At 36.6% G+C, this 66239-nt stretch overlaps 1 protein-coding gene across 2 annotated transcripts; it reads right to left on the minus strand.

Annotated features, from left to right (window-relative positions):
- Nucleotides 1–22700: 22700 nt before the first annotated feature.
- Nucleotides 22701–60592, minus strand: Polr2G (DNA-directed RNA polymerase II subunit Rpb7). 2 transcript variants are annotated; one of them, XM_081758623.1, is made up of 8 exons: nt 60347–60592; nt 48770–48879; nt 46060–46219; nt 41791–41841; nt 33075–33140; nt 28709–28780; nt 25523–25556; nt 22701–23045 (listed from the first exon to the last, which is right to left on the minus strand). In XM_081758623.1, the coding sequence occupies exons 1-8, from the start codon at nt 60356–60358 to the stop codon at nt 23029–23031; spliced, it is 522 nt and encodes a 173-aa protein (XP_081614749.1). In that variant the 5' UTR covers nt 60359–60592; the 3' UTR covers nt 22701–23028. The 2 variants fall into 2 exon arrangements, with proteins under 2 accessions (XP_081614749.1, XP_081614748.1); XM_081758622.1 differs by lacking the exon at nt 60347–60592 and adding an exon at nt 59937–60165.
- Nucleotides 60593–66239: the final 5647 nt, after the last annotated feature.

Here is a 66239-nt window from a genome sequence, read left to right on the forward strand (position 1 = left end):
TAGAATAATCAAATATGATTTAAGTAAACAAACTAGTATGATTTTCCTCGCAATAGAATTGAAATGAAACTAAGTAATTTATTTTAGCGAAAGATGCGAATGGTGATAAAAAGTAAACATGTGAAAGATTAGCGTTCTTGTTTCGCAATCGTCAGAGCAAGAATTCGATTCTCAGTCATTTATGATTGTGCAGAATGTTTAATGTTTCTCTCAGTTTTATGAAGCGGATGCCTGGATAGTACCTTTAAATGCATAGACTCTCTAGATGATTTCTTTCTAGCCTATATAGTCTCCAGACTCCCGTTGTTAATGTTTACAAGGTATATAAAATACAGGATAAATTGTCCTTGAACCATATCTGGAATTTCGTTATTTAAAAAAAATCTACTAAAATATATATAGATAGATAGGCCTACATAACTGTGCCCACTTTTATATAGAAAGTTTGATTGGAATAAGTTGTATTATAACACTTTTAAAAAGGTAGGCGATTTAAAGGCGATGGTTTTGAATAGACAGCATTAAATTTAAGGTAGACTCTGAATTCGATTTCCCGATATCTGAAACTATTGATTTTTTCCGAATATTTCCTCCGAAAGTGTGGGAACTAGATGGGCGGGGAGTGAAAGTAGGATTGTGAAAATATTAGTAATCGAGGTGAATCCCGATCAGAGCAATATCTCAGGGTAGAGATGTAAATGAGCGAACTTTTCAGCCGAACTTTCATTTTCGAAAGTTCGTTTTCGAACTTTTCATAAGCAACTTTTCCCGGACTTACGCTTTCTTTTATTTACTAATTAGCGACACTCATTTTTATAATAACTTATTCTGAACATAGTGTGATGACTGTGAGCTAGCTATGTGTTATACAGTATAGTTATTTGCACCATAATGATACAAGATGGACTGACACACATTGACATTATGAATGATATGGATAAACACGTAAAACACATTATTGTAACTGAATCAGTGCTTTCCACAAAGAAAAAAAATATTAAATAAAATTATTAATTTTGTATTGGTAATGCGTGAGTTTATGATATAAACTTGTTTGTGCAAGTCAAATTCAAGTTTTCGGTTGTCAGCATCATGTAAAATTGAAGGTTTCTGCCGAAAACATACTGTTTTATGATATAGGCTTGAAATTTGAAATACATGCTTGTAACGCTCCATAACATCTTTTGAAAAAATCTTAAAATTATGTACTATTAGAAAGAGAAAAACCTAAAATAAATTTACTTCGATTTTTAATATAGCCATGTTATATACCAAAATGTTTGTAATTTTACAGGGATTTTTTTTAAATGGACAATTTAAAAAAAAAATGAGCCGAACTTTTTCGCGAACTTTTCAAGTTTGAACTTTTCATGAAATTTTCCCAACACTATCTCAGGGTAATAATTTAGCTCCGGGAAGTTCCCTCCCGAACCACCCCTGAAGGCAGAGTCGTACTGACCAGGCGAGAAACCGGGAAATTTCCCGGTGGGCCCTGGACGGCGAGTTTTTTAGTGGGCCATTCGCCTCGTAAGTAGCGGAATACATACCAAAATACATCATGTAGTCCTCGCATACAGGAGTAACGGAACGGAGGATGATAACACGTCGAGTACCGGTAATATAGTCAATTAATCCCAGACTAGCGTGGCGAGTCCATGATTTTGTGAAAATAGCCTTTCACATTTTTCCTAATTGAACCCTTGAAAGATTTCTGATTTCCCACTCTGCTTTATAATTTTGCTAATATTGAAGAATTCAGCTAAATTGAAATCTCAAATGATGCCGTAACTTGAAACTAAATAGTAATTTACATTTTACAACACCGCTGTTTTCCATATAGAAAATATACAGGACTGGATTAAGACCATTGGAGGGCTCTGCAGCGGGAAAATACAAGGGGGGACAAAAACTTTTATGATTGTCGTTCTCTCAACATGTTCAAAAGGTCTATGCATTAAGGAGTGAATCTTGTCATTTTATTTTATTTTATTTTATTTTATTTTATTTTATTTTAAAACTTTTATGGTGGAAATGTTTTCAGAAATTTTAAAAACTTTGGGTGTCCCCTTGGTCATGGCGTCCTGGAGCTAAACGTGAAAACCAAACTCGATTTTTTTAAAAATGGAAAATATTTATATCTTTAGAGGAATGGGGATTGGACATTATGTTAGATCAGTCAGTGTCAGGGGAGAAATTATTGCCTTGAAAATGTTCCAAATCTGCATTTGAAGACTTTTCAGCATACTTGATCCGAGTATCACTCCCGAATTCCCTTTTATTCTCGTGGGCCTCCTACAAAGTACCTTCCGGTGGGCCCCGACATTGCAGTACGGCCCTGCCTGAAGGTTCATTGTTTATGACTAAGTTATAATTCTAACTCTTTAGACCAGATAAAAATGAAATCTTTCATTTTTACGTCACAGGATTATGCCGACTAGGCTAAAGGAGACAGTGATGATGAGAAATTAATGAAGGTGGTAGGAAAAAAGTGCGAGGAAACGGGAGCACCCCGAAAAAACACGCACACGGTGTTTATCCATCACAAAGTTTACTTGGCGCGAGCTCTGATCGAACAAAGTACCCCATGCACCAGAGATGAACACTTTACCACTGAGCCACCGTGGTCCTCTAGACCAGGGTTTCTCAACCTGGGAGTCGCGACCCCTACAGGGGATCGCGAGAGGGTTTCATGGGGGACGCTAAGATAAGCGGAAGAGATCAAATAATTAGAATCTAATACAGAAATATTTTAAAATTTTTAATTTTGTTCTGATAGGCATATTTTAATTTTTATACATATTGTTAAGAACAAAAAGTAGGTCTACTAAACGTTTTCAACAGGTGCAGAGTTGTTTAAAAATCAATTTAAATGAAAGAGGTACGATATGAAACTCTATTAAAATACCAGAAAAATGCAAATGCAACAAAACCTGAATATTGAAATACAATTAAAATTGAAAGCTAATGAGATACCTGAGCATGATATGATTTCAGTAGTGTGGCAATCTCCGGTTCAATCTTTGTGATGCGCATTATCAAGTCGTTTAAAATATTCAATTTCTTTTTTAACAATTGTCCAAATTCATTTAACCAAAATTAGAAATCCTTTTTTTAATCATATGACCTAAAATTAAGCGAGTTATGAAGTTTTAAAATTTTTAAACAGCCTCCATTTTGAAACACTATGACGGATCGGATTCGATATTTGTAATATGAATGAACTGACCAATTTCGGTTTTAATCCATTCGCTTTTAGGTAAGTTACTCTATCTACTATATACTTTGCATAGATTCTACTACTATAGAAATCAGGCTCGTAGCCAAGGGGGAGTCCGGGGGTCCGGACCCCTCCCCCCTTCGAGACCAGAAATGAAAAATTAAGGAAGGATGAAACAAAATGAAATGAGAAATGAAGGATCGGCGTTAAAAATAAAATTTAAAAAAAAAAACTACAGGAAGCTATTGGTTACTCTTTCTTATGAGGAGATTTGTATTACTTGCAATACATGGTAGCGTGGTGAGCGAAATATCCTGGAAGAGTCAGGGAATTTGAAATTTCTAAAAAAGTTACGGAATTCTCAGAATTTCAGCTACTAGTCATTGAGATTTCAAGCTTCCAAAAGCATAGTGTCGTTGTGTAACAGCGTGGACATTTTTTATTATAATTTTTCGTCATCGCATCCTTGCAGTATCCAGGGGTGCCCACAAAGGGGGGCTATGACACAAACTGCGTCATTGAAATATTTGGGGGGGGTTAAAAATCTATATAAATATGTTTGAGGGGGTGTAAAAATTAATTGAAAAGAAGATTTTCCTCATGGAAGAACACCTACGGATAGACAATTGGGGGGTGCGTCATGGACATAAGGGGGTGGGCACCACTGCAGTATCAAACATGTTATTTCAAAAACAACTTTTTACTGCTCCTTTAACCTATCATTTGGAACAAACAGTAGTTGATGGAATAATAAAAACAAACATTTATGTGAAAAGAAAGTTCTGTTAACATTTGATTCAACAGAGAAAGGAACGCAGATATTGTAAAATATTTTACAAGACATTATGGAGTATGAACAGAAGAAGGACGTAAATATTGTAAAATCTTTTTCAATATATATATTTTTTTTATTATATGTTCCAGTAAAATAGTTTAGAATGATCGAGCCCGTGATGTGATGACCACACTATTTCATGTCACGGACCCTCCCTTCACGAAATCCTCGCTACGTGCCTGTAGAAATAGATGGATATCGTGAGATTTTCGCAATAGGTATATTAAAAATCCCACCCAAGATTATTACAAACCAGAACCACAAATTATAAGAGGGTCGATGCCAAGAGGATTGATAAAATGGGGGTCGTGATAGGAATTAGGTTGAGAACCACTACCCTAGACCAAATAAATGTATTTCGAAATAAATGTATGTATAGGAATTAGACATACATGTTATCTTGATATATACAAAGTATACAGGGTGGTAGGTAACTCCACCGACAAACTTTGGGTGGCGATTCCTTATACGAAATAAAAGAAAAAAGTTCTAATAAACATGGGCCGAAAAATGTCTCCTTTCAGAGTTATGATCCATTGAAAATTCGAAATATCACGTTTCAAAACATCCTGGCTTAGAAACTGTAGGGTCTATCGCAAGCAGTTTAACGAATTACACAGGAACTAGTATGTTCTCTATCTAAATATCCGTGTTTTACCATCTTCCGTTATCGGTGAAAGGAACTGTGAAAAGGAAGTTGAAGTATAGGGATACTCCTTTAAGTACTAATGGTGCGTTCGTTTCGCTAGTAACGGTGAATTCTGAAACATGGATATTTAGATAGAGCGTATACCAGTTCCTGTGTAATTCGTTAAACTGCTTGCGATAGACCCTACAGTTTCTAAGCCAGGATGTTTTGAAACGTGATATTTCGAATTTTCGGTAGTTCATAACTCTGAAAGGAGACGTTTTTCGATCCATGTTTATTAGAACTTTTTTCTTTCATTTCGTATAAGGAATCGCCTCCCAAAGTTTGTCGGTGGAGTTACCTACCACCCTGTATATACAGTTATCATTTGAAACATGAATCTATGCTCAGAAAAAGGTACAAAAACAGAAACGCCGAAAGTGACTGTCTTTCAGAGCAACGAGCTCCAGAAATCTTCCAAAACTGAACAAGAACTCTATAATAATAATAATAATAATAATAATAATAATAATAATAATAATAATAATAATAATAATAATAATAATAATAATAATAATAATAGGGTAAAAGCAGTCCACAATCTACAAAGAAAGACATCAGAACTGTTTCCTGGAATGACATTAGGATGTATATGTCCCATTTGTTAAATCTTACGTTAGATCCATGTCCCGAGTTAAGTATAGTGTGTCGGGTATCACACGAAAAACGAATATAACCTCGATTTGCATAATAATTACCCAATCAATATTCAAAGCACATTACTTGAAGCATATTTCCTTGCTGGCCAGTCCTTCCATACTTCCTAATTTGGATCTACCTTTTCTTTACATAATTTCCAGGAATCCTTTATTTTCTTTGGGGAGTCCCATATCAAATTGCCCCAACGTTCTGAATTAGAAAGTTTTGACTACTATGGATATGAATTCCTGTGTTTTAAGACTGCTTTTCCTATCATCATTAGTTTCTCAGTTACAGAATTTTAAAGTTTAGTTGTTTTGGTAAATTTCTGGTGCTCAAAGTTCTAAAATGAAGTTGTTTTCGGTATTAGTGCACATAGCTTTTTTGTTTGTTTGTTCCTATGCATAGATTCGCCCATCAAGCGCTATAATTGGAATAACGAATTAACATATAGGCCTACATGTATCGGATACTGAAATAATAGCGACAACGGAGATAGTAATTAGGGATTGGCACGAGCGAGTTTTCTTTTAAAACTCGATTCGACTCGAAACAGACATCTTTGAGGTCGACTCGAGAACTTGACTCGAAAAATTTCCTTTAACTCGACTCGAATTCGGGTCGAGTTTCGAATTGAGTCGAGCCAAAACGAGTCAAATTGAACTAAATCCTATGTGAAGTTTCAAATACTCACTTCAAGTATCCTACAGATAATATAATTATCAATGACACTACATTATTATTATTATTATTATTATTATTATTATTATTATTATTATTATTATTATTATTATTATTATTATTATTATAACACCGTGTATAACCACGAAAGATAGGCGGTTTGTATCTGGATACTAAACACTAATTGACTTCAGATCTCGGTCGTCGAGAAGTCTTCAAGAGGTAAGGACATCGTTCACGAGGTTCTGGGATTGAGTTGAGGAGGAGCTAGTATTCGGGCTCGAGCCACAAGTTATTAAAAGTTATAGGGAGCCGGCCAAACATGTTCAAAACTGCTCGGGTTTAGGTTTGTCAATGGCATGAGCTAACAGCCCACCCAACCGACCCGAACCGAACCGAGCTGATGACTCATCGTAATCGAGTACACTCGAGCCATCGGCTTAATTGAGCTGAGCCGATGACTTATCCCACCCAAATGGGCTCGAGCTGATCGTTAATTGAACCAATCCGAGCCGTTTGACATCACTACCCGAGTTGGGCTTCTGCTTGGACTAAAAAATTCGACCGTGCAGGTCTCAGCCTTGATGGTAAGAACTACAGTATATAATTATATTAGAGCTCATGGCATTTGAGGCTGTCTCGTCATAAAAATTCATTGTTGTCTCGTTATCAAGACAGGACGACGAGATGCGAGTAGTGTCCCCTGTCGTGAGCAACACTAAAAGTATTCCAAATTCCTGCTTACATTTATCGTGGCTTTCGCTTTCCAGTCCAATCAGGCCATGATTTCAAAACGAGTTAAAACGAGCTGAACAAGTGAGCCACTTATCAAACTCGACTCGACTTCAAACTCGACCTCAGAAACAGTGAGTCGGCTCGGAACTCGACTCGAGTAAATTACCTTTGACTCAACTCGAAACTCGAACCGAATTCGAGTTGAGTCGGGTTTGGAGTCGAGTCGAGTTTTAGCTAACATACATTCTTCTTTGCAATCTTATCCCCATAATTTTCTTTCCGTACTCCCAAAGTTTCTTGTAGAACCTATGTTTAGCTTGCTACCTTCGTGATTCGATATCTGTACTCGCAAAGTTCGAAGTGCTCAGCTACTAGTTAGTTCCTATGCATATTTCTCCCAATTTATTTATTTTTCTTCGAAATTTCAAACGAATCTGTTTTTATTTCTAGGAATGGGCACGAGCGAATTCGAGCGAGTGTTCATTTAAACTCGACTCGACTTGAAAGAAACATCTTTGAGCTCGACTCGAGAACTCGGCTCGAAAAACTTAATCCAACTCGACTCGAAACCCGACTCGAATTTGACTCGAGTTTCGAGTCGAGTCGAGCCAAATCGAGCCAAATACTGTGTGTAGTTTCCAGTAGTTTCTTCAAGTATCCTACATAGACAATATAATTATTACCAATGATAGACTACTACTATAACATTAACTTTATTATTATTATTATTATTATTATTATTATTATTATTATTATTATTATTATTATTATTATTATTATTATTATTATAACAACACCGTGTATAAACATGAAAGATAGGTGATTTGTATCTGAATACTAAAAACTAGTTGACTGCTGACGTCGGTAGTCGTGAAGTCTAGGAGGCAAGGACATCGTTCACGAGGTTCTGGATTTGAGTTCCGGAGGAGTAAGTATCCGAGCTCGAACCAAAAATTGTTAAAAGTTAGAGGGCGCCGGCCACACATGTTCAAAAGTGCTTGGTTTAGGTTTAGGATTCTCAAGGGCTCGAGCGGCTCGGCTCACAGCTCATTTCCTATCGAGTCGAGCCAACAGCTCACCCACCCAAACCGACACGAGCCGAAACAAACCGAGCTGATGTCTCACCCCAACCAAGCCGGCTCGAGACGATGACTCACCTGAGCCGAGTCGGTGCCTCATCTCAACGAAGCCGGCTCGAGCTAAGCCGGTTAACATCCCTACACGGGTTGGGCTTCTGCTTCGGCTCAAAACTTTCACCGTGCAGGTCTCAGCCTTGGTGGTGAGAACTACAGTATATACTTATGTTAGTGCTCACGACTTTTGAGGCTGTCTCGTTATAAAAATCCATTGTCGTCTTATTAATCGAGACGAGGCGAAATGCGAGCAGTGTCTCACCTCGTGAGCAGCACTAAAAATATTCCACATTACTCCTTACTTTTTCATAGCTTTCGCTTTCCGGTCTAATCAAGCAATGATTTCAAAACGAGCTAAACGAGCGAGCCATTTTTCAAACTCGACTCGACTCGAAATTCGACCTCAAAACAATGACTCGGCTCGGAACTCGACTCGAGAAAATTACCTTTGACTCGACTCGAATTCGCTTCGAGTTTCGAGTCGAGTCGAGTTTTAGCTCGACTCGTGCCCATCCCTAATTTATTTCCCCATCTCTAAACTTCCCAGTACTTAACTTGTTGCCTATTATTTAATTCCTGGCTCTATTTTCAGTGGTATTCAACCAGGGGCGCCCAAGAAAATTTTCTAGAGGGGGCCCATCTTCATGGTTGCTATATTACGTCTGGTATTTTTTGTATTTAATATACGTGGTTTGCTATATTACGTATACATTTTCGTGAGCCAAGGAGGAGGGCACCCAGCCGGGTGGTCTTGGTATTGGTATTGGCTTTGCACACCCAGTCTTGATCTTGGTCTTGATCTTGCATGCAAGAGTCTTGTAAGTCTTGCATTTAAGAAATCTCAAGCTTTTCATAGGTAAATTTTACTATGGATATAAGGGATAATAAACTACAATGTGCCAATAGTAACGGAAATATAATGCATGTTTCTAAATGTAATATAGTTTAACTTTGTGTAGGTTGGGAGACCCGGGTTCGATTCCCGGCGGGAGCTCATGTGGTTCGGATTCCACGTTAATCAGTAGGTCCACGTCTCATATAGCCTCGCTGCTGAAAGGGACGCTAAACTAAAATCAAATCAACTCAACATAGGTGATGACTTTTCCTTTTTTAATGGGTGCCCAAGCTTCACTACTTATAAGATATGCCTAAATCACAACGTTTCGTAATCTGTTTATATATATATATATATATATATATATATATATATATATATATATATATATATATATATATATATATATTTAACAGATCCAACATTGCGCTGGTTTGCAAAATTATTTGTACACTCTAAAGGCGTCAGATTTTTCTTTTTAACCACGATTAGCTAATTCTTGTATTAATCAAACTTCCAATTAAATATTGAGATTTTATTTTACAGATTCCAATATGTATTCTGGGGCAGAAACATTGACACTACGCAAAAGTGATGAAAATTGCAGGCTTTCGATACATGGGCATGGAGAAAAAAGCAGAGAATTAGCTGTGTTGAACGTAAAACGAATGAGAAGGTAAAAAAATTAGCAATAGAAGAAAAAGAAGAATTTTAGATATTGTTAAGAGGAGGAAGAGGAACTGGTTAGGATATTGACTGAGGAGGAACTGTATTATGAGGAACGTGCTGAAGGGTATTGTGGAAGGAAAGAGAGGGAGGCAGCGAAGGAGACTAGTTGAAGGAAGGTATTAAAACAGAAAATTGCTACGTCAAAACGAAGAGACTAGCTGAGGAGCACCGAACGTCGAAGCTTCTCAGTTGCAGCAAGTAACCTGCCAATAGTGACAGAATAGCTATTATAAAGATGATAATATATTTAGCAAAATTGACTAAAAAAAAGAGAGAGAATTAAAATAATAATTGAAGCGCTTGGAGGATAAAGGTGGTATGTAACAAATTGAATATGATGCGTAAATTGACTTTCACAACTTTGTCCGTTAACATACCACCTTTATCGTTTCTAAATATCTGCACTAGGACGAGGACTCACCAAATAATGTGTTAGGTAGCATGAGTAGCATATAACACGTGCATGCACAGCCAGAATGCAACATTTCGAAAAATGTAACATAACACTTTTATCCTCCAAGTGCTTCAATTAATATAATCAAATCTCTTAATATTTTAGAATAATTTGAGTGAAAACTGAAAACGATTCAACTGTCTATGTCTTTTGTGTAAATTCAATCTATATAAATACTTTTGACCTGTATTGGAAATGCAAAATAACGGCATAAAACTCCAAGTTATTTGAAGTCTCACTTATGAATATTTATTACTAGCATCAACTACCCACTTCGTTGGGTTAAACTTAATAATAATAATAATAATAATAATAATAATAATAATAATAATAATAATAATAATAATAATAATAATAATAATAATAATATATTTCGTTGGTCGGCCATTATTTACTATTAGTAAAGCGCTCTCTGATATTGGTTATTTTCGATTATTTTTATATTTATCTCTCCTCCTACCCCCCAAGTTGTGGGGCTGAATTTGAATTTAAACGGCATCAGAAGTGTCACTGTTCGTCTCAGAGACCCCAAAAACTACAGATTTGGCACTAATATCGGTCATTTCCAATAAACCTATATATCTCCTCCTCCCCAATATTGCGAGGTACGGCATCGGAAGTGTCATTGTTCATCTCAATGACCTCGAAAACCAGAAATATTTTTTTCTATTCCTATTTGGAGGGAGCAGAGGGAGCCATTTCCCATTAAAATCCTATGGTTCGGCTCTTGGGTCTAGCCTAAAAAGAGTTGAGCGATTGGAACGAAATTTGCAGGATTCATAGTTCTTCAGCCTGCAATAAAAACGCGATAAAATATTTTTTTTATTTGCGAATATAAAGGCGGAACGGGGACATGAACCTAAAAAAAAAATTCTTCAAATAGGGCGAAACACAAATTTTAATCTCTGTATCATTCTGAGAGCATAGGCCTTAATGGTTTTAAATTCATATTTGGAGGTAGAAAATGGGGCATATTCTCCCATAAAATCCTTAGATCCGGAAGTCTAGCCTAGAAGGAGTGGAGCGATTGGAACGAAACTTGTAGGATTGATAGCTCTTCAGCCTACAATAAAAGTGCGAATAAACTAACATTTTCCATTTGCATATTCAAAAGTGGGACAGGGGGCAGTATTCTTAAAAAATGTTCAAATACGATAGAACTTGAAAATTTTAATCTGCGTAACGTCCCGAGAACAGAAATAATTTTTAATATTTTGTATTCCTAATTGGAAAGAGCAGATGAGTGATGTATATTCCCCTATAAAATCTTGGTTATATCCGAAAAGGAGTTGAGCGATTAGAACGAAACTCGCAGGACTCATAGCTCTTCAGCTTACAATAAAAACGAAAAAAAAAAAAAACCTGTTTCCATTTTCATATACAAAAGGATACGGGGGCACAACCCTAAAAAATGTCCAAATGGGAAGAAACTTATAAATTTTAATGTGTAACGTCCTGAGGGCAGGAATATTTTTATTTATTTTTCTTCAATTCCTATTTAGAGGGAAAAGAGCAGGTATATTCCTCCATAAGATCATATGGTTCGGCTCTTGTCCCATTTGAACAATTTTTGAGGGTCATACCTTTGTCTCCCCTTTGTATATGCAAATGGAAAATTTTATTTTTTCGTGTTTTTATTGTATGAATTTTTCAAGTTTCGTTCCATTCGCCTAACTCCTTCTAAACTAGACCCAAGAGCCGAACCATAGGATTTTATGGAGGAATATGCCCCTCTGTTTCCTCCAAAAAGGAATAGAAAAAAAATATTCTAGGACACTGCTTGAATTAAAATTATGTAAGTTTCGTCTCATTTGGACAACTTTAAGGGACAAGACAGCCGTCCCTCCTCTAGACGTGGAAATGGAATATTTTATTTTTTCTTATTTTATTGTAAGCGGAAGATCAATTAATCTTGGAAGTTTTGTTCCAATTGCTCAACTCCCTCTAGGCTAGACCCAAGAGCCGAATCATGGGATTTTATGGAGGAATATGCCCCCTCTGCTGCTACCTTCAACAATCGTATTTCGTACGCGGATGGGAGGAATTACGTGGCGGCAAAATAAACCACAATGGGGCTTTATGCAGACACGTTCTGACGCGTGATTAGTGTTATACTAAAGAGTTCGACTAACATATGTTTCCTACAATAGTCTGGCCTTTAGTATGAAGCTAATCATACGTCAAAACGACTCTGCATAATGCCTAATGTATTTATTCCCTATTCCCTAAAGGTATTATGAATGTTTTATCGTAAACGGTGCATTCACTGGGTCAACTTTTGAGTACTGGTATTATTTCTTATATGCCTAGCGATGTCGCAAATAAATTACCTAATGCAACAATAGCTACGACTTGTGCCACTAAATGCGGTTCGCTTCATGATTTGTGCAATACTGTGAGAAAAATGATGTTGGCCGCTGTGGATACGTATATCATGCTTATAACACAATCTTGTAGAGCTGTAGGCCCCCCTATCTTCATCAAAATACCATTTACGTATTTGGCTACTTTTATAAATAAGTTTCTTACACGTTACTCTTCCTTTTGTAAATAGAGAGATTTGATCTTTAAACGTTGATATCGTGGTGCCCTTTCCCTTGTTTCAATAAAAATGCTTAAGTGTTAAGTAACTTTTTAAAGACCTACATCTACATATATAAATCATATCAACTTGATAAATGCTAATATCAAGCTGTCTTTTTCCTTGTTTCAATAAGAAAACTTTATAAAATTACATGTATAAATCATATCAACTTTGATAACAACACACAATATGCATCAGAACTCAATTTTTTTCAATCACTTGCTGCCCTAAGATGGATACCTGAAATAGGAAGTGAAAGTTTATTGTCACGTGATCTGATCAGCTAATGAGAATGAGGCCGTGGCTAGGCTGAGGCAGGAAAACAAAATATGCATCCCCGTCTCATCGAACTCCATATTATTATTTTTTTCCTCTTGTTAAATGTAGCTAACTACTCTATCAGAGCTTACAGCCTCTGCGGAAGATTGGGTGTAAAATGGAATATTTCAATTACACCAAGAATTTTGGGAATGATTCGAAAAATGGATCAAAAGATTGCGAACTTGGCCAAGAATTTTAGGAATGATAAAAAAAAAGCATCAAAAAATTGCGATCTTGGCCAATAATTAATTTTTGGAACAGGGTCACAAAATTTTTGAACAGCCCCTAAATCGAGTTTTCGTATTTTCTACGGAATAAGGACATCATACTAAGTTAAGTGATAGTTTAGGTTTAGCAACACTGTATGTAGATCTCCAGATATAAAGCGTACAAGAAAAAAATGATTGAAATATATTGGATCTTTTGATCCTACAAAAGAGATGGTGATGATGATAATGACTAAAATGGTGGAATGAGGAAAGTGGGAGAACTCCTAGAGAAAATTCACGCACGCGGGAGATTACGTGAGAGTTGAAAATAATCTAGGTAGGATGAGGAGCTTTGTGTGTTTCTGCTATTAGGAAAGGAGTTTGTAATAAATATTTGAAACATCTTTATTCATTTTTCACTTCTGTATTGGAAATTTATGATCTTTAACTGAAAATAAATGAGACGAAATGAAATGTGATTTACCCTAGCCCAGTGCAATTTCGAATCACAAAATTCGCTGTAACTGGTTTGAGCAAATCCTCTGCGAGTCTATCAGACCCCAGACCATCTAAAAAAAATCTCTCTAGGCATGTCGCATGTATCTTTTGGGAGGTATGTATTAAATATCTTCCTAGGCACAATATAACTTAACAGAAGGCCAATAGTCGCATTTGCTATTAAAAAGTAAAATCAATCTGTACAAAGAAAGTCTAAACATCATCTTCTGTTTAGATAAATACAAGTTTATTAATTCCATCTCGAAAACTTTCTACTTCTTGTTTTGATTCCAAATAAATAATATAGTACGGTATTTGATGATTTAGACAAACGTTCGTTGCATATCAAACGTTCGTTTATGTATTGCATTGCAGATGATATGGGTGTCACTGCGGAATCAAAAAATTAATGAGATTAAAAACGATTTGAAGAATGTAAGACAAAGATGACAGCAATGGCGGTTGTAAAATGAATAGAACTATAGTGACTATAAAAGTAAGGAGGGAAATAATTGCTAAATTGAGACTATATTTGTGATTAAAATTTAAAATATGAACGGGAAATGGAAAACGAGGGTAGAAATGACAAGAGAAAGAAGAAAAACATATTATTCAGACGGTACGTGAATTACAACATAATGAAGTATTGAGTATTGTACTATACTGAGCAGGAACACGGAAGTTATGAAAGAAACATAATTAAAGAAAATTGGCAATAAAGTAAAAGACATTTTCAACTGAATGCTCAGTGACGTTAAAATTATTTCTCTTCTTCCGTTTGAAGAGCTGGCAGGTAATCTAATGTTAAGAAGAGTGAGTGGGGACAAACAAGACCATCGATAACGTAGTCGATGGTTTTGTTTCCATACTACTTACTCGTGCATCCATGACTGCGGGTTCGCAACCAACACTTATTCTTCAACGTCATCTCTACCTCTCCTTCACTCATTGTATTGTAAAACTGTGCTTCTACGTCATACATCGAAGAGTTAGAAATAACTAGGTTAAAACAAAGTGGAGACAAATGTGTATAATAAACGCCATTTTAAAAGGTATAATAAAAAAATGTCCAATAAATATAGGTACTAAAGTGTAGACTCTGGTAAAGTTAGTAGAGAGGATCACGTGGAACATATACGGGATATGGATAACCACGTTAAAGTTACCGTTAAGACGTTAATGGATTGATTCCATTAACGAACTCGGCCGAGATAATCACTCTATCTATCTATTGCGTAAAATAGAATTCAAGAATTTGCTTATTTATATATGAGATATGGGCTATAGATAGCCACTGTTAAAGTCGACGTTATCTGTTAATGTTAACGGATTGACTCCACTAACATATTGGCTATATAATAGCTACCGTTAAAGTCATCGTTATATATGTTAACGGATTGACTTAGGGCTTACGTACGAACGGTGGGGTGAGAGCTGGTAAATGGGGATTCCCCACGTTATCGTACATACGTCTGCGTCATTTTGCACTGTCCCTATACCATGTCTGCTTTGGTGACTCTACGTCTTTCTGTATGGAGTCCCCTTGCGCAGCTTCCTCTGCGTCATTCGGTCTGCACCATCGTTTCCTTTGGGTCTGATTTTCATTCTTTTGTTTTGGACCGACGTCAATATCTCTCTTCGCTCGGGAGATATTCTACTTTGCAGACGGTGTGCGGCGCTCTTTCGCCCGGTTCCTGCTGAACCAAGCCGCCTTTGTCGACCTATGTTCATATGGTCTTGTTTCCTTGTTTTCAGTTGTGGAATCATTTCCCGACTCCGCACGTCATATCCACCAACTACAAATAATGCAACACACACACGCACTGAAAAAATCCTACACTTTTTGGATCAAAAGATCCAATATATTTCATTCAAAATTTTTCTTGTACGCCTTATACCTGGAGAGATATATACAGTGTAGCCAAACCCATATTATCACTTAACTCACAAGTAAACCTTACGTTTGGGTGAATCGAGTTGCTGACTGAGACACATATGAGAAAGTAGTACTAAATGTGGTCAGTATTTCAGTGAAGTTGTAGGTGCGAAGCTCCAGGGGTTTAGGAGATACAGCTACCAGAACATCACATGGAAGTACAGAATAGTCTTCATACAGTTGGAGGTAAAAGCCCTGTAAGACCTCTTGTAACGACAAAAAGTGAATAACAAATATATGGGTACATATTAGGACTAGGGGGAAGTCATATAGTAAGGGTATACCTGACGGCGGCCATCTTGAAATCCGCCATTTTGAATTAAAGTTAAATTTTTAAAATAGGAATAGGGTCATGTGATACATGATTTAAGGCGCAAATTTAATCAGAAGAACAATGGTGACGTTAATTTTGATTTACGTGCAATTGGTAAAAAGTTACAGGGAAATTAAATATGGTTGCAGCGTACGTATTAGTCCTTTACCCCACCTTGTACATTTTGTATTAATGATAATAATTAAATAAAAAGCAGGTGGATAAATATTAGGTGTATGGTAAGAGTTGCCTTGATGGCGGCCATGTTTAAATCCGCCATTTTTAATCAGACAAAAGTTTTAAACAAAACGCATAACAGTGGCACCTTATTAATAGCAAATTTTACATTAACTCCAACGGTATAACCATTTTTGCTTTATCATTAACCAGCACAAAATTAAATGGATCGCTCCTTACGACTACTGATTTGACGGAATTGTTAACGACAAATGTGTCAAGTGTAACTCGATTGCCTTTCTCAGGTGTGCTCACTGTGAGCAGAGCATTTGTGCAAGTCATGCACTCTTTTCTGAACTACATATTGATTGTACTAATTGAGGACTTTTCTGGAAGAAAGACCCAAGTTCAATTATGACTCAATTCAACTTTGGTCATTTTTCATTAAATTAGCAACTTGTTTATGCGATAACAAATGCTGGTTAATGATAAAGCAAAAATGGTTATATCGTTGGAGTTATGGTAAAATTTGCTATTAATAAGGTGTCAATGTTATGCGTTTTGTTTAAAACTTTTGTCTGATTCAAAGTGACGGATTTGAATATGGCCGCCATCAAGACAACTCTTACCATACACCTAATATTTATCCACCTGCTTTTTATTTAATTATTATCATTAACGCAAAATTTACAAGGTGGAGTAAAGGACTAATACATATGCCGCAACAATATTTAATTTCCCTGTAACATTTTACCAGTTGCGCGTAAATCAAAATTAACGCCACCATTGTTCTTCTGATTAAATTTGCGCCTTAAATCATGTATCACATGACCCTATTCCTATTTTAAAAATTTAACTTTAATTCAAAATGGCGGATTTCAAGATGGCCGCCGTCAGGTATACCCTTACTATATGACTTCCCCCTAGTCCTAATATGTACCCATATATTTGTTATTCACTTTTTGTCGTTACAAGAGGTCTTACAGGGCTTTTACCTCCAACTGTATGAAGACTATTCTGTACTTCCATGTGATGTTCTGGTAGCTGTATCTCCTAAACCCCTGGAGCTTCGCACCTACAACTTCACTGAAATACTGACCACATTTAGTACTACTTTCTCATATGTGTCTCAGTCAGCAACTCGATTCACCCAAACGTAAGGTTTACTTGTCAGTATGATGCGCTTATTCCGTAGAAAATACGAAAACTCGATTTAGGGGCCGTTCATAAATTTTGTGGCCTGATCCAAAAACTAATTATTGGCCAAGATCGCAATCTTTTGTTCCATTTTTTAAAACCATTCCTAAAATTCTTGTACGTATAAACTAAAACGACTTTTGATGACTTCTTTTACATGTATATATAAATATATATATATGCGTGAACAGGAGTGCAAATTGTGTACAAAATGTGTGAGAAACTTCCAAGGGTGCAAGTCGTGTACATTTCTCCAGTGGCGGCGATTGGACGTTAAAAGTGGAGGGGCAAGACATGATCTGAATATTTGTGTATCAATCATAGTTTTCCTGGTTGTTTCTAACACTTTGTTTGAATAAATGTTGCATAATTAGTAGGATACTATCTTTTTCAGTTGAAATACTGTATATTGTATTTCATGTTTTATTAACCCTTAAAATGATAAGCCTTTTTTGTAACACAAAATGATGAGGTGAGTCCTTTGGACTCAACTTGTGTTTCTTCACTATTTTGAATTTTAGGCATATTTTTTTACCTAATAAACCTTTCACATGCATTAGGGCTGCTGGTTTATTCGTCGATGATAGTATACAAAGGGATCATATATTGAAGGCGGCATCTATAATGCTTTATAGTAAACTACTGAAATTGGTTTATTTTCCGAGATGAGTCCAATGGACTCACCTTATCATTTTAAGGGAGAGCAACAGAAGTAGGTATTAGCTCTTCGTACTCAAACAACGAAGTGTAAGAATAAATTTGATTCCTTGCTCATGGACATCTTAAAACTTTGTCTGGAAAATTCTGTGATCAGATCATTAAATAACAAATTTGCAAAACAAATAAATAGAAAGGATAATATTAATCATAGTAACGAATAATGAGGCTTGTTTTGTAGAAGTTACATTGAAACTGGGATTAATGAACAACTTAATTTTTAATTTCACACATGTGAATACTACAAGCATATGTTACATTTAAAAAAATATTTACTTTTGCAGATTCCCGAAACATGTTCGTTGCCATTAGTAGCAGTTTTCACTTTTTGGGACCACATCAAAGCACAATACTTAGAATCACTCCACACTATAGTTATACAAAATAATCCTAAAACCTAGAATTATGTTGAAATCACTAAATTAATTGTATATATACGTGCACTCGTACACCCCTAAACACACTACTTCACTCGTATATTATACTGCAAAACAATGGAAAAGGTAGAAGTTGTTTCATATTACTCGTTTTTTAATCAATATTCCTTACTATTAGAAAGAAGTAAAGACATTTTAGGAACTGTCAATTTTTGTGTAATTAAAGAATAACTTGCAAAAAAATTCTCTTAATTAGTTTCAAAGAGACTGACTAACATATCGAGCCTTTGTAAGAAGTGAAAGTATGCTGGAATTGTTGTGCTCCAATAGGTTAATTTTTGGGTTTTTTCGGTGGCAATTAAAATCCAATTCCTGTATAGCTTTCTCAATTCCATGGGAAGACAATTAATACGTACTCACGCAACAGTAAATATTATATGGCATCATTTTTTCCATGAACCAGTAATACATGCAAAAACTTTACATTTCCAAATTAAACTATATACCTTAATGGGTTACTTCAAAAAAGTAGGGGGACAACCGCCCCCTTTGCCCACCCTAATCGCCGCCCATGCATTTCTCACACGTTTTGTACACACTTCTCTTGTTGCACACATATATGTAAAAGAAGTTATCAAAAGTCGTTGCAGTTTATTCGTACAAATAGTGAACAATTTTTTACAGTGCAGTATAGCATTTCAATAATAGCGCATTGTTTATAGTTGCTACTACTGTGGTATATTTGATGGGTGCCATAGTTAACGATATACAGTAAGGGGTTAATATGAATAAACTGTAACTGATGAGTTACTTTATTACTAGAAAGTAACTGTTCCAAGGATATGGCAGCGCTACTATTATCAATCTACAGTTCTAGACATTTACGATGATTGGGAAGATCAGAATGTGCAATAATAATAATATAGTAGTAGTAGTAGGGAAAATTGAAGTAAGATTTTTTTGTATACATATTCAAAGTTTTGAACCTAAAAATAACGCGTTACTTTCGAAGTAAGATAACAGTTACTTTCTGGAGCAAGTAACGCGTTACATTTTAAGGAAAAGTAAAGTAACTTGTAACGCGTTACATTTTTACAAGTACCTTACCCAACACTGTTCGAGGACCTGCTTAACCTGAGGGAAATAATGTGTGATAGATGAAGCATTACTGTCGTCCGCAAATTGTAAAAGAGATTCGATTTCAATGGAGTCTTTGCTCTATGCAGATTGATTAAAATACGCGGTAGTGACCAAGTAATTCAGTAAATTTCATGAACGCGAATATGGACCTACGATACACAAATTGGCTTGTTATACTACGTAAGTTAAATTGAACACTCCTAAGTAAAGTAAGGAAATATAAACATTATGGCCTTTAACCAATTGCGTTAAAGAAGAAGCTATAAACTTCATGGGTATTATGCAGAGTTGTTTTGACGCGTTATTAGTGCCATACTAAAGAGTTCGACTAACATATGTTTCCTGCAGTAGTCAGCATCATACTAAAGGCCTGACTACTGCAGGAAACGTTAGTCAAACTCTTTAGTATGGCACTAATAACGCATCAGAACGACTCTGCATAAGGCCCATTGACTTTTATGTTATCCAGTATTTCAATGGTGCAATAGACACTTAGGGACTTATGTAGTGTTGTTTTAATGTATGATTAGCGTCATACTAAAGGCCTGACTACTGCAGGAAACATGTTAGTCGAACTTAACAAGGTACGAATCATGCATCAGAACGACTCTGCATAAAGCCCTTAGGCAGTGTCGTCTTGACATATGATTAGCGTCGTACTAAAGCCTAACTACTGCACGAAACATGTTAATCGAACTCTTTAGTATAACACAAATCGCGCGAGAGAACGACTCTGCATAAGGCCCCTAATCTTTCCCCCCTATTTCTTAGTTTCAGACAAGTGGGACCTACAATACTGTAGTTCGTATGTCCGTTACACCACACGAAAATTCTCGAACGACAGCTAATTTATAAATTCTTTTCCTTTTCCCAATAGATAGCTCAATTGATTATCACGCCTGAGTTCGTTACGAAGTCAATCCGTTAACACGGTAACGGCAACTTACATCCGTTCGTTACTTCACACAGTAACTCTTGAACGAAAACTTTTTTTTTTTTAAGTAGCCAGCTAGAGCAATTATCTCGGTCGTGTTTGTTAATGGAGTAAATCTGTTAACATCTCCACGGTAAACGATGATCTTAACGGTAGATGCAATATTCCATTTTCTTCTACTGAGAGAAAGGTATTAGAAGTACACATCCCATCTTTAGATGACAGAATCGGTCCTTCAGCGCTTGATATCTACCTAACGAAATTGAAACTTCAAGTGTGTGATCCTTTTTACTTTCTACCAAAATTTATTGGTTACTGACGAAAGAAACTCGCGTCAGTCAAATAAGTTAGGGGGTCTTGATTACCTGTCATCTTTGATGCTTAGCCCATTATTTTATATGGGGAAGTATTCTCTTAGAAATGAACTGGAATTTTAACTAAGAATATTTCATTTATCTACTTCAAATCTACTTAAATGTCCCTTGAGTTGTAAAACTTCAATTCTATGATTCATAATTAAAATCAAATTTATTTTACGTAATACGAGGGCTACTGGAAAAGTTTCTGCAATATGAAAAAAAAAAGTGAAATTCTGAAAATGACTGCTTTTTAAAAATATTTGCGTTTAAGATTGATACAATTCTACGTACGCTCAAACCAATTTTCAAAGCAGTTTTCATCATTCTGACGTTGCTACCTCAGAAAGCTCTGTTTGGAATGTGTTAATAGCTGCTTTAAGCGACAAAAATTACTCACCACGTTTTTCCATTCTTATTTATTTATTTATTTATTTTTTATGTTATACTTGCTCTTCCTTGGTTTCTTTGTCTTTTCATTAAATTAGTTACATGAGCTCCGTGATTCACTTATTATACTAAGTGTAACACATTCATAACTCGATTTCCAGAATACAGAAACAAACAGAAAACTTAATTGAACATTTTCTCTAAACAACTTTCAAATAGGAGGGGAAGGGGGACTGCTGACAAGTTCTCAGCCCGAATTAGAAGGACTTTAGCTACAGACACGAAAGTTTCAGGTTATTCAACGTATTCTCCTTGACGGTCAACACATTTGGCACGTTCCTGCTCTAACCTCTCTAATCCCTCAAATAAATAAATAAAACAAATAAAAAATTTAAAATAAAGTCCGTTCTGCAGCTGCTATAACCTCGTTATAATTGCTAAATTTATGTTTGTTCAGATTTTTTTAAGTCTAGGTAAAAGGGAATAGAGGGCAAAAGGTCTGGCGGGGTAAGGTGGATGGTCAATTCACTGGTCTAGATAATTTAGAAAATATATTCTTCTTCCGGACTTGTGAACGGGAGCATTGTCCGCAGAAACAACACAATTCTTCTCAACTTTCTCCAGCGCTTTTAAGAGCGTTCTTCAACTTAGCCAGAAGACTGTAATAATACTTTGATGTTATTGTTTGTTCCTTTGGAAGGTAGTCTGATAAAATATAATCCTTATCCCGGAATACTGAGGCAAATACCTTGTCTGTGGACCTCTGTGCTTTGAATTTCTTTGGTCTTCGAGATCCTGAGTGGTGCTACTCGCATAGCTTCTGTTTGCCTCAGGATCAAAGTAGTGGAACCAACTTTCATTCTGCGTAACAATTTGATTTACAAAATCGTCCTTAGAGTTCGCAAAAATACCGGAAAATCAACTGAGAAGATGTCACACGTTTGCGTTTCTCATCTGCATTCAAACGTTTGGGGACTAATTTCGCAGAAAGCTTGTGCATGTCCAATTGACCAGACCCGTTCTTTGGATATGTGCAAGGTCTTAGCTGTCGCCTGAAGTGAAACTCGTCTGTTACTCAAAATCAGATAATGAACCTGATCTACTTTTTCCAGAGTTGACAATGACACTGGTCTCCTATACTTTTTATCATCTGCTGTTGAAAAATCACCAAGCTTAAAGTTTGAGTATATTTCTTCACAGGGAAGTATGAAGTCAATGTACACCCAATGTGTCTAGCATGCAACCATGGAATTCCTTCGGCGACTTCTGTTGCAGGAAGAAGAAATTCGCAACACCTCGCAACTTCTCCTTGGTGAATTCCACATTTGGCTGTGCCATGATTCAATCAATGATTTGTAAAGAAAGAAAACCGTTAGTACTACGATCATTTTAGCTGGCACATAAACTTACAAACGACCAAGGTTTCAAATACAATAAATGCTTTCAGGATGACATTTACGGAAGAAGGTTGGAAAGAGGACTTATCAGTTTCTTAGGTTTAAACTTTAAACTACTACAGTGTATGTATTATACTACGTACTTCTAACAGATATTTTAAACTACGTGAATATTATTGGTGAAGAAATAAGATCACAACACCACAGATAAATACATAAAAAAATACTTTAATTAATTAGACAAGTGACACACAAAGAACATATAATGACATATATGCTTTCCGTTGTACATCAGCAATGTCTCAAATCATTATTTGAACAAGGTAGAGCTGTACTTCTTCGCGCTGCTTTCGTAAAGCACTACTCATAAATAGTTATAAACTAAGAACACTGCTGCGTAATTCAATAGCCAGTCTGTTCAATCACATATGATTTTTTATATTATTTAGTGAGAGGATTTCTCTATGAAGTACCACCTGCAGCAGGACGAAATATACGAACACATCAAAATCACGGAAGTTTAAATTCGTTGTCTTCTAGCTGCATACTAATCCTGAAATTAAGTAAATAAATATATAAGTAAGAAAAAAGAAAAACGTAAACTTATTGGGCTTTAAGCAGAGTTGTTTTGATGCATGATTAGCGTCATACTAAAGGCCTGACTACTGCAGGAAACATGTTAGTCGAACTCTTTAGCATGGCACTAATCACTCGTCAGAACGACTCTGCATAAGGTCATTATGTACACCAGTGATGGCCACGTGGCAACTCGCGAATAAAAGTTAAAAATGTATTTTCGTTCTCTTTTTTTTTCTTTCACTCTATGCATAAGAAAAAAAAATGAGTATATCTGACCACAATAATATTCCTGAATCGGAGATTATTTTGAACTGTTAAAATGTTTTCTTAAACTTTTAGATTATTAAGACCACTGTGGAAGGTAAGGCCATTGGTACTGGGCTTTTTTTTCTTTTTAAATAATAATAATACAGATTTCATAGAGTAACTTTGAAATGTTCGTAGCTCAGGTTCTAGTTGGCCTAGATACATGAAACAAAAAGCAGGACACGCAGAACAGAACAAAGACTTGGAAAATATATGACTTATGCATATTCAGCGAACTTTCGCCTCAGAATGGGGGAGTAAAATGGCCCCAAATATGGTTCTCATTTTGTCCTAGCCGTTATAAATTGCCCATCACTGAATTACAGTATACAAGTACGAGGATAAAAATAATCAACTACTTCTAAAATTGGTCTAAAGATAAGAACATTTTCTTTAGTTTAATATTCATAATTAAGGACTTTCTGTTTTAAAACATACTACAGAGGGTCGTTTCAGGTTTACGGTAACAAACTTGAAAATTATTTATAGGTGACGGCAGCGCAAATATGCCTGAGAAGTTAATGCAGATGATTTGAAAAGTGTTATGTGTTGACTTTGTAGGGAGGACAGCTGCTAGGTGAGTCATCGTATGGCTCCTAGAATACATCTATACTCTTTTCGGCATTGGTTATATTTATGCCCATAATAATAATAATAATAATAATAATAATAATAATAATAATAATAATAATAATAATAATAATAATAATAATAATAAAAATAAAAATAAACACTGTATGTTAAAGTGGTTTCCGTGTGTCAACGAAATGGCTCAAGGCTGAGTTGAATCTCAACAAAACGGGCATTCCTGCTTTTGCTGGGCCCTATAATACTAGGCATCATAAATATCGGAGGCTTGGCCGTATCCCCGATGTGGTGTAACAAGTGCGTTACTTGGTACGACGTGAGAACCTACAGTGTCAAAGTACAATAACAAGAGAAGTACAATGTTCCGCTATCTTAAATTGCAAAATTTATATGTTAAAAAAAAATCCTCATATATAGACAGAAGACAAACAGAAGATTGCTATATGAATGGCATCTTGAAGGGAATAAATAGAAGTCTGTCGTGACTGTGCAAGGCATGAATGTATCTGTGGGAATGTGATAAAAAGAGGACCATTTCCTATCGTTCCCGTGATTTCAGAGGTCATTCTGTCTGGATACGTGAATGCGCGGGAAGTTTTACACGCGGCTTTATGATTGTTCATGGATGATGATACACTACGCAGAAAGGACAAAAAGACTAAAATCAATGCAGCTTATTGCCAGACGAACATCTGAGGCCACTACATAAACACGATGTTTCATTCCTATATGGCAGCGACTCATCTCGCATTGTCATTCATCACAACAAGGCGTCCAATTTTACGCCGAAGTCAACGGTGACGTACGTGAAGCGGATAGCACGTGAAACGGGAATTTATACAGACATTTCTGTGAAGTCCCTCATGCATCCCTCATGGACTTTTGTTGCTTTCCACTGTTAAAATGAGCGTTGAGTCGTCGACAGCCGCGAACACTTGACGTGTCTTTGGAAAGTGTTAAGAAGGATGGAACATACTGACTTGATGAAACTGTGCTTCAAAGCAGTCTCTTTCAGTGGAAAGTTGAGATGCAATGAGATAGTTGGCAGGACTTGCACACCAAACACAACTGCTGGTGGCGACTCGGTAGGGATACCAAATTTGTTTTCATAAACCTAAAATGACCCTCTGCGTTTCCAGAAATATATAACTCTTTTACAACTATAATTTGTGCACAAAATAAAAATGTGGTATTGTCATACTATTTCTTTTTCTGCTAAACAATGAATTTTAATATACTGTATTTCATTCCCAAATGTTAGTTCTAATAATTTAGGAGCTTATGTCTTACAAGTTCAAGAAACTCTTTCTTTGTTAGCCTCTTGGCCTACTACAAAGGTTATTTTACTATTCAATGAACTAAGATCTACAGAAAGACCTCACAAAGCATCCAACTCACATGTCCTTTTCTTTTTTAGATTAAACAGATATGAAAAGAATTCTCCTCTGTACTAATCTGAAATTTGTAAGTACTGAGTTTTGTTCTGGTTTCAAGTGTAACTTCCTGAAAACATAACTTATATATAGTTTGACGTAATATCTTACGCTCACTACTTACCCAAATAATCATCCATCAAGGTACCAATAGCAAACTGTAACAGAAATTTACAGCAAATTAATAATGACATTTTTATTTGTGACGTTACGCACTTGTTTAAGCACTCGTATTGTCAATCTTCATCGCACCTAGGGCAGGACTCAAATTTACGATTTCAGGCTGAAATTTTGTTTTAGTCGAATTCTGCCGTAAATACTTTGTTGTATTAATGCCATTATGTATTGACTGAAGTTGAAGTCTTGGTGATTTTAGGATCTTCCGGAGTTTGAAAACTCAACAATGAAGACATATAATATTCCGAAGTATAAGTTAAGCCTAAAAGAATTTTGGTGTAAAGTTTAAGTGTGCAGGCTATCATGCTTGAGCTTGAACACTGCAAAAAGAAAGCAATACTAAGTGAAGAACGAAAGAATACTAGGATCATTAATATTTCAGCGAATTCTTTTAAAAGTAAGAAGTAAATTGAGAGTAAGTAGAAAAATAACTTTGACAATAATTTATTCTACAATGTAAGAATGTTTCCAATAATGTGATACTTCAAGCACGGGTTTCTTTAAAGAAGTCGCACTGAAGAAGGCGACACACCGGTCACTAAAATATCTACGGTGAAGATTGACAAAATAGGCTTAAGTGAATACAAATATTATTAATATTGAATATACATCATGTACAGTTTTCTTCAAAAAATCCTGAACACCCTTCATTTTTATGGTGGAAATATGTCAAATACGAATCTCCTTTAGCTGTTCACATTTATTTCAAATGCAAGCATTGAATTATCCCATTTACGTTTGCGAGAAGGCGACTCTTGAGAGAGAGGTATGTGGCCAGGAATTTTTGAATAACACTACATATTCTTTTTTGAATTACCAAAGTTCCTGAAATGATGACTGTATTCGTCTACTAATGAGTAACTGGGAAAGAATGAGGTATGTGGTAAGTAGGTTGAAAATAAAGAATTGACGGAGAATTTATTCACATAGCAAAAGCAATTTAACACAAAAACAATTCTTGAGTGAAACTGCAGCCTATACTCATTTTGCGTAAAGTTACCGATTCAAAATTGAATGTTCGTTTTTATTTTCTGAAACTTCTTACATTAGGTGTGATACATAATCATCATTGTTAAGTTTTTTGTTCTAAAATTTTAGTTTACAAAATCCTGGGATGGGCTTGTCAGATCTGAATCCCGAAACTTTCAATTTTCCTTTTATTTTAACGAGCTATGAAACCTGACAAGACCATATTACACAATATATTCTATTCAACAAAATTAAGAGTTGATAAAGCAGCAGTGAGGTTAAAAATTCACTTAAGTAGTGTTGGAAACTGCACATTTACTTCTCGTATTTTGAGAACTGTTTCACATACGAGGGTGGTTCAGTATACTCTGCCTCTGACCCCATTTGTAGTAACGATAGAGACTTGTAATTTTATGCACAATATTGAGCATCCTTTAGGCTAATATCCACAAAGTTTCAAGAATTTACAACAATTTCGCTTTTTTTTCTATTATTTATTTATTTATTTTACAGGCTGATGATCAGTACGAAGTGTAGCCACATTTAAAGAAATGGAAAAATCAGAAGTCCGAGCAGTGATAAAATATTTATACAAGATAAATTTTAAAAAATCAGAAGTCCGAGCAATGATAAAATATTTATACAAGAAAAATCTAACACAGAAGGATATCCATGCAGATATGGTGGGAACTCTTGGAGACTCTGGCCTATGACATAGTTAAGAGATGGTGCCACGAATTTAAATGTGGTCGGCAGACCTGTACAGATGAGCATGCTGGTGGTCCATCTTCAACGGCGAACACACAGGAATGATTAAAAAGTGCATGACATGATTTTAGCTGACTGGCGAGTGACTGTCCGCCATATAACTGCGACATGTGGCATCTCAACTGGCAGCGTGTATTCCACTCTACATAAACATTTGTTAATGAAAAAGATCTCTGCACGTTGGGTCCCACGAATGCTGACGGCCGACCAAAAGAGGACATGTTGTGTGACGGTTGACAAGCCAAAGTTTCTGAAGAGATTTGTTACAATGGATGAAATGTCGGTTCACTACTTCGATCCCGAATGTAAACGCCAAAGTATTCAATGGAAACACCCTAACTCTCCACCACCACAGAAATTCAAGGTTCAATCATCAAAGGGAAAAGTCATGGCATCTATTTCAGCTCCATGGTTCCAGCAAGACCGGTCTCCAATTCATACTTCCAGTGTAGTTCAGGAATGATTCCCAGCGCAAATAAAATTGATTCAATTAACTAGCCGCCTTGTGTAATAGACATTAAATGTCATTGAAAATATGTGTTTTCTGGGATACAGAAGGAATTCTTTTGATAGATTATCTCCAACAGAGAAAGACAATCACAAGTGTTTATTTTGCAAACCTAATTGCACACTTACGTACTGCCATCAAGGAAAAACGCCGCGGAATGTTGTCACGCGTTGTGTTATTCCATTGCGATAATGTTCCCGCCCACACCTCCCAAGCTGCAATTCATACAGCAGGGCTCGAAATTGTCTCTCATGCCTCTTATTCAGAAGACCTGGTCCCACAGTGACTTGAACCTGTTCCCCAATATGAAGAAACATTTTTGTGGAAAACATTTTGCAATGATTCAGAGGTTATGGATGTTGTGAATGAATGGTTGCAGGACAAATCAAGTTTTTTTTTTCCTTCTTCGCTGGAACTGAAGCACTGGAAAGCCGATTGGAAAAGTGTGTTCATGTTGCAGGGGACTATGCTGAAAAATAACTGTGGTTAGGCTTTCCTACGGGGGTTCCTTCTGTCAGGGAAGGGGGGAGCGGAGCTTGCTGAACCACCCTCGTATTAAATTTTAAAGTTTGGAAGAATACCAAGAAATATTGAAAAAATACAAGAAAAATCAGCAAAAAATATCAGGAACTGCTGGCACCTGCAGCGGCACAAGGATAAGAAAAATAAGTTTAAAATAAATGAATAATGCATAGAAACAATTAGAACACTGAATACAAATTACACAACACACCCGCTGCAAGTCGTTATTGCGAAACCGGTTAGTTATTAAATGCTGATTTACTAGGTGAAGTTCTCTATTTTCTGCAAACGTACAAGTACAACTTTTGTATTTAGATATGTAACTATTTAGCTTGTTTACTTGCTTTTAAAAAGAGATATACTTACAATTCCTGAGGCGTCCACTCTAGTACCTACTATTTTCAATCTGATTTCATCATCTGGTTGAATTACAACATCCTGCAATTTAAAATTGTATTTACTTTTAAAAATAGCAGTATCAATACATTTTATAATGAAAACCAATAAAACTTCCGGAAAGTAAATCTAACGATTAAAAAGAAGAAAAAAATGTTGAACAAACATCAAGAAAAAAGTGAAGAAAATAATATTTTGGTGGTGTAAAATGAAAAAAAAAAAAAAAAAAATGGAGCTAAGACTAAAAGAACTGGGCTTCTGCTAAAGTTTTTGTGTATATTAGAGAAGCAACTTGCTGTAATGCATTATAATTAGTGAGTCCCATGCTTAATGCGATGTCCAAAATCAGAGACCTACAACTAACGTTAATAGAAAAATCACCTACGTATTAAGTAGTTCTCAGTGATTTCAGTCTTAGTCTTATTTCTTCATTTTAACAAACAAAAAACTCTTTTTTAGTGTATTTTATAAATTAAGTTTTTAAATTTTTGTTTTGCACTTACCGTTTAATAATCAATTTTTTACTCCTTACTTCAGTACCTTGTTTTGATTTTGGGTATAACGTCCCTTTTAGCAGTAAGGTTATATGAGACGTCGAACTATAGTTTAATTTGGGATCTAAATCACATCAGTTACTGTCAGGAATTGAACCCGTCTCTCCCATGCCAAAGGAGCATATGCTAACCGTTTGGCCATACAGGAGCTTTTTTGTAACTTGAAAATACTATACGATTTCAATGTGTGAGCTTACAAATTTTAATTTCTGAGAACATTTTATAAGGAATATTTCCTAACTTTTCTATTACAGGCACCAGACAAGGGTCTCGAACCAACATTAAACCATCCTGCTCTCTATTGAGGTAACGCTTAATTAACTGACGTTGGTTATGCGTACACGCAATCTAAGTATATCTGTAAAAACTTATTTGACTTTACAGTAAAACGCGAAGATTATGTGAAAATATTGTATTGCCATTGATGTTACGAATCTGTACAAACTTTCGGATCTCTTGTTAGTACGGAAGTGTATGAAATAAAAGTTGCAAGATTTGATACTAACAAATACTCAGAAAAGTACGCTCTAAAAAGGAACAAAGGAAAATTATATGATGTTCTAAAAATTAAGTAAACCACCAAACGAAAACATGTTAATCATTCGCTTTCACGGAAACACTTTTCAGCATCACGAAATCAATCTTGCAAAGGATATACCGAATTAACATAATCATCACAAGTTTCTTCTGGCATTCCCAGATCAGTTGCTATTAACTAAAAAGCTCCCATGCACTATTGTTCTCAGCTAACCTGCTCATCTGGGTGCACTTATTATTCGTTTTAATAGTGTTCATGTATTATAACCTTTTCCTTTCTTCCTTCAACCATATTTCCTATTATATCTCTCAGGATAAAATTTCACAGACAATTACCAACCAGTTTCTCTTTCTCTGTTTTATTAGTCCAATATTGTTCTACTCTCCCTTATTATTCCAATTATTTAATTCGACCGGGTTAATCTTCTCTGTTCTTCACTAGGCTCAAAGCTCTTTCTATTAGATTCTGCGTTGTGTTCATGTTTCTGCCCCACACACGAGGGCGTTTTTAAAGTAAAATCCGTTTGCCAATATCTCAGTAAAGTGCGAGAATCGCAATTTTGGCAAGTGTAGTGGACTTTCTCCCGGCATCTTCTGAAAATAAATAAACGCCGCTTGGATTAGCGGTTGGCAGCGTGTAACGTTTGTGGCATGATGGAAGAGCTCAAGAAAATAAGTTCTGTAATTCGATTCCTGACTGCAGAAAATGACAGGCAGAAATTCATCGCCAAATCTGTGAAATGTAAGGTTCAATCGCCAATAGTTATAGCACAGTTCGTATGTAGGTGAGACTGTTTACGGAAAGTCGAGAGAACGTTCATGATAAGCCATAATCGGCCCTCCGCTCTGGAATCACTAACGATCTTGTATGTGCGGTAGAGATCATAATTCGTGAAAACAGACGATTCACCATTTCCATGCTTTCAGAGGATTTTTTCGCAAGCTTCATGTTCTTTCTCTACAAAACTGTCGGAAGAATTGGAGAGTGGAGTCTCATGTGGAAAACTTTTACGGCATGGGTCTGGAAAAACCTCTTTCTCGATATGACAAATGTTTGAGCATCAACCAAAATTATGTTGAAAAATAGCTGAGGTTATGTAGAATCTCCTTAAAATATAATTTACTCTAAATGTTCTCGGTGCATGCTAAACGCTGCTTGAATAGTGCGGCGTTGCCAAGTAGTGTCGAGTGTCTACTGGTGTCAGATAATAAAGGAAGTAATCATGGAATTCTGCTTGGATATTTACTGGAGAAATTAGTTTTCAACCCTCACCGCAATTCACAGCTAAGTTCCGCTTCTCGAACTGCAACGCTAAAATCCAGGAATTAAACGTACAAATTTGGCAACAACGCATTATGGCGTTCTGCGCAAGTTTCTTCTCAAAATCTATTTCCTTAAATGTAAATTAATATTTAAATAAAATGTGAAACACGAAAAACGGTCAAACAATATATCTATTTCGTAATAAGATCATTACTTTAAAGTACTTTACACATACAAATAAACATTTCATAAAAGTGAGCACTCCTAGTAAGATCTAACAGCATGTGCCATCTTGTGTGCTCACTGTAAAACGAATCAAGTATTTTCTTTTATTTGTTACCTTTTTCGATATCAGAAGACAGAACCAAATGAATCAGTGTCTTGTGTTGTAGCTGAAACATAACTATCTTATAGTACAATATTTACAGTATGTAACGTTTTATTGCGCAGCAGTTAAGAGAATGAGCTAAAATATGTACTGACTTCCGGGTGGTGATCCACCTTAAAACATCCTTTACAGCACAATAGTTCACATGAAACATTTGTTCATATAGCCTTGCTGTTGAAAGGGACGTTAAACTCAAGTGAAACATTTGATGAATTTTTCTTAATTCATTCAAACTCACAAATTATGCTTGTCTTTTTCCTAGATGCTTCTTTGGCCACTCTTACCTTGTGTTTATTTTACGTTTGCACTTCATTTCTTCATAAATACTATTACCTCAGTAACGAAAACTAGTAATCTGTTCTGGTTTCTTCCCTCCACTTTGTACCTAGGTATATTATAAACCGAAAATTTCGTTCCAACCATAACTACTTTTGTCTTTCTAACGTTTATTTTCACCCAGCTTTCCTTCAATATCATGTTCTAATATCACGTTAATTTTCCCTTTAAATTTCGCAACAAGAGCGGCATATCTGCAACAGTATACACTTAAATAACCTCCTAAATATCACCTAAATAACGTCTTTCATATTTAGACCCATCTTCACTATTTCTTCTAAGATATTATATAATGTTGATGAAACACAACATCCCTGTAGAACTCTCCTCCCAATTAAACTCTCCTCTTCCATTTCTTCTCCAATTATTACAGAGGACATTTACGGAGTAGAAGTAGTGCGGAACGCAGCAACCACTGAAGCACAACAACTTGGTTATTCATTATGAGTTTTGACACAGATATGCATGAAGCTTGATGGACTTAATTCACGGTTCCTGCTGATCTGGGGAAATCTATTTCCCTGATTTCTCCCTGACCTTTGGCAGGAAATTCCCTGACTTTCAAGACAGGTGTCGGATGATGTTGACATATAAATAAGGAATAAATAACGGTGAATATTTATATATGAGAACATTTATTCTATAGAGACAAATAATAAACACTGCTCATACATACATTTCACTTACAACCCATAAAAATCTGAGTAAGGTTTTATACTGTGATCATTAATGGTTGGCTAAGCTGGTGCACAATTAATGTTAAAAAAAATATTTTATAAAATTTCTCTGACTTTCCCTGAAAAATGAAATGAAAACTTTTAAGTTTTACGTCCCACGATTATGCCGGTTAGGCTAAAGGAAACTGTGATGGTGAGAGATGAGTGAAATGGTGGAATGAAGAGTGGGAAAACCCCGTTAAAACCCACGAGCACGGTGTTTGTCCACCACAAAGTTCACACAGGCGCGAGCTGGGATCGAACCAGGGACCCCAAGCACCGGAGGTGAACGCTCTACCACTGAGCCACAGCGCTGACTTTCCCTGATTTTCCAGTCTTTTATCCCTGAGTTTCCCTCACCTGCACCATTTCCCTGAGTTTTCCCCGACTTACCTGACCAGTAGGAGCCCTGTAATTACATTCCAGAGTGAAATTTCCCTGTATTTTAACTATTTTTTTTAACTACATGAAGAATTTACATCTAATTAGTTAAGACTATTATTATATAACATGTAACAAAATAAATTTAAAGCTTACTTACCTCATCCTTTGTTTTGTAGCAAGGAGGATTCGAGTTAGGATCAAACTGCATGTCTGCTGGTATAGACTTAAAGAAAATAATAAACAATTAAATTACGTAAATCCAATAACAATACAGAATTTCTTACAAGTAATAAACAAAATTCTTCCAGAAATCTTGTAAAGTGAAAAATGCAAGGTAGCTTAAATCTAAAGAGCTTAACAGCAGGACGCTACAGTAAAGATATTGTGCATTTTTCACTTTGCAAGAAAGAAGAAAAAAAGAAAGAAAGAAAGAAAGCAAGAAATATATATATATATATATATATATATATATATATATTTCTTTCTTGCAAAGTAAAAATTCAAAAATATCTTTACTGTAGCGTCCTGCTGTTAAGCTCTTTAGATTTAAGCTACCTTGCATTTTTCACTTTACAGATTTATATATACAGATGGCGATCAGAAAAATGGAAACACCTGAACGAAATTGCAACTTACCAGATTAATATGGTGTCGGGCCACCTTTCGCCTTCGGAACAGCCTTGATGCGACGTGGGATGGAGGCATAGAGGTCGTGAATAGTAGCAAGTGGAATTTTACACCATTCCTCGTGCAGAGCATCGGCCAGTTCTGAGAGAGAGGATGGAGGTGGAAATCGTTGCCGGAGTCGTGTTTCCAAGACGGAGCACAGATGTTCAATTATGTTGAGATCTGGGGATTGGGCGGGCCAGGGGAGGTGTTGAACTTCATCCCGATGTTCCTCAAACCACGTTGCAAACAACGCCAGCTGTGTGAATGGGTGCATTATCATCCTGGAAGATGGCGTCATTGTCCGGGAACAACATCCGGACCATAGGATGCAAGTGGTCTCCTAAAATTGCGACATAATCGTTGGCAGTGATTCGTCCGATAAGTGTGACCACAGGACCCAATGAAAACCATGATATGGCGGCCCACAGCATCACCGAGCCGCCGCCATGTTTCACAGTTGGGCGGAGACACTGCAGATCATAAGCTTCTTTGGGCGTCCTCCACACATAAACACGGCCCGTGGTTGGGAATAGGGTGAAGGATGACTCATCCGACCATATCACAAGTTTCCAGTCCTCAACGGTCCAAGTTGCATGGTCGCGGCAGCATTTGCGGCGTGCGAGAGCGTTATGGTCTCTGATGAGCGGTTTGGCCCGTGCAACATGACCACGTAAGTTCATGTCATGTAATTCGCGGCGGACTGTGATTGTCGAAACAGGGTGGGGAAGGTGCTGATTGAGTTCCTCCATCACTTGCTCCACAGTGGCACGACGGTTCTGCGTGACAATGCGCTTTAATACCCGGCGTGACCTGTCACTCATGATTCTCTTCCGCCTACTGTTCCGCTTCCCCGATATGGTTTTCCCGTGTGTTGTGTAGGCCGTCATCACCTTCGACACTGTTCCACGCGACACACCTAACACAGTAGCCACTGCCGTCACACTCACTCCACATAACCGCGCACCAACAATTTGCCCTCTTTGAAAATCTGAGAGGTCTCCTATTTTACACTAACTCCGTCTGCTGCAACCACTGGACACTGCTGTTCCACTGCACCTGACGTAGTATGGAGACCGACCTAACACACCACCACCAGCGGTTAGGCGCTGCAGGCGCCACAACACCACTGCCAACCCATACATCTGACGTGTTGCCAACTACAGGTGTTTCCATTTTTCTGATCACCATCTGTATATATACACGGTGATTTAATAAATCATCCCACATTTTAAAGCCTAATAAAACAAAATGTATTGCAATGTATTGTAGATAGGATTGTATTGTTTATTCGAAAATGTAAAATGTTGCTGCTAATAGTTTGTAATTACTTTGTTCTAATTTGAATTACTCTGTTTTCTTGTGTGTTATGTGACAACACAGTTATTGTCAATAACCCCCCCCCCACACACACACACTTCTTTATATGCTGTGGCGGTGACAATGGAAGGGCGAACGGAGTGGTCATCCCTTCAGCTCACCACTTTCTTGCTGTTTTCACTCGTCATTATGATTTGGTCTGGATCTCATCGCGCGTACGCAGCTTCTCGCCTACAGTTTGCTATTTCATGTAAGATTAACTTGCAGTGGATCGACAATTTCCGAACAACAAGCTCAGCGTTGAAAAAAAAAATCTATCCGACCTAAAAGTGCTCGTATGCCTGAGAATATTGAGCAATTACGAACTGTAGCCTTCAAATATCATCTTTAAATTGTATTGTCAATTGTTTCATTTAAAATCCGAACAAAGCGGTTACAAACTGTTTCCAATATCCTTTTATACTTTCGAATAAACATATTTCTACCTGCAATAATTTTTGTTTAACCTTCAAAATGTAGGAGGTCATATGTCACCCTGTATATATAAATTTAAGTGATCCTACGAAAACTAATACGATGTTATTAATCACAACATCACATGGTGTGGGATGAAACCAGAGGTGAGAGCTCTATCACTGAGTCGCAAGTTTATACGAACTCTTCCATTGATATAGTTACAAGTTTATACGAACATGTAACTATATCAATGGAAGAGTTAATATTCTTTAAACAGCAACAAAGTGAAAAGTTGAGCTTTTGAGGAGAACCGTTGGTGTTATTAATTTTGAAAATATACATATATTAATTATTAATTTTGAATGTAATATAGCAAGAAATAGATCCTTATATAAATTTATTTAAATTTACACTTGTAAACTTTTTTCACGTAAGTTTGATAGTTCATGCCTCGAATTTTTCAATATTGGACAAATCACACGCCAGTCAGTTATCTAGTAAACAACATCTATTCTGCAATTACTTTTGCTATAACTTTTGTATGAGGTTGCTAAAAAACTTCCCCTTTTGATGAAATTCTGCGTACGTTACTGTATAAACGAACATATTTCACACTTCTAACTACATCTGTGTTTTCTTCCACAACACCATTCGATCAAATTCCTTTGCATTTACCATTTTTATTTAATTTAACTTACAGACATAACTTTTTTTAAGCTGTGCTACCTTTACATAAAGAAAATGCGAAAACAAGTAACTGGAAATTTAGTATGTGAAAATTAAACTGCAACAAGTACGAAAGAAATATATATATTTTTAAATAATATTCTAAAATAACGTTTTTTTTTTCACTTTATATTTTTACCAAAAAGAAAAGCCACCTTCAGAAGAGTAGCTGACTGACTATCAAATAAAAAAGTAGTTATAGTAACCGCTTTGAAAGATACAAGTAATCAACTTTTCTATAAAGTATTCATTTTCTTCCGGCGTCTTGAAAATGGCTGTTCTAAAATATCAAAATAAATTTTCTAAACTAATGCTATCTGAAATGTTGATATGGTTTACTTTGTAAGAATGATTTTTTAATTAATATGGCGGATATGAGCTCCCGGATAAAATAAAATTAGGATTTTTTTTTTTTTTAATGTGTCAAATTCGGGAGCTTCCGTATATATGGAAAAGTTGGCAATCCTACTTACAGAAGTTTGATCATGATTTGTGAGAATTTTGAAAGCGTGTTGAAACGCACAAGCCAGAACTGCAGAGGAGTGTCACATGTGGTACGTTAATCTGTGTCCTACTCTAACAGGATTCCGAATGAAGTTCGTAATAATGAAACAGAATTAAAAATCAAATTGGTATTAGAAAAGGTATAGTATTCCTTTTGATATACACAGTTAACCCTTTAGCGCGCAGCTTTGCATATATGCAAAGTTTACTTTCAAATTGTACTGCACCTTGCAGTTTCTAGTTCGGACATAGAAAAGCAGCTTTGCGTATCAGCTAAGATGCCCTTTCACTAATGAAGTTCTGAATTTCCCGCTAGATGTCACAGTAAGCCAGCGTTGGACTCTTTATCTTACTTGCTGTACGCGTAGTTATCATCTTGTCATCTTTGAGCTTTCTTTGCTCTGTTAGGTGGACATGTTTTGAATAGTTGATTTTTTATTTGTTAGATATAAGCGTAATGAATGCAAAAATGCATATACGCTGATATTCGTAACGCTTTATTGGTTCTATTTCGTTTTAGTGTACTTTGCAAATGTGGACGCGCAACTTTGCATAGACCCTATATACAAACACAATAAAATATTCCATAGACCCCATATTATTTGCATTAATATTTTTTAAAACAATTCCCGTGTTTCTTATACAAAAACCACTTCAAATTTAAAAAAATCAGTTTGATCGGAAATAATGGTGCGTTAAAGGGTTAAATTATGCAAGAGTTGTAAAACAGTATCGGAATAACGGATTCATTGTCAATAATAATAAAAATAATACTAAATTTCTGCATACCGTTCTAATACGTTGCACACAACAAAGGCCAGTTGGTCCAATATTCACTCATAAAACATATTCGAAATACAATCTGTCAAACTGACGAATTGAGTGCTGTGCGACATATGAATGATTGTGAGGATTAAAAAAATCCAACAACGCATCTGAAGATGGAGAGAAGGGTTAATGTAACTCAATCGTCAACGCCGCAATTTGTTGATGTCTGCATATCAAATTCAGTCACAGGTTCTTATACATGATCTTCAACAGCGGCACGTTACATTAAAGAATGGAAGATTGACAACTGTAAATTATATGAGCGCCACCTCGCAGTGGACAAGCAGAAGCTTGTGCTGACATTTGATGAGGCATGCACTTTACTTATCAGGGGAAAAAAAGCCATTACTCATCGCAATATCAATGTAATGAGGAATAGGTATTTTTTTTTCTTAACTACAGAGAAAGCTTTCCGAAGGAATTTATGGTTTACGCAGAATTTGGTGGGAAGCTAATAATCCGTAAGACTGCAACAGATGTGCCAAATATTTTCCGATGAACATTATGATCCTCATTTTCTAAGAAATATTCTACGTAGTACGGACGGGGCATATTCACATGAATTAGAGGCATACAACTACACAGTAAGATCATCCCTCAAATGCAGATGTATATGAAGAGCACACAATCTCTGGAAAATTTGCAGAGAGGAGTGGGATAGAATACACACACACCTCATCTCCAGCTTAGTGTCATATAATGGAAACTATGCTGTAGATTTATTAACAATATTGAAGGCTCCTATAGAATAAGTGAAAGCATTATCATGACATTTTTTGAACAAAAAAATTTAATCGCATATATTTGATCAGCCTTCTGTTCTTGAGATAGCTACTGAATCTTATAAATAAAGCTCGGAATTAATGACGAAATAAAAGCCCGAAAATGGCTGGCAAAATTGCAAAATAAACACCCCAAAATGGCAGGTAAAATGGCAAAATAAAATAAACAAGCAATCACGAACTTTGGGGGAAAAGTATGTAAAAGCTATAATAGGTTATAATTCGTTTATTAATCGAATAAATTGTTTCATTTTGCACTTTGTACTTACCACTGAAAATTCTGGAAACTTGCACAACTCGTGAAGGGACGACATCTAAGGGTAGGGACATGCCGAAGATACCTCGCGATCGAGGTCGAGATTTAAGTCGCGGTTGCTACCGCGATGTCTAGGTCGCGATGGATGAAGGGCGCACACAGCGAGGAGGTCGCACCCTCGCTGTTAAGTTCTCAGTTTAAGGAGAAACATTGCTGTGACGCATGTGAAATTATTCCGTTCGCAAAAATATTTGAGTCTCATCTCTTGTTCATCTCTATCAATATTCTAAATCAAAGACTTTTACCTTTTATTCAAATTTCTGTGAAGAAAATGCCCTCTTTCAGCACTTAGGAGAGAAATAGTTCCCCAGTAACATTTAATAAATAAATATATAAATCAGGTATGTCTTCAGGTTTCGAGATGGATGGGGATTAACTGCAGCAAATGAAGTTTCGGCACTGAAATTCCATTATTCGACGTTTCCTCGCTATGGATACGAGCCTCTCTTTACAGGTATTTCTTTACCTTATATCAATAAAGAATTTAGAAGAAACCCTTTTTATTAATCTTGGAATTGGGGAAGGGGGGGGGGGGGTAGAGTTTTTTAAGCATAGATATGATTAACAGTAGCTTCTTTTTTTCTTTAAAATTCCACAATTTACGGACTTAAGCCCAAAAGCCCCCTCCCTCTTCCAGCCACTGCCTTATATAATACTAAGGTACAGTATAATTCTCAAATAAATAACTTATCTGACATTCCCATTTCAGTTGCTATTTTCTTCCATTCTATATTTAAAACGTGCCTATTGTGATGTTGTTTGTGTTTCTTATTCCATATTGCTGGAACGTTCCTCATTAGTTCTATTAATATGTCTTTTATAATCAAATATAATAGTGCAACAAAATCTCTCGAGCATTGACACACACAATCCTCTGCAGCCGAAATTCTAAACAAATGAACACTTCAGGGAGAGCCAATGAGAACACGAGCCACAGCGATGCTTCCGCTGAACATCGATGTAGAAACAAACTCAGTTGTTTATCATCGCGACCAGTAATTCACCCTCACGGTCGCGATGTAACGTACATCTTCGGCATGCGCTTACTCATTTGAATACATGGGTTTGTGCCAGTATCGCGGATGCGACCGCGACTTAAACCTCGACCTCGATCGCGAGGTATCTTCGGCATGTCCCTATCCTAGCAATTCATTCGCCATTCTTCAAGTAACAATGAAACAATAACTTAAAAACACTATCACATTTTGTTCACACACGGTTACATTAGCACAAACATTCAAAACACAAGAAATACTAAAGTGAAGTTATTTTACACTACACTAGCAATTTATTTTCACTCACGAAAGGTTTTTCATATTTTTGTTCTCTGAAATTATTAACATCTTTTTAAGATTTTCAAAGGAAAGTCTTTGTCTCCTGTCAGTAAGAATTCGCTTTAGATCTGAAAATGATCTTTCCACATCTACAGATGTCACTGGAGCATACTTGAAACATGTAATTTGGGAAGAATCCATGTGACTGTCAACAGTTGTATCAACATCACTTTCCATAACCTAGTGATGTCCTTCAATTTACCCAAATCTGGATTAGCACTTATAACACGATCACACTTACGCCGAATGTACTCGCCCTTGTTACCAGGTACAGCACTCAGATTGTTGACAGTATCATTAAAGATTTTCAGAGAAATAGCTTTTATTATTATTATTATTATTATTATATATATAAAGCTTGACAATAGCATCTGGTAACTTTGCAAAATGTGTTGCAATGAACACTAAGTTCTGTTTCAAGGAATTCTTCTTAAGCAAACTTTGAGTAGCCTTAATTGAAGACGCATCATTCTCATTAAAAGTATTAATGATTCTTTTGATGGGTTCAAAGTTGTTAGCATAATACAGAACAGCTGAACTCCATGTATCCCGTCTCGTTAAGACAGGCTGTGGTGGAAGCGGAAGTTCAGGGGCTAATTCGCGAAACGCACTTGTTCGCGAGGGAGCTTTCAGAAATATCTTTTTCACATTTGACACAAGAAGGTCAACGTCAGAGAAATGAGAACGAACTTCCTCTGTAATTCTATGTAGTGCGTGTGCCAGACAGGTGACATGCAGCATACGTGGGAATAGAACCTTAAGGGCTTTTGCTGCACTTTTCATGTATGCAGCTCTGTCTGTGATAAAAAGAACGACCTTATCGTATTTTACACATTCTGGCCACACTATATTCAGCGATTTTGTAAAAACCTGTACAATTGCTGTGCCATTTAATTTTTACAGAATTTCTGATGCAATTAAAAATGTTTGTGTGCCTTCTTTCCCTCCCAAAGTTCCAATTACAATGTTGGCAATGGAACGTCCTAGTATATCGCAAGTTTCATCAATTGAAATCCATATAGTTTTGTCAGCAACACTTTTACGGATATCGTCAATAGTTCTGCTGTACGCGCTATCAACGTAAGTGTTTCTCAAAGATGATCCACTTGGAACTTTTTGTTTTGTGTATTTCTCGAGAAAGTTTCTAAAGGAAACATTTTCTAACTTCCATAAAGGAATGTCCGCATTAATTAGAGCTTCACACAGATCATTCGCAAAACTGTTAGTAAGCGAAGCTGGATTCGTGCCTCTTCCAAGGTTTTGAACCTTTTCACCAGCTGATTTGCGTGTTCTTGCAGAATTGTGTTTTGCAGTGCTTATATGGTGTGTTACAAAATAGCGTTTTTCAGCGGAAACCACAGTTTCACATAACTTACAAAACAGTACAGAACCGTCTGTTGAAAATACAGTACGCCCGAACTCACTCACAAATTTTTCCAACTTCTGTTGCCTAGAAAGACCAACTTTCGGCATCTTGAAATACTGAAACGCACATAAATACCAGTTCTGTATCCCGCACGCCTAAGATTCACAATAACTGCCCATCTGGCTACTTCTTGAAACTAAGCATCTTCGTTTGTCATTCCAAGAACTGAACACTGCTTCAAAATTCCAAGAACTGAATACGCACTGGCATCCCCGCCTCTTTACTTGTCACATTCCAACGAGAATAGACAAGTTATTATCCGACACCGAGATCGCTTGGCCAGATGAGAGCGACTCAGATCTGTGGTATGCTGTCATTCATGAGTAAATAACGAGTAGTGGAAGAGAAAACTCGTGACATTGGCAACAAATGCTTCTAAATTGTGAAATTGCACTTTCCTGAAAATATAATGAAAATTGCAATAATGGAACTTATGGCATTTTGCCATTAATTCCGGGCTTTACTTATAAACATACTGATCGGCTCAAATTAGAGTGTACATAAGTAATACTTACATGGTGTGATATGAAGCAAGATAAAGGTCCTATCTCTGCAAACATGCCAACCTGAAATTTCAAAAATATTATGTACTCAATATATACAGAGATATAAGAAAGGCTCTATACAATTGACTACCATAAGTTTTCTTGCAATACTACAAAATACACGAGAAAATATAGATAAAATCAAAAATAAAATTAACTAACATGTAAATAGGGATAAATATACAACAAATGTAGTGTATTATATTAGAATAACAAATAATGATTTGTATAAAGACGTTTTTGAGTATATGGTGGTGGCTGTAGCAGGGGGCCTGACCATCTTTAATATCTTTGACTTTCCCTGATTCTCCCTGGCTTTCCAGTTTGCAGGAACCCTGATCTTCCGAAGAAGCCGGTGAAAAAATAAGTAAAAGGAAACTAAATATGTATGAAAGTAGATGAAAGTCAAAAAGACAGATTAATATGAAAAAAGAAGTAGTGCTGACCCAAACAGGAAAACCCCAGAGCGCAGATGAAAAGTGACACTGAGGGAGTCTTTTAACGTCATGCCCAGGACTGATTGATGCCAACATTAATCAAGGACTTACATTATAAACGCTAACCATTTTCTTTCTCAAACTAGCTAGATTTTTAGTGGTTGCCCAGTTAGCCCTATTACCCTGCATTAGACAACAATTTCCACTATAGATATAAATTTCTAATATTTCAAGTATCAGTAGTCACCCTGTATGATCAAGCTCTCTTGGGGGCGAGATAATGTGGTGGGAAACGACATATACTATGGGGCTGAACTTATATGATGGTCTGTATTTTCACCAACTCACCACTCAGTCCCCAGTCGTGGTTCGGAGCCCATTAATAATAAATCCTGTTCTTTATAATCTCGGTATTTTATAAGGACGCAAAAAGCAAAAATTTAAACACACATTCCACTATACAGGATTTCCACTCTCCTTCCCAAAATAATTTCCAGGACAGATCAACAATCTTCCAGGACTTCGATACAGGAAGGTATAACAGGATTGCAACTGCAGATTCAAAACTTACAACAGTGAAATAAAAAGTTCAGTAGCTTATGCAGTGACTATTAATGCAAGTACAATATTAATACACAATAATTAAATACACAGAGCGGAGCGTTTTTTTTTTTCCTTCGATCGACCCGCATCCAGCCCATGTATTTTCATTCTTTCTACATGACATTTTAATTGTACACCGAACAAATTTATAAACAACAAAAATCTATTTTTCGTACATGGCATCTTAATTGCGTGACAGTGTGATAGATATAATTAGGGGAAAAAAGGAATTATAAGTTTTTCAACTGAGTATGGAGTCGTGTGATTTCCTCATCTATAGACATAATCTCTTTCTTCTTTAGCGAAACTGCTCCACGGATAGCATTTGACTTTGTCAATAAAGTAAAGCAAGACTTCTGCTTTATTTCATGTGTAAGCTGGTTTGCTTCAGTCTCCAAAGCTTCACAGTTTCACTTCTTTGTATCAATTTCCTTTTCTTTCTTGGCAGCTGCTGTACATTTTCACTTAGCTTTTTCCTCTTGTTCTGCACTTGACTTTCTCTTTCAACAGTCCTTTTCTCCAGCTCTGCCGTATAGCGCTGCCTTGCATGGAAGGCATGATGCAGCATTTCTTTTCTGATATTGGCTGAAGTAAGCTTTTATGGGAAACGTTATTATACACCAATCTCAAACCGACCAATGATTTCTCCTTCATATTTTCAACAAGCAGATCTTTATTTATGCTGTAGCCTCGTTCGACAGCAGCCTGTCTATGAGACAAAACCGGAAGCTTATTTATGGTTTAAATTCTTCCGAACAATCCAGAAAACAGTTTTGTGTAAAAACAATCCGTCCTCTCAGGGTCCAACTTATACCCAGCAAGTGCATCTTTAAACTGCTCAGTAACTTTTCCATACAAAACAAACAGTTGATCACATTCTTTGGGTGTAGCCCATTTCTTCTCCAACAGTGACTGAAGGACACACCGAAACTTTCTGGATGACACACTATCTGGATCTAGGCATGTAACGTCTCTCACGAGCCTATATTTTAGTAGTGGACTCTTCTGTATGACATTCAACAAAAATTTGCCTCGCATTTTTTCCCTTCAATAACATTCCTGTCTTTGCATTACACTACGGAGACTGTGAAGCTGCAAATCCCAAGTCCACATTTGATGCACTCATAGTGTTGTAAAATTTCCGGAAATTTTGAAAAAAAAAAATTGTATTAGGTTAGTTTTACTAGTAATGGAACCGTTGTTTTTTATTCGAACGCGTGAAAAATGTAAGTTGAGAAATTTTAATATTGTGATTAAAAAAAAAAAAAAAAAAAAAGCATTCGAAAATAAAACTGTAGTAGTTATTCATAAAAATTAATAGTCTGCACTCATTTCCTTTATGTGCCTTTCAGTCGTTTACTTCTGGTTGTGCATTAACTACAGAACTTTTACAATTCCATACAAATCTACCATCATGAAGCGTTTCTGTTGCAACAAATAGGGCTCTTTAATGAAACTGAGTTCTTAATGTACTCTTTGATCTGGTGAAATTTTGTTAATGTTAACCAAATTATTTCTTAAAAGAGACAGCAGTAGGTAAATTCCACTAATACTCATGCACTAAAACATATAATTACTATTTCTGAATATTCAAATACAAACTTTAATATAAGCTTTATGTACAAAATTTTGTTTGGAAACAAATACCTGTTTTCTAGGGCGACAAATTATCTATATACAATATATAAAAATGAAGGACACTATATTTATAACTTAACAAATCTTGAACTACCAGACTGATCTCGACAAAAATTTTCAACATAGATGAGGTTCGGGCCTGGTATATATTTTACGATTTCACTTTGAAGGTGCAACTTGGAGGAAAAAGTGTGGAACAGATCTTTATGTCGAACGCATAGTTTTCGAGATAATTTATGAGGTGATTCTACATGCGAAAATAAACCGAAAAAGTCCTATGAACATGTCCGATTTTCGATCGTTACGGAACTAGAGCGGGTTGAAGACTACATACATCCATGAATGATTATGAAGACAAGTGTGAATGTTACTTACCGAAATACTGTGCAGGCGCAGTGGTGGACAGAATAATGGTGGGACAGATGGCTCATCCATCCTACAAGAGGTGTGAGGGTTCTCCAACAGATGGCAGCACTGTGACGTCCCATCGAGGTAATAGCTGCAAGCGCACCCTATGTGCAATCGTGGGTTGGTAGAGTGAGCAGTCGTGAGGCCGTGTGCCTGTCGTGCTTGAGTGTTGTTTAATTGAGCAAGTCCATTGTGTCCAGAAAAGTATCCCAGTTTCTGAATAACACATTTCCTCAACGGTGGATTGGCCGTGGCGGAACCATAAACTGGCCTCCCAGATCACCCGATCTAACCCAATTAGACTTCTGTTTATGGGACTGGTTAAAGGAGGATGGGTACGCTACGAAGGTGGATACACGTGAAGAACTTATCGCTCGCATCACCGATGCTGTTGCCCGCATTAAAGCCCGCCGAGATGATGTTCGGTGTGCAACACAACACACCATCCAACGCGTTGACAAGTGCATTAAGATGGGTGGGGGACTTTTTGAACATCTCTTGTAGGATGGATCAGTCATCTGCTTCACCATTATTCTACCTACCACTGTGCCTACACAGGATTTTGGTAAGTAACATTCACACTTGTCTTCAAAATCATTCATGGATGTATGTAGTCTTCAACCCGCTCCAGTTACGTAACGATCGAAAATCGGACAGGTTTATAGGACTTTTTCGGTTTATTTTCGCATGTAGAATCACCTCATAAATTATCTGACATTTCTCCTGAATCACCCTATATATAATCAATTCGTGTCTTAAGTTGACATTTTCTTTCACGACACTTCGGGCTTATCAAGATTTTGCCTTGACAAAAATTTATCCAAAAATCTCCCTTATCACATCGTCGCATGAGAACCAGAGGAACGTAACTCCAAAAATGCGGTTTTCGTTTTCTTCATGTTTGGACATAATTTTGAAATCCCCACTTGATGTAAATGGAATATAACGCCATTTGTTCCCCTTGTGGATCATCTGTTCTAATCTAGCACAATTAACATCTCATTAAAAACACATCTTTCTAAGAAAATAATATTTTTGTCCTCTCGCCTGTAAACCTGCGAAAATGGAGTTACGTTCCTCTGGTTTTCATGCGACAATATTAAGTTCAGATATAATAGGAATAAATTTCAAATTCCACGGTCCATACACTCACCTTATTTACTTGAGTTACAACTGCATCTAAGACTTCACCTTTAAAAGGCCTAAATACAATAGCTTTATATTTTACAGGATATACTACAAATCCTTGTCCAGGCTGAATAATGCCCGCTCCTATATTATCAATAGTGGTAACAGCAATAACAAAGCCATATCTGGAAGAAATGGGTAGATAAATACATAAATTTACAAAGTATGTTATATGTAATGAAGAAGTACTACACAAAATTTATAAAAAACTTCTACCACACAATTTTTGGGTGTAACGAATGACAATACGACAATAACGAATAACAGTAAAAAGCATAACAAAGTACATTACACTACAACCACAAAAATAAATACATAAAAAGTTTATCTTACACTAATAGTCTACAGAAAGGAAGATGAACACAGAAACCATTCCAATTTATATTTACCATCACGTTTAAAGTTAATTAGTGTCAACAATAGATAAAACTTCTTATACGTTAAAATAACCAAAAGAAAATCTGTAAACTGTTTTCATGCACTCTTCATCTCTTCCGTAGTGCATCTGTTTTGTAGCTACATACTGAACGTCGTTTCATCCGTACGGTAGTGATTTCCATCCGCCTGCCCTAGGTTGTAAAATCCCTTTCCACCACCAATCAAGTTCAATATGATGATCTTGACGATGAACAATTGAACGACATCGGAGTTTCAATTGAAGGAGGCTTCTATTCAGCACAGCCTGATCCAGTTTACCCTATTCGTCCTTGAATACTTTTCAGAGTTCCTCAAGTGTTGTGGCTAGGCGTTTTGTGATATTTCGTTTTAATAGACCAAAACCACAGAAATTCATGGTCGATGCATCTGGCCATTTAATAGAGATGTGTCCACATGAGATACCCTTGATACATTTCTCCTGTTCCTGTATGAGTTAGGAGCTTGCTCGTGGCTAAGCAGCGTACGCACCTTTGGGTGGGAAACCCGGATTCGATTCCCGGCGAGAACTCATGTGATTCGTATCCCACGTTAACCTGTAGGTCCACATCTGACTGCTGAACGGAACGCTAAAACTCTAATTCAATCAAATCCAATTTTTCACCTCCTTATCTAATGAAGCGTTTATAGTTTATCTTTATTAATACGGACTGTCATGAACCATTCCAACTACTTTATTTTATTGTTTTCTCGCGAATGGAGGATAACACAAAAAAATCAACGACAGACGTTGGAAAGCATGTGGCGGTGAATGTGAGCAGAGCTGCAAGTCTGAGCATACTCCGATGTTCAGTTAAGAGAGCGACAATGGTCTGGAATGGAGGTCCCGAAGTGTGAACAACGTCACATATGTAAAGATAGAATTTCTCCGCAGCAGGAATGCTATACAAAGTACGGGGAGTGCTAAATGCGTGTGCCCTGCTCTATCAAACAGTGACGAGACGAGCAAACCCTTCAAACAGATAGTGTCGACTGCCAATCTGCTGCGCACTGGGCATCCTTTGTCTACTAATAAAGCTGTACGGGTGATGCTGGTGAAACAGTATTTATCTGATGATAGGCGCTGGACACTTGACGAATTAGGAAAGTAAACATGGCAATTCCGGCGAAGATAGTTCACGTTATTTACGAGAACATGAACATGCGGAAAATTTGTGCAAAGTTAGTACCACATCAATCACGTGAGGTACAGAAGTGGTTGATTCGCTATAAACCATGTCGCCTCAATCCGGAGACATTGCAGGAGGAAGTGAATGTAACATTTGATCGCATCATTGTCGTACAAGAAACATGCATACATATGAACCAAAACTCAAGCGACAGTCCAGTGAACGACATCATCATAAGTCCCCAAAACGGTTTAACAAAAACTTATACCAACAAAAATCATGGTCATTTTGGCGTTAAGACTGTCAAGATGTTCTTGTGTGCTATCCAGTGCATGAGGGAACACTAACAATGCAAGTATTATAGGTATTTTTTTAGTATTCCAGTTGAGTCGTGCAGTATGCACCAAACGGCCAGAACTTTTGAAGAACACCGCCATTACCCCACACAGATAATGCGACAGTTCAGACAGCTGACAGTGTCAAATGTCTTTTAGAGAGGTGGCATGGGAAGTGCTTCCCCACTAGCCATATTCGCCTCATCTCAATTTATGATTGTAATCTCATCTCAAAGTGAAACAGCCTTTGCGTGAGAAAAGTTTCGCTAACAAAACGGATATTTTGAGAGCAACTGTGGCTCACGTTAGGGAATGATATGCAGCAGATGATTTTCTGCACCTTCTCCATCGCTGGCAACGAACCGTCGATGAAGTTGGAAACTACTTGAAGGCAGCTAAACACCGTGGAAAACCTGTGAGACCCATACTGCAACCCTGTATAAGTAGTTTTGTGTAACTTTTGCTTATGCCAAAATGAATCAATTTTGACTGGTTGCCTCATTTTGCTTCTTCCTACAGGAGCCTCTTTCATCCAGTCTTCTTTTGGTGATACCACTACTTAGTACATGCCGTGTATTTTCCAACGTCTATCTTCAACTTTCTGTGTTATCCTCCATTCGTGAGAAAAAATATTTCGCGTGACTTATTACTTTTGCCTCATATATGTGAAATCGTTGTCCCAACTACATATAGAATGTGTGTTAAAAGATACACATATTATATAATAAAACGAAGGTCTTACTATTTTATGGCTCACTTTGTACATAAAAATAAAAAGAAGAAAGAAAATACTAACTTTCCGGTACAAGTTCCTTCGACTTCAGTGAAAAGCTTCTGTTTCACAGTATCAAGTAACTGTGGGCCAAAATACCGTGGATGAAGAAGGATTTCGTGCTCTAATGATATCTGTAAGAAGATATACAAGAACACATATTTAAACATAAATTTCTTACCTTACTAAGCGCTAAAACACAGCTATTACTTAAATTAGTGAATGAAACAAAACAATTTCATCGATATACTCTCGCTATCGTCACTATATTAAAGAAAACACTATGTCGCTCGAAGAACTTTGCCAAATCTTCCTCCTTGCAAAAATAACTATTGTTAGTTGAAGACGATCTTTCCTTAGATTTCCTTGCTTGATAGCCTAAGTTGTCTTCAAATTACCATTAATTTACACATGAAGTACCACGACTAAAGTAGTGTGGAAGACTTTAATGATTTTGGTGTATAGATGAATGATCTCTCAACGTTTATGTATTTGAAATCTAGGTAATGGTAATAACAAAAGAACTTACTCGCAAAAGTATAGTTCTTTGAGCAACGTAAATACTGTAATTTGTTTTTTTTTAAACATAACTGTCTCAGAGTGCACTAATAATTACAATTAACTTGAATGATGTTCTCTTCAATGTTTTTTAGCCAATATTTCCAGTACTTCCCAAGGGTACTCTTCATCGGGTTAACATAAGACTATTTTGTATGCTGATATTTTCTTTTAGGGTCTTTCCTGCTGGTCTAGCAGCTAGCGCGTGTAAATTTGATGCACGTAGTCCTGCGATCGATTCCCGGTGGGAGAGCACAAAAAATTTAAATCCATAATTATTCACTTTCATTAATTATCCATTTCTTTTAGCCTAAAGGATATAATCGTAGGACGTTAAACTATTTTTCTTACAGTATTATAGGATGCTTATAGATCTTTAACAATTTAATAATATCGCATTGCCTCCGGAATCTGAACGCACAACACGGTTTTTTCGTGTATTTGTACATACATTTCCCTTGCGCTTGCGCCACCCCTACGGTTTGTCCTTCAGTTCGTTGTCAGAACCTGTAGCAAATACCTCGTTTAATTTTCGCTGCTAATTTTATTCCTTTCCGATTTGTGTTTTAATACGTAGCACCCTAAAACGTTCATTTTTATTCAAGTATTATTTGAAAAAGAAAAAAAATATTTTACTTTAAAATCCAGTGTATTTACCGTTAAAATCAACTTAAAAATTCGAGTTCGTGGAACGAAATGATCTTTCAGTTTAACGTCTCACTGTTATGGCCTTTAGGCTGAGAGAGACGGATGATTAAGGCAAGTAAACGATGAAAGAATCGATGGAATGAGGATGTGTGAGAAAACAGGAGTAGCCCATGAAAACCCACGGACACGATGTTGTTCATCAGAAACTAGCTTGGCCGGAGATCTTCTCAGGAACCCCACGCACTCGAGGTAAATGCAACTCGGTACCAAAAAATTCTATTATTTTATAGGGTAAAAATTGTCTTGGAACTCGCCAACATGGTTCTGAAACGGATTCATGACCCTTGAAGTTCAATTGAAGGGTAAGGGGGAAAAAGAAGGAATGTCACAAAACTGTATTTTCGAGAAAACTATGTTTTAATATTGAAAACCGCGTAGAAAATGAATAAGGTTAGTGAAATCATTTTCCTCTTTCCTTGGAGATTTCTACATCTACGCACGCATGGCATATCTAGTCAAATAGTACCAAGGGTCATCAACAGATAGGGCAGAGCACCCGTTAAAGCACACACATGGACATTCCTTGTTTTTTTCCCCTTACCCTTCAATTGATTCTGAAGTAACTGCCTAGAAGGAGGAAGATCAAGCTTTGAATCCCAGCCAATCCAGACTTTTCTGTAAATTTATGTTCTAGCAACACTTTCAACCCATTTTTGCTCCAAATACGTAATTAAATAATGATGTGGTTATATATACTAGCATGCACTACATCATACGAAGAAATTCGTTGCTTCTCTTATTCGTGATAAAGAAATACCTTTAATGGAAGATATCAAATGAATGGTGTAATTTAGAAAGTTCATTCAGTAAAATCAATTTAACAGAGAATAAATCCTGGAAAATTATTCAGATTAGCGAAATACGATTGGTGTTTAATGGAATACAAACGTTCAAGACGTGCAACTGAGCCAAGATGTCATCATCGGCTTTTCTCTTCGGAAAACAAAAAAGTAGAAAAAAAGCAGTCCTTATGTTTTAGCAACTCGTATCCTATCAAAAGGCACGTAGTATTAACCTCTGATGCAATCTGTCCTTGATTTGATCCCAGGTCATGTAAGTTTACGGTTAACATCTTGTTCGCGGCTCTCTTTGGGATTCTACTGTTAATTCGTACGTTATTATTCCTCCAGTAATTCTTACATCAACTTATTTTTATTAATTACTCGCTTCCGTTTATCCTAAATGTATAAGATAATTACTATGGAATGTCGAACGATAAAAAAAAGTTGAACATCTTTATGCTTCAAGGTTGAGGGAGACGGTGGTAATGATAATGAGCAAAATGGTGGAATGAAGAAAGTGGGAGAACTTCCAGAAAACTCACCCACACGGTGTTTGTCCACGGCAAAGCTCACCTGGTGGGACCTGGGATCGAACCAGAGACTCCATGTAGCAGAAGTGAGCGCTTGACCATTGAGTCATTGCGTTGCCTACTTAATTTTCGTATCCTCTTAGCGATTGTCCAATTTCGAAACGCAAAGTATGTAACTGTACGAAAATGTGATGCGAAGACTAAATAGAAATAAAAACCCGTACAGGTTAAGTTTCAGAATGACACTCGAAATAACTGCTAAAAATTACAATCTTTTCACTAATTACTTTCTTATGCTTCTGCAGAATATTTACATTGAGCGATATAACAATACCCATTTGGCACAGGTGAAGCTTTGGGACCACCATAAATAATTGTTGAGGCTGCAGTGGCTCAGAGTGTGAGGTCCCTGGTTCAATCTCAGCTCATGCCAAGTGAACTTCGCGGTGAATGAACACCGTGTGTAACATCGGGTCTCTCTTTCCTCCTTTATCTTTATTTCATCATTTTATTAATTTTCATCACCACAGTCTCTTAGCCTCGGTACATAATTGTGGCACGATAAACTATAAATTTAATGATGTACAAGAAGTGAAAAAGTAGACTGGACCGAGAGTAGAACCCGTGATCTTCGGCGTACCACATTGATTTGTTAAGCACTACGCTACCCACTAAGTTTCTCAAACAGTCATACGTTCCCTCACTCTTGAGGTCGCAGTTTATTCAGACTACATGGTATGTACCAAAACTTCTTGTACTTGGACAATCTAGTGGCCACCTTCTGAACACCTCTGATAGGTGTATTATACATTCGGTTTCAAGGGTGCGGTAGTATATAGCTGTTTACGGAGCGGACTCATTAGCATAGTGGCTAATGCATCCACACGTTACGCCGAAGATTCCGCGTTAGAGTCATGGTTCGTGCATTCTTACACATTTTATGTATCACTCAATTTGCACCTATAAAGAAATTGATGTTGAAAACTGGTTGTTTCTTCCATTTATCAATATAGAAATTTAAGTTTTCATTTCAAAAATAATGGTTTGACAATTACAATTCTATCACAAATTATCTTCTTATACTTCTCCAAAATTTTTGCAATGAGTGGTATGATAATATCTACTTTGTATAGGAGCTAGCGATCGAGAGTATAAGCATAAAACAATTTTAGGTATGATTAAAAAAAATGCATCAAACGATTCCGATCTCAGCGTATTTTAGTTTTTGGATCAGGGGATGCCAAATTTTTGAACTGCCCCTAAAGTAACTTTTCATATTTTCTAAAGAATAAGTACATCATATTGAGCTACGTGATAGTTTGGGTTTGGCTACTCTGTATGTAGTTCTGCAGATATAAGGACTACAAGAACATTTTTGCCTGAAATTTATTGGATCTTTTGATCCAAAAAGACAAATTCGAAATTTACACACCAAGCTGTGCCAGATGGTCACTACTAGTTTGTAAATTATTCAGATTGAAAAACTGGCAAAACTGGAGTACTTGCGCAGGGCTAGATCGTAGGAGCAAGCATAGTAGGTATATGACGAAAGAAGACTAGTGCGATAAACATGTGGTCACTACAAGCTGGTTCTTATTTAGAGATGCAAAAAAGCCGGCTTTTTTGAATCGATGGTTTTTTGCACATAAAAAGCAGGCTTTTTTGAAAAAAAAAACGAGAATTTTGGAAATTTTGGCTTTTTTCACTTTCATGATTTTTCTGTTTAAATAGCTTTCTTATAGTATACTCTAAAGTTAAATAAGATTCCATGATTTGAATGCCATATTTCGCTCTGGAATTCACCATCATGATGGATGGAGCACATGGTTTATGAATTAAAGTAAACATAAAGAACGTAGTGTTTGAGGGCCATTTTAGAAGTTATTTAACTTTATTTTAACTTCTGAATTATCGACATTTTTTCTTCTCTAGATCATTTATTTTTAGTCATCCGTGCTTCACTTCTTAGAGCTTAAAACTCTAGCTTCTAGCACATAGTTAAACTTATGTTTTTCAATATATTCATCAGAGCGTACGTTTTTCAATATGTCTGTCAGAGCGTACTTCCACATTTCCGCTATACTGTAGCTGTGCAATGATTTAAAAATAATCTTCCGGACACAACCTTGAATACCATTTGATAGAAATAATCAGTTTCGGATTTAGAAAAAAAAAAATTGGGAGAGTTTTTTTTCTGAATAATGTTTGTTTTTTTCTAAAAATTCCTAACTTTTATTTAAGAGGAGCTTAAATTTATGAGTAGAAGCATAACAGATATTTCGTTTCGTTTGTATATTGAGTTATAATCTTCCAGATACAACTTTGAAGACCATTTTATACTGATAATCAGTGGCTGATTTAGAAAAGTATTTTGGGAGGGGCTTTTCTTATTAATGCTTAGTTTTCTAAAAATTCCTATTTTTTTTTATTTGAGGACAGCTTAAAGTTTATGAGTAAAGGCAAAACTAATATTTAGTTTGTTTTAGAAATTCCCTAATTTCGGGATAGAGGCTTCAATCCGAAAGACATCCCCACCCTAACCCTCTTCGCAAACCCATCACTGCTGGTAATTAATAATAACAAAGATTTAAAAACGATTATAAAGTAAGTCGGCCAGGACTCACAGTACAAGCACTATCTCTACATTCACAGATGGAATTAAGAAAAACTTTTGTCAAAATGGTCGAATGCGGGGTCGAATCCCGGACTTCACGATAGAAGCGCGAAAGCTAACCACTCACTCATGTTTGTTGTGCAGTTGTGCTTAACTTAAATGTATTCTCTCTCTCTCTTTCTCTGTGGCCACAAAAGCTCTCCATTGTCTTCTGTCCTTATCCAATTCAATTCAGTTTCTACTCTGTATTCCTATTTCTGCTAGATCCATCTTAATATTGTCCTCCCATCTGGGCCTAGGTTTTCCTAATGGACGTTTCCCGATTGGATTTCCAGTTAAAACTTTGAAAGCGTTCCTACTTTCTTCCATTCTGGCTACATGACCTGCTCACCTGAGCCTCCTAGACTTGATGACTCTAACGATGTTTGGTAAACCGTATAAATTATGTAGTTCCTCCTTATGAAGTTTCCGCCATTCCCCATTCCCATTCCTCTTGGGTCCAACTATTCGTCTCAGAATTTTATTCTAAAATAATTTCAGTCTGTGTTCTTTCCTCAGCGTAAGCGACCATGTTTCACAACCATAAAGCATAACAGGCATGATTCATTTTATATATTTTAAGCTTTAAATTCCTTGACAGAATTCGCGACGACAAAATATTTTGAACTGAATAATAACAAGAATTTCCTGATTTTAGTCGACATTTAATTTCTTTGTGGGTATGATTTTGGTCTGGTAATACTGATCCAAGATATTTGAAAGTATCCACTGTGTCGAAAGTATTAATTGATATTTTAACGCATTCATTATTTGCCGTAACTTCCTTGTATTTAGATTTCTCTGCATTTACTCATGTCCCTGCAAGCGTTTAATAAGGCCTCTGCATTTCTTTCGATCGTTCTATCATATTTACATCATCAGTATATACCATAACCTGGTGAATACCATTCAACTCTAGGCCCTGATTCCTATCTTTGATTATTCTTATAGCGTACTCCGGAACAAAGCTGAATAATAACGGCGATAACGATTATCCTTGTTTCAGGCCAATCTCGACGTGAAAGCTCGCATTTTTCTACTCGGACTTTACTTTGGAATTTATTTAAATACTTAATAAATCTAGCTTTTTCGGTATTCCAAATTCTGTAAGAATGTTGTATAATGTTTCCCTCCTTACCTAGTTGTAAGCCTTTCTAAAATCAATAAACAGTTGATGTACTGGGTAATATATGCCCATTTCTTTTCGAGTATTTGTCGAATGGGAAATATCTGGTCGATTCCGACTAAATTCACACTGATAATCTCCAATAATTTCATCTGCGTGTGGGGTTAATCTTATTAATAGAATGTTAAGAGAAATGCCTCGATAATTATTACAATCAAAATTGTCGTCTTTCTTGTGAATTGGAACAGTGATTGATTCTTCCACTCTTTTTAAATGTATTCCATAGTTTTTCTTTTTTATATAAAAAAGTTTCGTAACTATATGTTGAATTTTCTTGTTAAAAATTCAGAAACCTTCAGGACTGGGTAAACCGTGATAGTGGTTATATATTCTACAGCCTAGAAAACTATACGCTCAGATGAACCGTCTACTACGTATATGATCCATGAACAGAAAATTCGATACTTTCCCGATTCTGAACAAGATTAAGGAACAGTCAGTGCATTACAGAATTTGGAGCGTTACCGATTTTGCAGATCCGAAGCACCTGATAGGTGGTAACATATTATTACGTATGTGATCAATCAGTGAAAAATTTAATCCAATGTTCTCGGGATTGCTGCCAGAGTAGGTGTTGCTGTGCTGAGCTTTCGTTACCATACAGCGGCAACATCTTCAGAGCTGTGTGAACAGCTGAACAGCTCTGAAGATGTTGCCGCTGTATGGTAACGAAAGCTCAGCACAGCAACACCTACTCTGGCAGCAATCCCGAGAACATTGGATTAATAGTAGACGCCAGCAAAGCTTCAAGATCACAGTGAAAAATTTGTTCGAAATATTCATACAATGTATATGAAGGTTAAAACTTAACTGAAAAATTTCAACAATGTAGAGAACCACCCGAAACGAAGCTCTTGATGTGCAGATTTCTCTTATGTTTTTCTTTATGTTGCTTCAAAAAGAGGGTGTGTGATATTTTGAAGTAAAAATACTACATACAATTTTGCTAGTTCAATTGTGTATCATTTTCTGAAGTACTTATTGTATATAAGAGGTTAACATACTGTATTATTACATATATTGATTAATCCTTTGGAATTCGTAATGTAAATATGTTAAGAATTTAAATTTTTTTTTTAATTCATGGTTTATTTTCGAGGTTTCATATTATTATCTGCATCAACCACTATTTAAATGAGTTTTTTGTTGTAGAGAAGCGAAACAAAGTCTGCTTTATCAGTTTAAAGCAATATTTTCAAAAAAGCCCAAAATTTCCCAAACAAAAAAGCGAAGCAGAAAAAACTGAGTTTTTTTCCAAAAAAGCCGGTTTTTTTCCGAGCCCTTGCATCTCTATTCTTATTACAACTGTGAGTATTAACGAAGTGAACTTTTTAAAACGCTTTTTCTACGTTCACAGATGACAATTATACATTATTCTTTTGTGAATTAATAGATTTTATCTAAATTTTCCAAAGAATCGACCAGTATTTTTAAGCTGGATCAAAACTAAATATCTACTTTATGTCGCTGCCTGCTTTTTGCTACCAGTCCTTTCTAATCATGATTTTGAAAAAGTTTACAAGATTTAACTCATATAGTGTGCTTGTGTTCCGCTCAATTTTTGCGTAACTTGCAACATTTATTTTCAAAACTTTGCAACTCGTTGCGGATGTTAATACTCTCCACAATTCTGCCCCAATTTAAGTTGGTCATGATGTAAAATAATGTGTGATAGCCTACTGCAAGGAGATTTCAGGTAAGTTTACGTGTCATTTCGCTATATTACTACCTTACTTCACTTGTTTGCCCTTTCCACTGGTTTAGTAGCTAGTGTGTTTTTGACTCACGTGGTCGTGGGTTCGATTCCCGTTGTGAGAGCACAGAAAAATTAATTTCATAATCAATCACCTTCATTAATCACTTATCTCTTTTAGCCTAAAGGGTATAATTGTGGGACATTAAATTAATTTTAAAAAAATGATCTCAGTCGCCCGCTGATTTTTTTGCTCTTTACAAATACGTCTTTCTACGTCGTATTCAATTTAACTTGTAAAATTTACAAACTGCGGTGTTATTAAACACAGCCGGTACCTAAAAACCTTTAAGTCTGAAGATTATGACATTTAGATTACAGAAGATAGGCAGATAATTTGACAAAACCCGCTCCAGTTGGCATCCATACACGGACACGAACAAACGAATTACTTCCAGCTATGAGAAAAAATAATAAATAAATAATATAAAAAAAAGATTGAAACAAAGAAATTTTTTACTTAACTGCTGCAGATGGCAGCCCCGAAATACCCAATTTACGGAGAAATAAACAGCATCAGACGAAATATCACTATAAGAATAACTGAATAGTACGAAAGGTCATCAGTGCAGGCTGATTAAGCGGGGTGAAAAAACAAGTTAAATTCTAGGTCATACGAGTTCACGTATTGATCCGATACTAGGTAAACAGGCAATAAAGCAAAATATGGCGGTGTTTGAAACTCACAGTCTTATTAACTAATCTGGGACGTATATACTGCAATAACGGAAGGAAATACAAAAATGTAGAGCGAAAACCAATAAGAAGGGAGTTGTACCTGAACCAAATGTAGTGCAATGGATTAAAAGTTGGGATCTCATTTTATTAGGACATAAATTTGCAGAATCCACGGAAGAAATGTTCCTGATTTTAGAATAGTGTGTACAAATAATACAAAAACATCAGGATCTTAAATATATTATGTATAATAAGATAATATAGAAATACAAAGTGGAAAGTGTGTCCTTTACCACGTAGTACAACACAATGTACTATGCAAAGGCAGTTTAAGAAGTGACCATAGAAGTGTTGCAAAGCTGTTCCACACACAAGACATTTGTTTTTATGTCATATAGTGTTTTACCACTATCTGATTATGCATATACCATCACAGACGTGCCTGCCCCTTACACACGCAATCCCTCAATGCCGCCCAGGCACCCCTGCCTTGACTCGGTTAGATAGAATCTGTGCACTTTACTGGCCACCTACCACAAGCTGATTTGCGTTTTGAAGTTAATTCGTATTCTCTGCATGCAGATTTCATATCATATGTGCACACATTGTAGTTGTATTCAGTTCTACTTAAGTCCATCTACACCCACTAATGCAACTCCTCCATTAAGAAACACTTTCTAAGACAGTAATAGTGTATTTCATGATAAAAGTTCATATGTTATGAATGTAAGTAGCCCCTTATATGGCAACTTAGTACGGAAAAAAGTATTTTTGTATGCATTTTGTAAATTGCGATGTCTCCGGGACATGTACTTGAAATGAAATCTTAAGTTTTACGTCGCACGATTATGCAGGGCTAGGCTAAAGGAGACGGCGATGATGAGAAATTAATGAAATAGTGGAATGAAGAAAGTAGGAGGAAACGGGGAGTTTACTCGAGCAGACGGATCTCCCAAACAGAAAATTTATAGGTAAATACGATGTGAGACAATTTTCGTGAAGGAATGAGAGAGTGAATATAAGCGATTACCGTCACTTTACTAATGCCCAGCACACTGATATGAATTTGGAGTGATAGCGAAAGTATTGTATGTATAAGCGCTCTCTTCCACCATCCTCGATTATGCGTACACCGCTGGTCGCTGATGCGCACGCTCCCTACCGACACACCCTCTCGCTGCTGCTCGCGTCCCCTGCTTTAACTCGGTTAGATAGCATTCGTGCTCTTTAGAGGCCACTTAGCACAAATTGGTTCGTGTTTTATCCACTGTAGTCAACATTGTCTTTATACTGAGCCCTCCTTAAGTCAATCGGCAAGTAGTAATGAAACTTATTTAGTGCATGATCTGCTAAAATAAATACAAAGCAGCTAACCTGAAAATGTGTCAAAATTTGTTAAAACCGTCCGCTCGAGTAATGCCGAAACGGGGAAACCCCGATAAAACACACGCAGACGGTGTTTGTCCACCACAAAATTCATTTGGTGCGAGCTGGGATGGAACCAAGAACGGACATGTATTTGACAGCAGGCTTGGCCCCAACCCTCCCTCTACAGTTTATTTACATATACTGTCTTAGAGTTGGTTGAAACATGGGAAGATACGGAATCACAGTTTTCGTTATTCTCTGAATATGCGTAGTTTGCAACCTTAAGAGATTGAAGGTACTACTAATTTGTGCAGTAATACGGGCATTACTCGAGCAGACGGTTCTACCTAATTTTGACGCATTTCTCACTTTTCAGGTTAGGTTGGAGCTTTGTATTTCTTTCAGCAGGTCAGGCACTAAATAAGGAACTCCATTACTACTTGCAGTTTGACTTTAAGAGGCCTCGGAATAAATACAGTGTAGAGGTATGACATAAAAACCACAGTGCATAAAACACGAAGCAACTTGTGCTAGGTGGCCACTACAAAGCACGAATGCTATCTAACCGATTCAGAGCAGTACCGCAGCCAGGGGTCCCGAGCGGCAGCAAAAGGGTGCGTCCCTAGGGAGCAGGCGCGTCAACGGCGGGCGATATAGGCATAAACGAGTAAACGAGGATAGTGGAAGAGAGCACTTATAACTCTTTCACTCTAACTATAAATTCATTTCAATATACTGTGCCCTGAAAGTAATTACTTATATTCACACTCTCATCCCTTTACGAAAAATGCTTCACATCGTATTTTACCTATAAATTTTCTATTCGGTAGACCAGTCTGCTCGAATGAACCCGTAATATATCTATCTACTGAAGAGCAAAATCGTTATTCATTGAGTATCTACGAACTTACCAAGGGGGTAACAAAGCGACTTTGATTTACTTCTCGAGTGATACGAAAATAAAAAAGAACGCACCTGTACTTTATATCTGCATGTGTAGTTCCCTTGTACTTCATCTATGACTATGTGTATGTGTCTGGGGGAAGGAATTAACGCATATCGCATGTCTTGTGCACATGAATACTTCTTACTATTGCACTACGTAGAAAATTTATGGTACTTCATGTAGAAGTGGTAATAGAACACAGAAGAAACGCAGACCAGGGTGTTCTCATGTATACTATTACTGGGCATTCTTAACCTGAACGTTCGTTTATTATTATTATTTTACAGCAGTGCATCGCACGCCAACATGTACAAAATAATTCTGATGTTCTGTAAGTGCTCCTGTTGAACTAATTAAACTCATTGTAAATATACTCAAAAAAATGAAATCTTTAAAAAATCACATTAGAACACATCTGTTGACAAGTACTGTAACATACATGATAAAACATATTTAGTCTTCCTCACGGAAACAGGCCTTGTACAGTAAATATATTCCAGTTGAGAAATTTATGTAGAACAAAGGTTATGACACTTTATCACGTTACACTTGAAGATGTCTTAATTACTTCAACTAAAATATATTATTCATGATTTGGAAGCTTTTTCGAACTGTTCGTTAACACTTCTGCCACTCTGACCACAGATCAACATGACTACTATAGTAACCGGAGGCCGCCTTCACAGCTTTCTTTTTCATTTTCGTTTTTTGAATATATTTTTGTCTTCTTCTTCTTCTTTATCGGGATCATCTTTATTCGAAAATCACTTACCAGGCAATTATCACCAATAACTTCAAAACAAATAAATTAATGGAGAGAAATCTTTAGAGGTTGTAGTCTAGTGTTGAGAATGAAGTGTAGTGAGGAATGGGAAGACATCTATTAGAGATACTGAAAGACCAATGTAAATTCCCTGAAAGGCTCCATAGAATGTGGAGTCAATAGCGATGATCCCATGGGTACCAACATGGCCTTTCGACCAAGTTAGGCAAGTAGTATAAGTTAGGGGAGTTCGATGTTTTTAAAGTATAAAAAAATATATTAGTTTAAATGCGTTAACAGAACACTTAAATATATTTACCATAAATTTAAATTATTCTTACAAACAATATGCAGAATGCTGTAAGTTTATAATGAGGAAAAGGACGTTCTTGCTTGAAGAGAGGACAGGGTGGGGACACGTTCATAAACGTCAGCAAGGGCACTTCCGACAGGGATGTATGCGGGGGTGGGTCCTGGGGGTCCGGTCCTCCCCCGAAATCCCGACTATTCTGTATATTGAACTAAAAGAAACAAGAGGGTGGTAATCAGAAAATGCCATTGCATACGTATATACAATACAGGTGGTTTTAAAAGAATATCGTAACATTTAGGAATTATTCAGTATAGTATACTTGTTCGTAGTTGAGTTAATTCACCAATCGCGTTGGTGTAATAATACTGTTTGTTTTGGGATTCCTCTTTCATGAATTTTGTTTTCTCCATGTTTGTGTGCCTTTTTTTTAATGCAAATACGTATAATGTTTTGAAGCACAGAGTGTCCTGTATCTAACAATCAATTTATTTTCTTCACATTACCCCAGGGTAAAATTGGATCTCAGAAGGTAGGGGCGGTAAGTAACGGCATGACGTCACGATGTCCCCTACCTCTCTTTGCCCATTGTAATTTTTTAGGAACTGGGGGACGCCGTACATATTTTTTGGAGGCGAAGAGACGTACGTATACCTTGAATTCACAGAAAACACTATACGTTTTAAGGATGTTAACATTTTGGAAGGCGGGAAAAACTTGTTTGAACACGCACCCTGGCAGCCGGTTCCGGAAACGCGTTGCGGGGTGCGCGGTGCATGTGTGGACGCTCGAACGAAAAAATACGCGCGGGGTATGCGCGGACGGATGAGCATTGTGGAAACATTATTATTGTGAACGCATCACGTGATTGATTTCGTCAACATAGATTTTTCCTTACGATGCTATGAAATATATAAAGTATCGTTGTAACTATGGCACCAGAAGAAGCAATTATTCAGCGTGAGATTGTGACAGCCAACGAATTTGAGTGGAGCTCCGATGTTTCATGGAGTGACACTGAGGAAATGATTTATATTTCCGATGATGATGATGATGTTGAAGTTGCATTTCATTATACATATCAATCAGAAGTAGGAGATGAAGATAATTAATCTTTTTCAAAATTAGAATCTGAAGATGACAAAACATATATACCTACAACCAGTGATTCTTCAGAATCTCGTGAGGATTCACCATCATTATTATTAAGTAAGTTACAAAACATTACATGTACATGTACGGGACCGCGCCAAGGTTGGACGACGACAAGCCTGGACACAAAAAGTGTCCAGGCTTGTCGTTGGCCGACCTTTCGTCAGCGACCCAAAATGAGATATGTTAAAGCATCTCGGGGTCGATCCCGACAAGCCTGGACACCTTCAGGAATGTGTCCAGGCTTGTCGTTGGCCAACCTTGTCGTCAGCGACCCAAAATGAGATGTGTCCAGGCTTGTCGGGATCGACCACGACAAACTTGGACACCCCAGGACATCATATTGAGTATTGGACTTGAAAGAGTGCGGACGTGGGTTTTTCGCTCCGTCGTATTCCATCGGTAGTGCGGGAGAAACGTGTCATAGAACACTCCTATTTGACGTGCGGGACGTTAAAAGTGTCAAGGTGAAGTGTGTGAAGTGTGTAGGTGGTACCCCTCCCCAAAAGGTGGGTTATCTCAACTTTGTAACCATTCATGATAGAGGTTTGGCGACTGCACCGAATGAAAGAGCGGGTCCTAGAACATAAGGTATGTGAATTTTATTTAATTTTACCGGGACATAAAGACGCTATAAATTTTTAAACTTTTAACGTTGTATTTTATTCCTTGAGTGAATGTTTTAAAGTCGCGTCTTTCAGTGACAAGAATTGAACATTTTAACGATTAACAGGAAGCGAGTGCGTTTATTGACTCTTAAGAATGCTGAACAATGATTTTGTTACGATTGACTGCTTAATAGTGTATTTATTCAGTTTCGACTTTGACTCATAACTAGGCAACCCCTTGATCGTTGTGCAAGGGTGGCTGCATAACATTTGAGGCGTAATTGCTTCATATTTCATGCATATTTCATATTACGTGTTTGTTTTTTTACAAAGATATAGTTCTTATGATTGAAATGACTGGTTGTTGGGCAATCCGCATGGCTTAGGGGTAAGGTGGGTTGCATAGTATTTGAGGTGTTTAATGAGAACTTGTATAAACTGTATATTATAATATTGTTACTTCGCGTTGTGTAAACAGCCTATAGACAACCCGCATTACGCTTGAGTGGAGAGGGTTATCCGTAAAATTAAGGGGCTGAGTTCTTCCGAAGATGGACAAGGACAGAGATAAATCGCGTCTCAGGGATGAAAGAACAGCTAGGGGAAGTTTTGGGAGTTATGAAGAGATGTTGGATGCCCAACTCTCTCAGTCAGGGATCAAATCACCAAGGAGGCAAAATGATTTAGCACCACCCACTTTAAGTACGAGAGACACAGACACAGATGAAGAAGAGGAAGAAAATTGGAAAATATACGAACAATCACTAAAGTTCATAGACAATACGCTCGAATCAAGTAAAGTAGGCAGGTATAAAATAGAAACGTTAAAGAAGAAATATGCGGAATGGCTAGCATACCAATCAAAACTGGAGGGTATCATTACATGTTTAAAGGAACAGGTAAAAGAATTAAAAGAGGAAAACGACAAACTCAAAAAAGAAAATCATGAACTGAAGAATAAGCAGAATTTTATACAATCAAACCATGACCAATTTCCAGCTTTGACATATGCCGAAGCTATCAAAAATGAAGATACATTACGAACAAAGACAATAAAAGAAGCCGTTAAGAAACAACACCCGGCAATCTTTCTTAAAGGAGCCAAAAAAGAGATGGATGCTAAGGAAATTCAGAAGAAGCTGGCTACAAAATTCAATCCTGCAAAAGAGAAAGTTAAAATAATGGCAACTAGAGCAGCAGGAAACACACTTATTATCGAGACCGCCACAAAGGAAGACTTAGAAAAGCTACAGAAAAACAAAGAATTACTGAAAGAGTTCAAAATGGAACAAAGAAAGAAAAGAAATCCTCAGTTTATAGTATATAATATACCATCAACGTATTCCGATGACTTCCTAATTGAGACGCTCATTGAACAAAACCTGGAAGAGAATGAGAAAGAGCAAGCAGGGAAAGAGATGAAGGCTAAGTTTCGAACTGGCCCAAAAAATGCAGCTAGATGCCATCTAGTTCTCGAGGCCCCGTTTAACATTTACAGGAAGTTAGTACACAACAAGCGAATTTTCATTATGTATGAGTCGCTTTCGGTAAAGGAATTCTTAAGCGTAGCAAAATGCAGCAAGTTTAAGGATTATGGACACATAGCACGATATTGTCGTGCACAGGAAGTCAGATGTGCCCATTGTGGAGAAGAAAAACATGAGAAAAACGCCTGCAAGAACCTGGAAAAAACAAAAGTATGTGTCCCCTGTCAAATCAAGAAGAAGAAATGCAACGCAAAGGTTGAAAAAGACTGCTTGACGTATAAGTATTTCTACGAAAGGGAGGTAGCCAAGTATGATTATGGCGGCGGAAACTGAGAATAATATGACAGAACAGCATACAAAACAAGCGGAGATAAGCGACAATATCAACATGTCAAGTAGGAGAAACAAATTAGAAGGAAACAATATTTCAAAAATGCAAAGGGACTCATTACGAATGAGAGATTACAATGTAAAGAAAAGTGAAGAAAAGTTTCTGAATTGGGCTATGAACAATATACCTGACGTAACGGTGGGAAAAAATATTCCAAAACCCCTGATTGTGGAACCAGGAACTATCGATGTAAAAATTGAAGGAATATGCATCTTACACTTTATAAATCCAAATTTAAAGACTTTCCCGGCAGGTTTTGCAAGAATTGTAGCCAATTCTCACAAAAAATTTGACATTACAAAATTCAAAGATCTCGAAATACTTGATGGAAAGGGAAAAATAATAAAGGCGTTATATAGCACAAACATATATGGATGTAGTTTCATACACGTTGTTTCATGTAAAGAAACATTTTTAGAGGATCTAGCAACAATTTTGAATTTCTTCGAGAAAAACAACGGGTGCTTAACATATAAGCAAATAATAATTCCGGCAATAGGTATGGGTCTATGGAGAAAACAGCCTATGGAGGTGCTGTCTGTTTTTCAAGATTATTATTGTTTTGAGAGTCAAAAGTTCGTTTTTAAAATGATAACAGATAATACTCATATATATGTTGAAGTGGATTGGCAGCTGAGAAAGTTCGATTATAAACTAAGAAAACCAGATACTACATTACGAGAAGAGACCAGTGAATTGTTGGAGAATCATACTTCTAAGATAACAATGAAGAAGAGTAAAGATGTCGCCACACAAATAACTAGTATAGAAGATCTCAAAGAGGGCACATATGAGAACAAGGAGCAACAAATAAACAAGGTAAGAATCGTGGAAAGTGAGAATAATAAATCACTAGCAGCTGCTGAAGCGGAAGGCACAAACCAGGATAAGAATAAAAATCTTAGCGATCTTCAGGGAGGTGAAAGGAAGGAACTCTCTGACATCACAGAAAATAAACATCCCGGAATTTTGGGAATTTTTAAGAGAAATTGGAAGAAAAAGAACACGAATAAAATCAGTCGTAATACTACGTTGGATTCTGGAAACTCTAAACACGAAGAACGAGAAGCCCAGAAAACAATCATGAAGACGGGAGAAGCTCAAAACAGCAGCAGCTGTAGACAGTCTTCAAATCAAGATGGACAAGAGAGGATTAACGGAACAAATAACACTGATCCTGCAAATATATATGATAACTTTGAGTTAACATTAAAACTCTCCAGATTAGAGCAGTCTGCAATTTTAAGATTAGCCTTGAGACATATAATTCGCAATCTGAAGGAAAATGGAAATCAGATAGTCTTTCCTTTCTCACAAGACGAGGATGAAATGGAATTAAGTCTGAATAACTTGCCTACAAATCCAAGACAACTTCTAGAGCTTGTAGACATGGCTTATGCAAGAAGGAATTTAAATTTAGACTTGAATAGAGTTTATATACATTTTGTACGACTCTACGGCCGCATTATATACAATCACAAAAATGACTGGCCCAATTGCTGGGTTAAAACCTACCATACTTAAGTTTTATGGATAATAACCTGAGAATTTTACAACTAAACACGATGCGGTCAGAGGTCGTTATGGAAGAAATTATTCAAACAAGTATAGAGTGGAAAAT

The sequence above is a fragment of the Thermobia domestica genome, chromosome 5 (assembly GCF_964235325.1).
Source record: "Thermobia domestica chromosome 5, izTheDome1.hap1.1, whole genome shotgun sequence".
In the NCBI taxonomy this organism is placed as follows: Eukaryota; Metazoa; Arthropoda; class Insecta; order Zygentoma; family Lepismatidae; genus Thermobia; species Thermobia domestica.

Bases quoted from the DNA above. Each gene is read 5' to 3' on its own strand.
- Polr2G (XM_081758622.1), bottom strand. From the start codon at position 60,026: ATGCGATATGCGTTAATTCCTTCCCCCAGACACATACACATAGTCATA. The intron at 41,842-46,059 runs GTGAGTGTATGG...TTGAAATTTCAG, and splicing joins TTGTAACTCAAGTAAATAAG to GTTGGCATGTTTGCAGAGAT. The intron at 28,781-33,074 runs GTAAGTAAGCTT...TTTAAATTGCAG, and splicing joins GCTACAAAACAAAGGATGAG to GATGTTGTAATTCAACCAGA.